Below are 72,089 nucleotides of genomic sequence, written 5' to 3'. Positions count from 1 at the left end.
CAAGACTTGGACGTCACCGTTTGAACACTCGGTGATCATCCATGTTTGTGTTCGTCTTGAGTTCCCGGAGGTCTCGGCTTGCGCGCCTTGCCTCAGGATCTCTCGACTCGACTGTTTGGTGTCTGGTTTTGCACCAAACACTTGTGTTTTGCCTTGGAGGGGCAAGGAATGCCTTGTGCGGCATCCCCACACATCGCCGGCAAGCCGAGAGGCCACCGACTGGTGTTTTGTTGCCATCGGCAATGTATATTACCGGTCGGCATTCTTTGTTGCCGGTCGGCAGCCCATTTTGTCAAGATGGCAATTTTGAGTAGCCGACTACTGTTCATCTGCTTTTGCAGATATTTTAATACAGCTGTGTGGCATTTTGTTCCCCTCCATACACGTGTATGGAGGGATGGCCTTCTTGTTAGCTTACCTTGTAAGCTTTACAAGATTGGCTTCTCTATAAGAGGAGCCCTCCCCTCTTGGCTATAGGGTTAGACAAAAAAGGGTTACACATTTTAGACAGCCATTTTAGGGTTTGAGTTCTAGGGTTAGGGTTTCATACATATCCTATCTCTATATCTCTCCTTTGTGTGTGTATAAGTGTGTTTGTGTCTTACTATTGCACACAAACACATAGTGTTACACCTTTGCTTGATTCTTGAAGGGCCAGAGGTTTGTTCTTGAAACTTGGGGGCTGTTTTGAGCTCAAAGAAGCTGCTGGAGCTTCATTTGTGAAGAAGGTCTTCAAGGGTAACAATCTTACTCTTTTATTCCCCATTTTTGCATACTATTTTTTCCTATCTTAGAACTGTTTTTGAGCTTAGTATATAGCATAAAAAAGTTCTATTTTTGGGCCCTCTAAATAGTTTGTTTAGAGTGTTTTGTGGTTTGGAGGTGTTTGACCCCTCTTAGGCCTTGAGAGGCCCCATTTTGTACTATTTTGAGTGAGCTCCGGGACCTTGGTGTTTGGGCCTCCTCACCACTGAAATCTTGAGGGATTTCAGAGGTGAGGATGGTGCCTTAAGGTCCCAAGAAGGAGAGGGTCACCCCCCTCTCCTTGTTGTCCTTGAAAAGGACCATTTTTGGCCTCTTGAGGGAGCACCTAGCTAAGCTTCATGTTGACCATGCCTTAGCTGATTTTTGTGCCTATTATGTCATAATATGCCTCTGTTTTTAGTTGGTTTTGGTACACCATGCTTGCTTAGCATACATGCCTTGTAATGCCATGTTTAGGCCTTAACATGCCTTAGGTTGTAAACCATTGTTCTAGCATGTTTTAGGCTTAGCCTTGTGAAGCTTTCATGCTTATTTTGCCATGTTTAAGGTCTGTCCATGGTTGTTTGGGTCGACTTTGGCATGCTTTGTATAGCCCCTTTGCATTTTTGGTTTGTTGGCCTTAAGTGTGTGAATGTATAGCATGCATCCTTGCCTTAATTTAGTGGGTTGGCATCATTTGCCATGTTATTTCAGTCCCTTTAACATGCTTGTATGCTTGCCTTGGATGCCTCTTTGAAGCTTTGAAAGCTTGTCTTGCATGCTCCATGTTTTGGTCATTGTGCATGCTTTTGAATTTGAGCCACTTAGATGCCATCTAGGTGTCCCTTGGGTGTTGTTTAGTTTCGCATTAGACCTATTTTAAGTCATCTTAGCCTTGTGAGGCTTGGTTGACTTAGTCTTGGTTTAAGCCTCTTGGCTTGTCTTGGGTTTTAGACCATTGTTGCATGCTATGTTTGTCTTGTTTAAGTTGGTTTGGCACCTCCTATAGCATGATTTTCAAGGCTTAATTTGCATGCTATATGTCCATGTTTGCATCCTCTTAAGTGTGCTTGAGAATTGCTCTTTAATGTTTGAAGTGTTGGAGATCATTCGCATGCATGTTTGCATGCCATTAGTCCTTCATTTTGGGCACTTTGGCCACTGTTTTTGGGCTTAGTGAGGGCTGCCTAAACCATGCTTAAGTCCACCCTTTGCTTGTTTGCATGTTTGCCTCACATATTTGCTTGCATAATTGCATGAATGCATTGCATTGCCATGTCGCATCCTTAGCTCACATGCCTAGGTTTGCATTTCATTTGCATGCATGCTTGGCCTCTTGAAATGCTTGTGATAGAGGTTGAGTCCCATTGGTTTGTTCATGTGCATTGCATTCCATATCAAAAATGCACGCTTGATTCTTTGGGCCATCACGCATTGAAGTGCGCGCTTGATGGTCCGAGAATCAAGGACCATGTCCCTTTGAGTCATACACATGAAAAGGGGTTTGGTAGGTGCATACATTACTTGAATTGCATTGCCATGCCATACCTTGCACTCTGCTGCTGTCAATTGCAGATTCTGCAGGAACTTTCTGCCGACCGGCATTGTTCAGTGCCGACCGGCAATCCTTTCTGGGCCGATAGCTTCACCAACAGTCGGTGATCACATACCACTGCTGGTGGCTATTCTACTTAGCCGGTAGTGTCTCCCAATGTCCATGGAAGCAATTCTGAGACTTTGGCAGTCTTCAAAGAGGCAGAGCAGGGAAAACAGAGGCAGCCTATGCATGGCAGTGCACTTCCGAGCAAGACCCGAGCATGCGCGCATCGAACCCTCTTCCCGAGGCCCCTTTTATTGCTTTTCTTATGCTTAGTTAATTTGTTAATTAATTAGGTGATTTGTAATAATTAATTAGCTTGCGAGTTAGTTAATTTGTATTATTCTTTCGGTCCTTCCGAGCGAGGTCGAATTTGTAATAAGTGTGGGTGAGTGTGTGCATGTCTTCCAACCCCCACTTCTTTCTCCCTTTTACTTACCTGCTTTGATGGTTAGTAATAGGTCATGTTTAAATTAGCATACCTTACGCTATGCATGCATGCATCCATACATTTGTCTTGCATGCACCAGGCTCGGTACATCATGCTAACTGCATTTGTACTTCAATTCCAAAATTGAATACGTGCATCAATTGATCGCATTTCACATGCCATGTTTAGGTTAGCCGAGCCAACCCTAATTGCATCCTGTATGTGTTGCATTAGTCAATTTGACACGAACTAAGACTATGCATGTTGGCTAACTAGTTTATTATTTTGGCACGGAGTACGATGTAAGTATTTATGCTTTAGCATCTCGCATGAGTGTGAATGTTAACATGACAGCATGCTTACCATGTGGCTAGATGCTTATGTGTTATAAATTGCCTGAATGCCTGTGGGTGAAGGTTGGATTGTCTGAGTTGGAAAAACTCGTTGAAATCCGTATTTTAGCCTACTTGCGAGTAGCAAATTCCAAAGTGTTTTTCAAGACAAACGGATATGCAATGCTTATTTCCAAATTAGGCAATCTAGTCTATACTTGTTTGCCGTGCGCATAACATAGTAATTCTAGGCTAATAAATGGAATAAGAACACATAACGTTTTCAAAAACGGATATCATGGTTAGTAGAGGCCGATCTTCGGATCGGGCGAGAGGGGGTGCTCATAGCTGACCTTCCCCAATCGTACCCAAGCTCTTGAGCCGAGGCAACTTTGGTGATGACGGACACGTGGCCTTTGGCACCGAGTCAGGGTTTCCTAAATTCCCCCATTTTAAAATATTTAGGTGGCCACTCTGTATCTGGCAAAGCAGTCCATGTTTGGCACTTCTTTTCACAAAATTTGTTTCTCAAAACGATTTGCCGGATTTGGACTCTTTGGTTCAGATTAAGAACCGTGAGACAAATCGAGTCCGCACTGTAGCGAGGGCCCCCCACGCGGGCGCGTCTACACTTACCATTCAGTTAACTTATGTAGACCTTATATTAATACCTAGTTAAGATCTATAGAAAAGGTAGCATTGCTATCAAAAGTGGTTAGACTTGGAAAGGAGGCCATATTGACCCCTACGACCTTCTTGAAATCTTACTTGGTTAATGACCAAAGGACTCATTAGTGAAATTTCCTAGAATTGTCACCTTAGGAAAATCCTGTAATTATTTGTTAATGTATTCCTTGATGTTCCTAATTTTTTGGGTGTCACAATATATGCAGAGGATCGAACTACTAAAGATTCCAGAAAACTGTCAACCTCTAAAGTTTCAACAATTTGACAGTAAAGACGACCCAAAGCAACATGTTGTGCACTTCGTGGAAACGTGTAGTGGCACTAGAATTGAAGGAGATTTGCTGATCAAGCAGTTCGTGCGTTCCTTGAATAGCTATGCTTTCGACTGGTACACAGAGCTTGAGCCAAATTCCATAGAGAACTGGGAGCAATTAGATTAAAGATAGAGTTCCTTAGTCGCTACTACAATACTCAATGTAGTGTCAGCATGATCAAGCTCAACAATACTCGCCAGCAACAAGAAGAATCGGTCATCAATTACATTAATTGATGGAGAAGCCTTAGCCTCAACTGCAGGGATCGTCTGTTTGAAACTTCTACTATTGAGATGTACATCCCAGGAATGAATTGAAGTCTTCGCCACATCTTACAAGGTATAAAACCAAAGATTTTGAAGAGTTGGCCACACGAGTTCATGATATAGAACTTAGCATCTCAATCTATGAAGAAGAAGAAATCCCAATTGAAGAACCGCAAAATGAAATTGAAGCAATGTCATATGTAGATACAATGAGCATTGCGCCTTTGGACTTCATAACTCCACCAAATCAACAAGTTGATCTTCAAAATGCATAACATTCAAAGCTCTTGGATACAAGCCTAAACTTTATGTCGTCTTCTAAAAATTGAAGCTTCCGCAAAAGCTCAATAATGCACGAGCCTAAATTGCATGTTACTCCTTGTCCACATAAGTTAAAACTGTGAATGACATAATATTGAACTACGTCTAACTTGATCCTTTTGGGGTACGTAGGCAACTTGGACTCATGTTCCAAGTTTAGTCAACCAAATAAAAATAAAAAATAAAAAATTCAATACATGGTGAGGTTCTAAAGTAGTGGTCTCAAATCAAGACCCAAAAAGTTATTGCTAAATCGTCTAGCAAATCCCAAGAAGTCAAGCTTCAAGACTGACTCACTTTTCACACTTCTGGAATGTGTATGCAAGCAAGTCTTGAGGGGACATTTGTAAGCATGAAAAATTTCAGCCAGTTACAAATTGCCACGTACTATAAACGCATACAAAATATGGCACAATTGTTGACAAATTAAATATCGCCACATGTCTAATTGGTCTCAAATCAAGATTGCATGGTGATCAAATTAAATATTGTCATGTGTTAAAATGATGCAGTACGTTTTTGACTAATCAAATTAAGTCATAGTCATGCATCAAATAACTTTTTGACTAACTAAATTAAGCCACTTGTCACATTGAGGTGGTCAACCCAGTAAAATTATGGCACACTATTAAAGTGATATTTTGGTATTTATCTCTAAATAAATCAGAGATAATTATCAAAAAAGTTGAAATCTATTAAGACGCTTATCCATCCATTCCTATAAATAAGGATGACATCCACCAGAATGTTACATAAAATTCTTCATACAAATTCTATATACATATATCAAGTTATAGAAATAAAAATTTACATCAAGTCAAAGAAGAAAGCTCCATCGGATTCAAGCCTAAAGCCCCAAAGGTCTTTTCACCAAAGTTTTATCAATCTCTATAAAGTATAAAGCTCGAAAATTCAAGTCAAAATTCGTCAAATTGATCTTCTTCTACTAAATTGGAGAGGATTCTACCATCTAATTTGGAAAAAAAAGCTCTAAAGCTCTCAAGCTCTCAAGTCAAAGTTCTACAAATCCGTTGTCTTCTTCGCGCTACTTGGAGGAGATTTCGCCGTTCAATTTGGAATAATATCCTATAGATTATAATCACCTATTTTAAATCAATAAATTTTTATTTTCTTACTCTATTTTTTTATCTTTATTTTGCAGACAAAAATTTGTATATATAGTGATGTGACCCAAATTATATATAGTGATGTGACCCAAATAAGTTAATTTTTCTGACACTTTCCAAAATTGTTGGCTTTGGATTGGGAAGGAAAGTCTTGATTATAGTAAAATTTGAAATGTTGATTTCTTAGTGAATAGAAATTCTGATCAAATAAACTAAAGTCAATAAAATACATTTTTATGATTTTTGAATTATAGCCAATCGTAATTATATAAATTAACAAATTTTACAATAATAATAATAAAAATTATTCACAAGAGTTGTTCCTATCATGTTAGTTTAGTGGGTTAGTTTCAATTACTAAAATTTCATTACATGTATATATGTAAGTTAAAAAAAAATTGAACTTTGCTTGTTTTGGCTTTTCAAAAACACTTTTCGTATTTTTTTTTTTTTGTTTTTAATGAATTTTTTTTAATATTTTAAGATTTTTTTTTTAATTTTTAGACACACCTAACATAAATACACATAAAAAATATAATTTTTGTGAAAAAAATCTTTTAAAAATTCACTAAATACCAAAAATATAAAAATATATATATGAGAATTCAATATTTTTTCCTATTTTTCTATATTTATTAATTTTTTTTCACAATTTTTTTTCTTTTTAAATACATCTAAGTAAGATACATCTAAAAAAGTAAAAAAAAATGCTTAAAATTTTAAAAATATTTACTTAAACAAAAAATATGAAAAATAAAAAAATTAATTTTTAAAAAAATTAATCCAAAAAACTCAAACCAAAGACACTTAATTTTTTTTTTTTTTTAATAACTGAATGTCGAGATAAGTTATGTCCACATCGACTAATTAATTTGTATAAATCTTGCTCAATAATGCTTGAGACCACTAAAAGTGGTGCTCTAAAAGCACCATTAGTGATGTGGCAATGAACCAGACCCACTGCTTGTGTCTTATGATTTATTTTTTTTTAGCTAAAGTACTTGCCAACTCATTAGTGGTACTTTAGAGCACCACTTTTAATGGGATGTATCATTATCCAAATCTTGCCCTATTTGACAAGTTTGGCCAATCATTATAAATCCACCATAATTTCACGATTAATAGTACAAGTAAATCATAATAGAATTGACAGTTGAGCAAAGTGGTTATGTTTTTTTCTTTCAAGAAATCAAGCAAAAGCAATGAAGTGGTCACCCAATAAACATCAAATCGTCCAAATGGTGTCAAAGTGCAGTGGACTTGACCAACCCCAAAGCTGGCTAGCATTCCCACCCACCAACCACCGGTATATTCAAAAAATTTTACTATATATCAAAAAAAAATATAAAAAATTAATATATTTCATTTTTTTATTTATTGAATTATTTTATAAATATTTTATTTTTTAGATATATTGAAGTTAAGTTCTTCTAATTTTAAAAATTTATTAATACTAAAATGTGAAAAAGAATTCACTAACAACAAAAAAACATGAAAAATTAAAATTAAAAAAAAAACTCAAAACTATATTTGAAAATTCAAAGTCAATAGAATGATTTTTATTTTAATCAAATTAATTCTAATTTTTCAAAGAAATTTAAAAAACAAGTTCTACAAACTCAAAACATATTTGTTTTTGTTTTCAGATTTTTATTTTAATTTTAATTTTCTAGAAAATATATAAAGTAAGTTCTTATTATTTTTGTTTCTAAAAGCACAAAAAAAAAATATGCAATATACAAAATGCAAAATGAAAAGAAAAGAACGGATCCGAATTTTCTAAATTTGAATTCTTTGTTTGAAGTTGTTGTATATTATGAATTGTGATTCAGTTTTTGCCACATAATGCATATGAGAAAATGACAATGTTGTTTTGTTTTGAACAGAAATATATAATCTCCTATATTTATACTATGTTAGAATTTACAATCACCTACCACACACTCACCTACTACACTCACCTACTCCTCACCTACCACCACCTAACCTATATCTATATAATCAATCAATTGTAACAGAATCAAGTATCAATAAATCAAGATCCATCAATTAATCAATAATACATACATAAATTACATAAATTCTTACATGGTATCAGAGCAAGGTTGAGAAGCTAGTAATTCTGCTTCACCGGCGGGCGGCAGCCTCGCCTTGGCCGCCCGCCGGACCTCTACCCATACCTACACTCCGCTGCTCTCTCTCAACATTTTCTCTCCCGTCTCCTCGTCTGTCGCCTCCTCCGGACCGATCGTCGGCGTCTCTCTCTGTCTCTCTGTCTCTCTGCTTTCCTCCTCTCTCTGCTCTCCATCGCACCAATTGTCGTCCGTCCACCCCCTACCGGTCTCTCTCACTCCCGGCATGGATCAGCGGCGGTTCCGGCGATGATCTCTCGCTCATACAGCGGTAACCCGTGCATCCAGATCTCGTAGCCCCTTACCTTACCACCAATCACTCTCTACATTTTCCTCGTGTGTGTGTGATGATGATTATACCCACCACCGGCTTGAGATCTCTGTTTACTCTGCCGTCTTCCTAACCTCCATCCAGATCTAGTATGATCGGATTATGTATGAGCGAGTTTGCTACCTCGACAGCCCTCTCGAGGTCTCCGTCTATCAGGCCACTGTGGCTCGATACTATTTCCAACAGGGAGTGGATGGCCTCCGCAGCTGCCGATGTCGTCGCCTCGCCGGAGATCATTGGCCTCGACCGCCTCTCTGCCGAGGCTGAGCCGCCCAGTCACGTCGTCACAGGACTCTCTGAAGCTGGCGCCGTCGAAGCTCACTTCCACCACCATCTCCTCCGCCTCCGGCGGCCGCTGGCGCCCTGCCAGATTCGCTGGAGCCCTCCTCTTCGGGGTCAACTCCGACCTGGATACCGGCTTGGCCGATGTGGATCGCAATGCCCTCCTCCTTTTCGATGGGTATGGTGGGTTGTTGAAACTCTTTACTGGTTGTAGAGCACGTGGTCCACACCAGAACCAAAGCACTGATGCTCTCTCTCTCTCTCATCTTTCCATTTTTTTTCTATCACCCCCACTCGGTTCCCCACTACCCCATACCCACCATATTTTTTTTTTTTTTTAATATTTCCAGCTTTTCCCTTTTTTGTTTTTATTTTTTTATTCATCACCCCACTTGGGCATGTCTCATTCGGGTGCTTCTTTTCCTTATCCCTATTTTTTTATTCCCTTTGTTCCCACCATTTCTCTTCAAACCCACTATTTTTTTTATATATTCTTATTATTCTTATTATTTCAACCATAAAAAAAAAAAAAAAAAAAAAACAAACAGAGGCAGAATTGCACACCAAACCTTCCCTTATTTTATTTGTCGGGACTCACCCCGATCACCATTTTACAAAAAAAAAAAAAAAAAAAAAAAAAAAAAAAAAAAAAACAGACACCAACAACACACCCACATCCCCAGTGGGATTTTTCTTCTCTACTCTGCTGCAGGTCTCTTCTTTTTGCCTCCGTCCTGGGCGGCCCTTGACGGTACTGCCTCCGTGCTTCCTCGACCACCAAGCCAGTTGCCTCCTCCCTGCTCCTCCACTCCCGCATCTGGTGGCCCTCCAAATCGGAACATCACGGTGGTCTTCCGCTTCAGCTCCTTGTTTTCTGCCCTTAGCACGCTTATCTCTGCTCGCGCATCCTTATACATGCGTTGGAGCAGAGCCAGCTGGGAGTTTACATGCTGCACCTCATTTGTTCTACTCTGCAGCCGGTTCGACAAATTTGTGACCGCCGTCATGCTTTCCACACATGCCTTCAGAGTATACTGATTGGCCTCCACATCCGACTGCACTGCCATTCTTTGCTCCACCGACCGCATCGGAAAGTTCAACGGAGCAAACTCCGGGGCGCTTGGTTGAGTTTCCAGTGCCACCGCACCAGTTCTCTCTCTCGTTGACTCGTTGAGGTCGGGAAAGAGGGTGAGCAGCCCGCGGGAAGACGATGAAGCCATTTTCTAGGCACCAGAGTGTTACACAGTATCTCTCTCAGAATTCTCTCTCAGAAAACAGAGTGTTACAGAATCTCTCTCAGAAATCTCTCTCAGAATATCTCTCGCAGGTTTTTTGCCTCAGCCTCAGCCTCTGTCTTATAGCCGAGGCAGCCACGCGCATCGCGCGCCTCTTACCACCAGCCGACAAACGGGCACGCAAGCCAAGGCGCCCACGTGCCTCGCCATCATGTCCGGCACACCTTTTGATGAATTGGGCACGCCTTTTGATGGCACGCCTTTTGACAAAATTGGCCACACCTTTTGAGGGTGCCACTTTTACAACGGTCCGACATGACCCTATAAACTGTCCCGACATTGATTCCGGTTAGCTCCTTTATGGGTCCGACAAGACTCTGTAAACTGTCCCGACATTGATTCCGGTTAGTTTCTACAAGGGTCCGACAAGACTCTATAAACTGTCCCGACATTGATTCCGGTTAGCTCCTTTATGGGTCCGACAAGACTCTGTAAACTGTCCCGACATTGATTCCGGTTAGTTTCTACAAGGGTCCAGCAAGACTCCGTAAACTGTCACAACAACTGTCACAGCATTGTCTGCTACAACGGTCCGACATGACCCCATAAACTGTCTTCTACAACGGTCCGCCATGACCCCATAAACTGTCTTCTACAACGGTCCGACATGTCCCCATAAACTGTCTTCTACATCGGTTTGACACCACCATACAGTGTCCTCTACAATGTTATGACACCACCATTCAGTGTCTTCACCAATGGTCTGACACGACCATACAGTGTCTCCTATCCTTTTTTATTTTTATGTATTTTCTTGTTTATTTTTATGTATTTTCTTGTTTTGTTCCTCTCTTCAAACTCAAGTTGGTTAGTTTCTATCCTCCTTGAGTTTGCGGGGGGCTGTTAGAATTTACCATCACCTACCACACACTTACCATCACCTACCACACACTCACCTACTACACTCACCTACTCCTCACCTACCACCACCTAACCTACATCTATATAATCAATCAATTGTAACAGAATCAAGTATCAATAAATCAAGATCCATCAATTAATCAATAATACATACATAAATTACATAAATTCTTACATACTATTATTGAAAGTGAATAATTTACTTGGTATTCATCAATTTTTTTTTTTCATATTGTCAAGTGACCTTCTCCCTTTGCGCAAAGTGACAACTTTTCCATCCAAAAGGAAAAAAATAATAATAATTACAAGAGGGACATAAGATTTAAACATGTGACCATTAATTAACTTAATAAAGAATACTTTCACCACTTAAGCAACATAAAAAATATGTTTTTAATTCAAAATTAAAATTTATATTTTAAGTACACTCATCAAGTGAACTCACATCCCTAATATATATATATATATATATGACAATGTTGTTGTGTTTTGGACTAGTTTTCCATGTTCCTCACTACCACCACTCGGATTTGGGAAGGCACAGCAGGTTGTTGTGAGTGTCCCTAGTGGTTTGTGCCAAATTTATTTATTTTGATAATTTAAATTATTCATATTATAAAATTCGTGAAGTAGATTATTCATATAACAAATTAGATTAATTGAACATTTGTAACTTTATAACAAGACTACATTTTCTTTATAAAAAATAAACGATTAAAATGATTTTCATTATTTTTTTAAAACCAATGAGGAGTTAATCATGGGACTATAAATTTTTTATTATTATGGTTCTGTTTATGGGAGATATGTTTGATAAACCTTACGATATAAACGTTTTGGATCATCAAAATATGCTTAAAAAGACTCGTAACGACCTTCACAACAAGGCTACTATACTTCATACCCCTGCTGCACCAGCACCATCACCATATGAGAAGGCTCCACACCACTCAAAAGTGATGAAATTCACTATTTTAACCAATCAAACTTTAATTTGGAGCTTCAAATGAAATATAATTTCTCCCAATCATATGGTTCATCCGTACTGCACCTTTGTTTAACGAAACATGTTTATTATCAAATTAGGAACAATTACTTATCAGTGAGTGTTAGAGAATTGTATTATAAATAGACAATCTTTATATAATTAGAAGACAAATAAATGAAAGAATTTTAATTACAAAGGTGGTTAAATTGACTGTAGCTCTCTCTCTCTCTCTCTCTCTCATCCTTTCTTCCGTCCTTTCTCACTTTCTCTCTCTTTCTTTCTTTTTTCTTTTTATTTTGTTTTCATCTATTTTTAAAAAAACATGTACTAATAACTTTTAATATATAAATTTAATTTTTATAAAATTAATCGCTAAAAAAGGTATTAATGATATCTTTAAAATGAGACTAATATTAAATATATAGTTTTAAATTTTAAAATAAATGAAAATACAATATTTTTAAAAATCATATAACTAAAATATAATTAAAGTTGATATGAAGACTATCTAAAATTACTTAAATAAAAAATATTACTTAAATCTCTAAGTAAAAATGTAAAAATTAAAACAACAAAGTTATGCTGAGGGAAAATGATAAAAAAAAATTTAAAAATAACACACTCTGTTTTGTTGTTTTGTTATGTTTTCAAAATATATATTTTAAAAATGTATGTAAATTAGTTCAACGAAAATAAAAAATAAAAAAAAACTCAAATTATACAATTAAAAATAAAAATAAAAATATTCAAACATACAAATATTTAAAAAAAATATATAGAATCGTATCAAAATGAAAATGATTTTTTTTTTAACCAAAATACTTTTAATTTTTTTAGAGCAAATAAAATACCAAGTTTAAAAATTCAACCAAATATTTTATATTTCAACTTTAAAAATAGGTAAAAAAATTATTTTACAAAATTAATTGCATAGTACATTTTGACTTTATAAATAGTTATAAAAATAGTAAAAATTAGTCACAAAAAAGAATAATTCACATAGTATATTTCAACTTTAAAAATATTTGTGCTAGGTGCAAGTCCAATTTGTGTCAAGTGCAAATTCAATCTGTATGGGATAGCTTGTGTGGGGTTGCAAGTTGAATTTATGTGTGATGCAAGTCGAGTTTGTATGAGGTGCAAGTCTATTCTGTGTTGGTGTAAGCCAAGTCTATGTAGGATGCTAGTCTATTGACATTTTTTAAATTTCTTACACATATTCGACTTGAACCCCCATATAGATTAAATTTGCACTTGGATGCAAATTGTTGTACTTCCACTCCGCACATATATTTTTTAAAGCTATACCATGTGAATTCTTTTCTTCTTTTTTTTTGTGACTAAGTTTTGCTATTTGTATTTTTATAACTATTTATAAAATTGAAATATACTGTGCGATTAATTTTTTAAAATTATTTTTTGTAACTATTTTTAAAGTTGAAAAATAAAATATTTGGTTGAATTTTTAAATTTTTTCTTCTATTTTTTTTTCTAAAAAATTAATATAATTTGGTAAAGCAAATCATTTTCATTTTCGTATGATTCTACTTTTTTGAATAAAAATATATTTTTTAATATTTGTATGTTTGTATATTTTTATTTTTATTTTTATTTTTATTTTTAATTGCATAATTTGACTTAATATTTTTATTTTTATTTTTATTTTCGTTGAACTAGTTTACATATATTTTGAAAACATAACATAACAAAGTGTGTCATTTTTGTTTGTTTTTTTTTTTTTTTTTATCATTTGCACTTACTGCAATGTGTTTTTTCAATTTTTATATTTTTACTTAGAGACTTAAATAATATTTTTATTTAAAAATTTAGATAGTCTTCATACCAACTTGAATTATATTTTAGTTATGTAATTTATAAAAATAGTATATTTTTATTTATTTTACAATTTGAAATTATATATATATATATATATATATAATAAAAGTTATACTCCTACACGTTTTTTAAAACATAAATGAAAACAAAATAAAAAGAAAAAAAGAGAGAGAAAGTGACATATCTGGCATAGGTTAATAGGTTAAAATAGTTATACAAAAATAAAATAGATTAAAATTTAATAAAATAAAATATTATATTCAAACTATAATAATTTTATTTTTTTTCTCATAAAAATTAAAAAAATCAAAAATTCAATCAAAACGAAAATTTTTAACCTCAAATTAAAATAATAATAAAAAAATCAAAAAAGACTTTTCAAACGAAGCCTAAGAAAGGACAGAACAAAGATGAGAGAGAGAGAGAGAAACAGAGAAAGAGAGAGAGAGAGGAGGTGGGAACTATCTTTATTTAAATTATATAATAAATATATTATTTATATATTAAATAATATAAATAATTGTATAAATACATTATTTATATATAAATAATGTAAATAAAATATTTTTATTTAAATAATATGAATAATATTAAAAAAAAATTATCGAGCCAAATCGAGCCGAGCTGAGCCAAGCTCAAACCCAATTTCTTATCAAGCCAAGTTTAAATTCAACAAACGAGTTCGATAGGTAAACGAGTAGTACTTGAATTCCGTAAAACCCCACCATTTGCACCCCTAACGGGAACGGGATGAAATGAAGAAAGAGGGTGATGAGTCGGCGCGTGGAATCAATTTCCCCACTTTGTAATTAAAATTCTACCATTCATTTATGTTGTAATTATAAAAAGATTACCACTGATTTATAGTATAATTCTTCAACCCCACTGACAAGTACTCGTCTCATAATTTTTATTTTTTATTTTTTTGATGAGAAGAGGCCAGTATTATTTATCGAGAGATTTATTAGAATTTTTTTTTTTAAATGTTTATATTTTAATTAGTTTGTAAGATATTCTTATATTTCAATAAGTTTTATTTTTTGAACACTTTAAATACCAAATCTTATTTATCATATTTAAAGTATTTTACGGATATTTTTACCCTTATAAATATTTTTTAAACGGTTAGTAATTTGGTGATATGAACATTCATATTTTACAATGTGAATATTCATATTGACATGTGAATGTTCACATTATTGACATGTGAATGTTCACATTAACAGTGTGAACATTTACATTAATGGTATGAGCATTCACATTGACGGTGTGAATATTCACATCATGCAACATTCACACTGTAAATGTGAATATTATTAAGAGTATTTTGGCGACTATGTCACTTATAAGACTTATTTGAATATAAGAAAATAATATGAATTAAATGGACCATAAGTAGGTGAAAAGAAATTTATAAAAAAGTGTCCCTTATTTATAATAGTAATGATAGAGACCCCTCACAAAACACAATCTCATAACTTCTAAAATGATCTGAATTATTCATGTCATTGTCACATAACTCTCAAACAAAATTCAAACACATTAATAATCAATACATCAGTGAGAGTCCCCTCTGTGAACTTCCAAACATTTTCCTATTTATAATATTAGTTGGGTACGCAACAAGTTTGGGCAGTCATCCCACTTATGTCGTTGACAAAACGTGTAACAACCTCAGGAGTTTGAGGATATAATACAAGGTCTCCTTGGTTATCAAAACAACAACTTTTGCAATTTGATCTGCGCGAATAGAGACGCTCCAATTATGTCTAGGAAGAGACCTGCAATCAGATATCAGAGGTTGAATCTATGGTGGAGTATATTTATTTGTCTCATAATATTATATGGACAGCGTTTGTTTCTCCCAAAGATGGGTCTCTGTCAACTCTCTCTCTCACGCAGGGAACAAAACCATTTGGATAAATTAGAAGCACACACCTCAGGTTCATTTAAAATATAAATTAATTTTTATAATTTAAAGATTATAAATAATTTTTTATTTAATAGAATAAATAAATGAAAAATTCTAATTATTCTACAATAATAAAGCTATTTGAATTGTTAACTGAAATATATTTTTAATATCATTAAAAATTATTAAATAACTTGATGATTTATTAATAAAAATGAATCATTTATTATATCACTAGAAACTTGAAGGGGGCGGGATGTATATTCTAAAATCATAGAAGACAATCCGTATTTTAGATAAATCTCAAAAGGTATGTATAATTTATGTAAAAAATTTAGATGCATAGCAAGAACGGGACATGATAAACAAAATTTATTTGGATTCGGCACAAATCTGACATCTGTTGATTTTATATCTTGTTCTCTCTCTCTCTATGCACATGCATACCTGCTACTGAAATCCACATGTAAATGTGTATGTATGGGTGACACATCTCTTGTTTAAAAGTTTGAAACAGCCGAGGAGACCTTGAAATTGTATTCCTTTAAATATTAGCATCAAATGAGGAAGATTTTGTTTTTTTTTTTTTAATTGGGATGAGAGAAACTATACTATAAGATTTTTATTAAATTAGACATTAAACAATGAAAAAAAAAATGCAATCACATGACCCAACAGCCAAGACTCAGTTATGTAGTTTATTATTTTTTTAATAAAAATAAAATAAAACGAAAGAGAAGAGAGGAGAAAAGCTTTCATTACTCGTGATAGTGAGATTTGAACATAAACAACATCAAATAGGAGAAGACCTTATTCATCACATCAATTTCTTAGCCTCCGTTTGCCAAGTGGGTTGGCTTTTTGATTTTTTGACTATTTTAATCTGGGACTAAAAAGTCTGATTTGGGAAGGATTTTTTGACTTTTTGACTTTTTTTGTGAGAGATGAGTGTAATGATTACGGGCTGAATTTGATGTTTTGTTTTTTATGAATAAAATAGTTTATTTTATTTTTTGTAACTATTTTAATTCTAAACCCACCAAAACTAACTTCCCAAACTATGCCTTAGTTAATTAAGTGAATTATATTAAAACGATAAAAAAATATGACAATGTAGAGTACAGAACTATATGTAGGGTAGCAGAAACTTTGACGATCATATTGACTGAGGAAAATTAAAAAATTAAAAAAGTAGGGAGAAAGAAAAGAAGAAAAAAAAAATTTAAAAAGGAGCAAAAAGGGAAGGTAAGAAAAAAAGAACACCTAGATTGCATCTCACGTCAATTGGAATTTCCCTACATGTAAGGCAATCTGTTTCCCGTTGGTCAATCCAAGGCATAATATATAATTTATTGTATAATGTTGTATATATTAATTATTGTACCAACTAATATACAAATTCATGATTTGATATAATTTAAGAAAGTTTTGGTATTTATAATTTATAGGGGTCAAAATAATGTCATACCGGGAGATTTTTTTTAAGGTTCCTAGTATTAAAATTTTACAGTATAAAGGATATTCAATATTTTCATAATGTCTAAGGTCCCTCAATATCGATTCAAAGAAAATTGCCCCATCCAGAGAAAATTCAAGAGTAATCCAGAGAAATTGCCAAATCCAGAGAAAATTCACAAGGCTTCATTATTATTCAAATCTCTTCACTATTTTCTCTAGTTTACAAATCTCTTCAAGCTTTTAGTACTCTTTTTCCACAATTCATCTTTGATATCTCTACCACTGCCTTTAATGAATGCAGTGGTGGTCTGAGCAGTGGTTTCAAACCAGAGAAAATTGAGAAATTCTAGACTTTCCAAACCCAGAGAAAATTGAAATTTCTCTGAGTTCAAATTTTTACAACCTACAACTCGAAAACTAGTATCAATTGTGGTGGTAAATACCAACATTATGACAATCTAATCCACAATCTTTTAAAAATAACTCACAACTAATACTAATCCTACTTCAATATCAAGATTCTAACTTCTAACACTCAACAAAATGCACTTGAGAATTTCTCTTTTGTCCCTTTTTGTCACAGGATTCTAACATCACAGAGAAAATTATTTAATGCGGAGAAAATTGTGTTTTGACTCAACCAAAGAAAATTGATCAAACCAGAGAAAATTGCAGTTCTCTCTTCTCTTCCAAAGAAATTCTAAACCAGAGAAATTTAGAGAAAATTGAACATCACAGAGAAAATTAAACATGTCAGAGAAAATTGTGTTTTGACTCAACTAGAGAAAATTGATGAAACCAAAGAAAATTGTTGTTCTCTCTTCTCTTCCAACTTCATTCTCCATCTTTCCCAAATTCTCTGGTTTGCTTATAATTATTGTTTCTCTTTTGCTTCTGAATAATAACGAAGCCTTGTGAATGCACCTTGCAATAAATTACAGATTTATGGTGATTTAGTAAACTAAGGTCACGTTTATGCAGATGTTTGTACAATTCACAGACAAGTCAAAAAATGTATGGTTGTATAATTCCAATTCCAATTCCAATTCCATAAACAACTGGACCATTTAGAGATTCTAATTAACAAAACTATAAACAAATCAGCAGCAAGTACATACAAATTTTAAGAGCGAATCCAGAGGAATTCACAGAGGCACAATTGCATCAAAATTTTTCTTGATTGAAATCCAAAATGAACTTCAAATTCATATACAAACTCTGTTTAATCACACTCTATAAGCATCAGATCATCAAAATACTTTTCAATTCATAAAACTACAAAATGAGAAAATCAAGTGCACACTGAAGTGTTCTTCGACTCATGTGGATTTTATCGTGGAAATTGACAGTGAGAATGAAATCGGAGTTGGAGTGATCGGCGGTGATGTTGAGAGAGGCGGTGGACGATGAAGAGATCCAAGTGCCTTTGAAGCGATCTCTTTGGACGTCGAGGAGAGGAGTGAGAGAGGGAAAAGTGGAGGAGAGACAATGAAACCTTGGCTATTTGATTTGAGGGATCAAATTTCCCTGTGATATATGGGTGTCGGGGGTTGAGGGACCTTAGACATCATAAAATAATATTGTGGATCTCTTCCATTACTAAAAATTGGAGAGAGATCTTAGACTATTTTTTTCTCAAAATAATGTCATAACTAGTATCGATACATTAGTAAGTACACTAATTGGTGCATGTAGTACCACCGTAATTTATTTTATTTGTAAGGCTAAATTACACTTACCTCCTCTTATTAATAACATAATTGTATGAACTTCTCTTATTGTGTCAATAATAACATTGATTTTCATTACTTTTGAAACTATTGCTATGATTCTCTTATTGTTAACTTTTCCTTAGGTTATTTAACAGAATTTGTTAATATTAATGGGGTCAAAAATGCCAAGAATGCTTCTTAATTACATTATCTATAAAAATTAACAAAGACCCATGCATATTTTAGCAATTTTGTACAAAATTTGTAAATTCCATACAATCTTAAACAAAAATCCTAAATTGTTAAAATATTATTAAAACATTTTTAAAAAAAAAACTAATTTTCATTGATACAACAATATCACTAAAAATAAATTTTCTTATAGAAAAACTCTATATCACATGAGATATATTTCACACTACATAAATAATAAAAAATTTATTATTTGAATTAATGCATTTATTGTTTGAATTTTTAAATTTTTTTTATTAAAAAAATTTAAAACAAATAAACTTCTTTATTTATTTATTTTTAAAACAAAAATGAACTCCTTGAAATCCATCAAACGATCCTTCAATGTTACATATTTCTTTAATTAGATCATCTTTTACTCTATAATTTAGACATGTTTTTATTCTATAACACAAAAGAACCTCAAGTCCTTCGTATTCAATTCATCAATATATATAAAATTCTAGAAGAAAAAAAACTTTACAGATTAACATATTATGTCTCACCGTTATTATTAAACCTTAATTTAAAAGAATATATGTAATCAATTAAAATGATTCGATCCAATGTTAGTTTTCTCAAATAATAAATAGAAATCCATTCTATTGTGAAATGGAATCGTTGCCCATTTTATTACATAGAACCAAGACACATATAATGACCAACATATATACACAAGAACAATTACATATTAAGAGCCAATGCATGACCATTAAACCTTATACTAAAATTAAATAAGCTCTTTATTAAAAAAAAATACAAAATATAAAAAAATTCAAATTCCAAAAGAAAATCACCAATTTATATTTGCGCATATAAATTATTAAAAATATATGACAGAAAATAGCTACTTTGAGACATTGGAGTTTGAATAAAATTTTCCAAAACATCTATTTTAATAAATATATCTATATATATATATATACACACTAAGTGCATATAGGCATTTTGAATTTTTTCTTATGAAAAGTTTTGAGAATTTAATAAAAATTTGAAAATAAATATTTTTAATAAAAAAATTTATCTTAAAAATACATATAGATATTTTGAATATAGTTATTTTGAATATTTTTATTAAAAATACTTATTTTGAGAAATAATTAGTGATAAAAAATGGAAAATTACATGTTAGTGATGTTTCAAAAAATAAATTACAAATTCATGAAAAAGTTTATAAGTTTACATTTTAATGTTTATAAAGTCTTCCATTAATTTGAAAATATATTTTTTTAAATATACACTGATGTGTAATTTTTCTTTAATAAAAAAAGATAAAAAAATAAAAAGAAGGTGAATTGGAGAGTTGGCAGTATTAGAACTGTGGGGATGTATTTTCTGAATACCAACACGTGGCATGGTGATGCCGACGTATCAGCCGAGGTGCCACGTGTCCTGGTAGTTATGCCAAGGTTACCTAGGCAAGGCCGAGGTGATCTCCGAAGATATCGGAATCCGAGATAAGCGGATAAGGGACAAGAGTCCTAGAGTAAAGAGAAGACTTAGCCAAGATAAGGATAAAACTCCCTAAGAGTTTTATCTTTATCTCTTGAAGAGTCCAAGTCAGTATTGAATTAGAGTCCATAGAAGTCAGACTTCTAGTGGGACTTGGATTTAGTAAACTATAAAAGAGAGGCACCCCCGTGGGTCTAAGGTAGGCAGTTTTATACTCAAGCTTGTGAGTTTAGCACTTGATTATCTTTAAGAGATATACTGACTTGATCGTCGGAGTGCCCCCGGGTGGAAGAGCCACCGCTGGAGCCTTTTCTTTTTGTTATAGGTCTGTTGAAGCCATCTATTCTGCCGGTGCTCTCCAGCTGATTACTAGGCGGGCAATGTGGTCAGAAATTACTCATACAATTTGGCGCCGTCTATGGGAATCTTAGAAGAATAGATGGCCAGTGATGGACAGAGGGAAAACATGGGGGCGACACTCCTTCTAGAAGTGGCAGACCAATTGATCTTGACGTTGAAGGAGACAACCACAGTACAGAAAATCATGACCAGGGCCACGGAGAGAAAGACGTCGGCCAGGAGGGCGGTACTTCGAAGCGAACAGACCAAAGCAAGTATTATAACGAAGATAACCTTCAGGTATGGAGGGATAGGTGCTTACGGAGAGATGAGGAAGTAAAAGACTTGGCAAACAAGCTGGCAGACCTTCAGTCGGTCGTCAACTTCATGATGCAAAATAATGTCATGCAGCCACCATACCCGCTGCAGGACACGCCGATACCAGCAACCAATGCCCAGAAGGGAGGAAGAACAACAACCCCCGAAGTCCCTCAGCACACCAGGAGTGGAAGGCACTCTCACCGACCTTCTAGGGAAGTCGGACGAGAGGAGCCAAGACAAGAAGAGTCCCGAAGGACATATCACGTGAAGGATCCAAGGCCAAAAGAACATCGGCATGTTCAATGGCAAGCACTCTGCTTTGACACAACCCATGAAGAAAGATCGAAATGGGCCCACCACGAGGCCAAAAGTAGTGTGCCAAAAAGATTGAAGTCCAGAGATAGCCGAGCTCCAGGTAGGAGTAAAGAAGACTTGAGGAATTACCTCACAAGGAGGTAGCAGAATGTTGAAGCCGAGGTGACTTCCGCAGTTAATCCAAGAACACCATTCTCGGTGGAATTGGACAAATTTAAAGCACCAAAGAGATTCAGTATGCCGAGGTTCCAAATTTATGATGGTAAGTCAAACCCCAACTTTCATGTTGGACTATACCTGAACTCAATGGCATTATACAGTGGGAACGAGCCGTTGCTCTGCAAAGTATTTCCCTCATCCTTTGGGGAAATTGCGTCCGATTGGTTCCATAAACTACCGAAGGGAAGCGTAAAGACATGGGAAGGCCTGGCCGAGATGTTTGTAGCCAGGTTTGTAACAAACAAACTACAGCCCTTAAGGGTCGACGCCCTAATGGCTTTAAGAATCACCAAGGAAGAAGGCCTTAGGGCCTACGCGAAGAGATACTACGAGGTGTTCAATCGAATACCCGAATGCAACCAAGAAGTGGCGGTCGGGTCTTTCAAGAACGGCCTGAAAGATGACTGCCCACTGCGGAAGTCTTTGGCAAAAACACTGCCAAAAAGCATGGAAGAACTCATGGCAAGAATCAAGAAGCACGCCAGAGCCGAGGAAGATACATCAGGAAACAAAGAGATAAAACAGGAGAAGGGAAACGGCTCGCCGAAGCAAGGCCGAGGTACCAATGGGCCGACCAAACAAGAAACAGAATTGAAGGGTAAACAGGCAGTGACGACGGTGTTCCGAATCCCTATCCATAAAGTCCTGGACCAAATATGAAATCAACCCTGTTTCAGGGCACCGGCAAGAGCACCAGGGGAATTTATAGAAAGAAACGTTGGTAGGCGCTGTGCTTACCATAATGAAGAAGGACACCCAACTCAGGGTTGCAGAGCCTTAAAAGCACACTTAGAAGACCTAGTAAGGCAAGGCCATCTGAGGGACCTTGTTGATGAGGCCAGGACAAGAGAAGAACAGGCAAGATTGCCTCAAGCACCAGCAGCACCACCTCCCCCAGCACAACAACCACAGGCAGGAGGACCAAGGGTGGTTAACGTAATCCACTCAAAGGTAAACGAAAGCGACATTTGGGGAGAAACCCAAAGAGTAAAACACCTGCAGCACGTGAACCAGGTTGGATACAAAAGACCTCGGCCTGAAGAATGCCAAGGACCGATGATAACTTTCACTGAAGCCGACCTTGAGTTGGTCCAACATCCGCATAATGATGCCTTGGTAGTATCCCTCCAAGTTGGGAAATGCCAAGTGAAACGCATCCTGATAGATCAAGGCAGCTCTTGTGACATCATGTATGTTAAATGTTACAAGGAACTAGGCCTTCACCCAGACGACATGGAGCAATCGAATGGCCCGATGGTCGGCTTCAACGGATCGCCGACATGGCCACTTGGCGCAACAAGCTTGGAAGTTCAAGCCCGCACAAAGAAAATTAAGACGGAATTCATTGTGATTGATACGCCCTCGCCGTATAACATCATCTTGGGAAGGCCTTGGTTGCATGCAATGGGGGTAGTTCCCTCAACGCTGCATCAACTATTGCGGTTCCCAACAGAACATGGGATTAAAGGAGTCAGAGGAGATCAACTACAGGCAAAAAGTTGCTCCATGGCAGCAATGAAGTCTACTTGCAGCATTCAAGAGCTAAAAGAAGCAGAGATTGAACACGAGGACATAGAGGTCCTAGAAGATGTCAGCAAGGAGCCAACCGAAAAGAGTGAAGAGACACTAAAGAAAATCCTTGTCCAGGAGGGCGAAGAAGAACGCTTCTTTCTTCTCGGCTCAAGCTTAGCCGAAGAAGAGGAAAGAGAATTAGAAGATTTTTTAAGAGCCAACATTGAGGTGTTCGCCTAGACACCTTATGAAATGTCTGGCATTGACCCCGAAGTCACTTGCCACAGACTGAATGTCGACAGGTCGGCAAAACCTGCGATTCAACGAGCTAGAAGACCGACGTTGATGCACGTCGAAGCAGTAGAAGAAGAAGTAAACAAACTTCTGGAGGCCAGTGCCATCCGAGAAGTTCACTACCCGACATGGCTGTCCAACACAGTAGTAGTGAAAAAGAAGAACGGCAAATGGAGGGTCTGTGTAGACTTTACCAGCCTTAACAAAGCCTGCCCCAAAGACAGCTTTCCTCTGCCCAAGATTGACCAACTAGTAGACGCAACTTCAGGGCACGAAAGGATGAGTTTTTTGGACGCATACAGAGGGTACCACCAGATTACCATGTACCCTCCAGACGAGGAGAAGACCGTATTCATCACCCCTAAAGGCTTGTATTGTTACAAGGTAATGCCTTTTGGGTTGAAAAACGCAGGAGCAACTTACCAAAGGTTAGTAACAAAGATGTTCAAGCACCTGATTGGCAAAACGTTAGAAGTCTACATCGATGACATGGTCGTGAAGACCAAGGAATCTAAGGGTCATCTTGCCGACCTAAAAGAAGTCTTTGATATACTCAAAACATACCAGCTCCGACTCAACGCATCAAAATGCGCGTTTGGCGTTGGATCAGGTAAGTTTTTAGTGTATCTGGTAATAAGAAAGGGCATTGAAGCCAGCCCAGACCAAATCAAGGCCATCCTAGAGCTGCAGAGCCCGACGTCGGCAAAACAGGTTCAAATGCTTACTGGAAGGGCCGCAGCCCTAAACAGATTCATCAGCAGAAGCTCAGACAAATGCAGACCCTTCTTCCACCTAGTGAAAAAAGCCACAGACTTTCTGTGGACAGAAGAATGCGAAGCCGCTTTAGCCAACCTAAAGAAGTACTTGACCACAACCCCGGTTCTTTCCAACCCAGAACCAAGGGAAAAACTGTTTTTGTACTTGGCAATTTCAGAACACGCAGTAAGTGCAGTACTAATCCGAGAAGAAAAAGGGGAGCAAAAGGCTGTTTATTATGTTAGTAAAACCTTGGTCGATGCAGAAACAAGGTATCTACCACTGGAGAAATTAATGCTAGCCTTAGTAATGGCTTCAAAGAAGTTGAACCATTACTTTCAGGCGCACAAGATTGTGGTCCTAACAGAGCACCCACTGAAGTCCTTGTTGCAACAAGGAGACTTAACAGGAAGGATAGCAAGATGGGCAGTAGCCCTAGGCCAGTATGACCTGGTGTTCAGGTCAAGAACAACAATTAAAGGCCAAGTTTTGGCCGACTTCGTGGCAGAATTCACACCCGAAACCATCGAACATCGGGCTCCGTTGAGCCAAGATGAGCATTGTCCCAGCAAGCAAAAAGAATCCCAGCCTAGGGCAAAAGAACAAAGAAAGGAAAAACTCAGACCCTGCAGCATCTACATCGGCGATTCATTCAGACTGTTCATCGATGGAAGTTCGAACCGACAAGAAGCGGGGGCAGGAGTGCTGCTGATATCTCCAGATGGAGAAATAATAGAACAGTCCATCCGTTTGGGGTTCAAGGCCTCAAACAATGATGCGGAATACGAAGCATTAATTGCAGGGCTAAAACTGGCAGCAGCATCAGAAGCAGATGAGGTAATAGTTTTTTGTGATTCACAACTTATTATTAACCAGTCCACAGGTGAATTTGCAGCCAGGGACGAAAGGATGTCGGAATATGCAAAAGAGGTCATCAGATTGGCAGCCCTATTTCAAAAATGCCGACTACTCCAAGTTAGCCGAGATGACAACACCCACGCCGACGCGTTGGCGTACCTGGCAAGTTCAATGCACACTGGAAAAACAAGGACAATTATAATCGACTATATGTCGGGCCCGAGCATAGAACTAAAGAGCACAAAATAGGAAGCAATGTGTGTGGACATGGGGCCAAGCTGAATGGATGCAATTGTTGCATTCTTGAAAGAAGGAAAGCTGCCAAAAGATCGTAAAGAAGCACACAAAGTCAGACTGAAGTCAGCAAGATTCTGTCTGACAGAAGATGGACACCTCTACAGAAGGTCCTTCACTGGACCACTTTTAAGGTGCGTACACCCTTTGCAGGTTGAAGATTTCCTGTATGAAATTCATGAAGGAATTTGTGGAAGCCATGCTAGGGGCAGATCATTAGCCTACAGGGCCATTACCCAGGGGTATTGGTGGCCTTACATGCAGAAGGATGCTGAAGCCTACGTAAAGAAGTGTGAACAATGCCAAAAATTTGCACCCTTAATACATCAGCCAGCTGCTGACCTAAACCCAGTATCCAACCCTTGGCCGTTTGCCCAATGGGGCATAGATCTGGTTGGGAAACTTCCCCAGGCAACTGGGCAGAGAAAATACTTGCTGGTGGCAACAGATTACTTTACAAAGTGGATAGAGGCAGAACCTCTTGCCAAAATCCGAGATGTGGACGTCAAGAACTTTATATAGAGAAACATTATCACCAGATTTGGGATTCCAAGAGCAATAGTTGCCGACAACGGAACACAGTTTGACAGCAAACTCATCAAGAGCTTTTGTACGAAATTCAAGATCAAGAATTACTTTTCAACACCAAGTTTTCCCCAAAGTAACGGTCAAGTAGAAGCATCCAACAAAGTAATTTTGGATGGAATAAAGAAGAGGCTGCAGGCAGCAAAAGGAAAGTGGGTAGACGAATTGCCTAACGTGCTTTGGACATATCGGACTATGCCGAGAAGATCAACAGGGGAATCCCCCTTTGCCATGGCTTATGGCACAGAAGCTGTCATCCCATTAGAGATCGGCATCCCAGGGATCAGGACCCAGGGAGTAGAGAATGGTACCAACGACATACTCTTAGCCCGAGATCTGGATCTTTTAGAAGAACGAAGAGAGAAAGTTACAATTCAGCTCGCAATATACCAGCAACAGCTTGCTAGAGCTTACAACAAGAAGGTCAATCCAAGAGATTTTCAAGTCGACAACCTAGTCTTGAGAAAAGTCGTCGGCAACAAGAAAGATCCCAGAGAGGGCAAGCTTGGCCCAAACTGGGAAGGACCCTACAGAATTTCTTCGGTATTAGGCAATGGAGCTTATCGGCTAGAAGATAACGAGGGCAAAGCACTGCCAAGACCTTGGAACACTTGTAATTTGAAATTCTTTTGTCATTAGATGTGCAGAATTTTTGGCCGATGTCATCAATAAAATCTTTTTCCTTTTTCTTTAAAACACATACGAGTGATAAAGTTACATATTGGTGTTTTTTTAAGACATGAATAATGAGAACCCAAGTAGAACTCAGGTTCACATTGGGGGCAGAGAGAAGACAGAGACACTTAGTTCACTTGTTGAAATTTGTAGCAATTTACAAGTCAGAATTAAGCTGATTCCTTATCTTCACTTGTTGAAATTTGTAGCAATTTACAAGTTGAAGTTAAGCCGAGATTATTCCTTAATTCACTTGTTGAAATTGTAGCAATTTACAAGTCGGAATTAAGCTGATTTCTTATCTTCACTTGTTGAAATTTGTAGCAATTTACAAGTTGAAGTTAAGCCGAGATTATTCCTTAATTCACTTGTTGAAATTTGTAGCAATTTACAAGTTGGAATTAAGCTGATTCCTTAATTCACTTGTTGAAATTTGTAGCAATTTACAAGTTGGAATTAAGTTAATTCCTTAATTCACTTGTTGAAATTTGTAGCAATTTACAAGTTGGAGTTAAGCTGATTCCTTATCTTCACTTGTTGAAATTTGTAGCAATTTACAAGTTGAAGTTAAGCCGAGATTACTATTTCTCTTCACTTGTTGAAATTTGTAACAATTTACAAGTCGAAGTGAAACCGAGGTTATAGTTTGCACACTTATAGCAATCTACAGGTTGATCCAACCAAAGAAGATGCTTAACACTTGTTGAAATTTGTAGCAATTTACAAGATAATGTTAAGCCGACATGTGATCATCTGTTGAAATTGGCAACAATTTACAGGTTGAGGTAAAAGCTAAGTATATTGTTCAAACACTTGTTGAAATTTATAGCAATTTACAAGTTGATCATTGTTATTACTTGAGAAAAAAATTTACAGTGTATGGTAACACTTGTTGAAATTTGTAGCAATTTACAAGTAGGTTAGACCGAGATCACTGTTTAAATACTTGTTGAAACTTGAGAAGAAGCTTGCAAAGTTAACATTGAATAGTATATGTTAAACACTTGTTGGAATTTATGAAGAGTTTGCAGGTCTGTATCTTGCCGAAGTAAAACGTTATTGTACCCGAGGTATGTAACCCCGAGAATATTGCACAAAGGAGGCAAAATGGAAAGGCATGCAAAATATTCCAACTATAGAATCAGACAGACGCAATTAAGAGAAATTAAAGATTAAAGCATTCAGACGAAAACAGTTGCAATTGTATACAAAGAAGGCACTACGGCCAACCAGAAATAAAGTTGTATTCAACAGAAGCAGAAGATACATCAGCTAACTAGAAGAGCTTACATTGTTTTAAAACCAGAAGTACAGAAAATCTTATATTATCCAAAGAAACAAAAAGAGTACGGAAGACATCCAAAGTTATGATTCCTCAGTTTCAGGAGTGATTTGGGTCTGGACCTCGGCCAATTCCTGGGGAACTACTTCAGCAGCCTTCTCTGCAGCCAGCTCGGCATCAATCTCTACAAGCGTTTTGTCAAGACTTCTTTCAACTAAGAGAAGGTCGGATGATAATTGCCCTGTAACAGCTTCCTTGGGCGCCTTCCCAACCTCATCACCCTCTTCATCCAAGGTTAAGTCCATGACTTGCTCAGTTGGAGGAGGGGACTTGGCCTCAGTAGCATCCTTGGATTTTCTCACCAAGGCCTTATCATCATTGTTATCCTCATTCTCGGCTTTAGACTCAGACTCAGATTCTTCTTCGGCCTGACTTGGATGTGGAAGAGGAGGAAATGTGAGAGGAATAGCATCGGCATTGCGGAAAGGCGAGTCAACAGGGAGATCAAGTTTTTTTATCAGGGACATCCAACCAAGGGAATATCCCCTGTTGCATGCCTGCCTGACTTGAAGCTTGTAATCCTCAGTGACATCGGCCACGCCCTGAGCATATGCCTTCTCATCAGCCTCTTTGATTTCGGCTTTCTTTGTGGCCAAGGCTTCCTGAAGTTCCTTCTCGGCCTGGGCCGTTCTCGCCTCGGCCTCTTTCTTTTGGGATTCAGCAATTGTCTTGATGGCCTCAGCAGATTCGGCCTTTTCCTCGGCTAAGGTTTGGGCTTTGGTGGCAGCCTCAGCCTGGTCTTCCAGCTTTTTCACTTACTTGAACAGAGTGCTGGAGCATTAGGGCATAGTTCTCATATTCACTATACCCGGCATTCCGCTCCAAATCACCAGGAAGGAGTAGTGCCGTAGTAAGGGCAACGCCGACATTTATGTCATCGGCGCTTTCATTGGTCATTATGGGCCTATCTTCCAGAGTAATCTGGGGAGCCCAAGGAACATCAGATTTTTTGGACCCCAAGGTCGTCGCAGACGAGGACCTCGGCTTCTTGAGTTGGGTGGATTCTGATGGCTGGGCCTTCGCAGACCTCTTGGCAGAAATAGAAGCAGTTTTTTTACTCTCAGCCAATTGAGAGATGGACAGAGCATCCTCAGCCTCAACCTCAGTAGCTTTGGCCTTAGGCTGAGCCTTTTTTATTCTCTTCGGCTTTGGTGGGGACATGGTTTGCGTCGGTTGAGCGTCAACATCCGTGGGAAGATCGGCCAGGAGATCTTGGGCAACAGGCTTCGGGCGACCCATCTCAGCAGTTTTGACGAGTCGTCGCCGACGTTTTCTTTTTGGTATTGGGATTAAGTATGGGGCTGAAGTTGATGGTTGGTCGGCTGGATCAGAGGTTGATCCTTGGTCAGCCCGAGATGTTGATGTTGTTTGCAGAGTGGTAGCAGAGGGAGGAGATAGGCTCTTCTTCTTTCTTTTTGGGACGTCGGGCAATATGGATTTGTATGTCAGAATAAAATTCAGTAACAGGAGAGCCTTGCGCTTGTGGATTGGAAGATCTAGGAGCTTCTTTAAATCTTTTCCTGGGAAGAAGGATTGGCGGAAGTTTTTTGGCGGCTGATGAAGATCTGCAGGACAAACAAACAGACATTAGAAACAGACAAAGTTTTGAAGAGTTGGAAAAGAAATAACTAAGTATTAACGCTTTGCCCTCTTTAACTGTTCGAGAAAGAGGGTAGAGGTAAACATCTTCGTCTGGACCAAATTCCCAATTTCTCGAAGCAATGACAAAGTCATCCCCGGCTCCCTTGTTGGAGTCCGGGAGGTCGGCTACAATTTTGAATTCAGTAGACCTCGGCTTGAGGTAGTAGACGTAACCTTTTTCCTTCAGGTTAAGGGGGCACATGGTATAACAATATTGTACATCGGCAAGGGTAATCCTAACATTCTCCAGCCTAGCTAGGGCTATGATACCAAAAATCACTCGATAAGAGTTTATGGCAAGTTGCATAGGGTTCAACTTGTAAAAGTGAAGAATTTCGCGAAAAAGAATGTTAAGTGGGAGCCGGAGTCCGCACTCAGTAAAAGGTACTATGGGGAAGGGCATTGAATCATCTGTGGGCATGATAGTGTCATTATCTTCAGCTAGCCTCAGATGGACATCGGCAGGAATAGAGAACTCCCGCCTAAAGTACTCAAGTTTGGTCGGGGTATCTACCCTATGTCTCTACATACCCATAACGTCGACCTAAAGACAGAGGGCTAGGTTTCAAAAAGAAAGGTATTCTTAAGGGGTTGTCCGGACCACGGCGAAACCCTAGGTATATGCTGGTAAGGATTGTTTCAGTTTTCCTTAAATTAAAGGTTCTACAAACAAATCCCAAGCCTAAGAACTATGAAGATGAAGATCAAAGGCACAGATCTGGAAAGGAAAAAAACAGAAAACAAGAAACAAAGAATGACGTTTCAGAAACGAAGAACAGAGGTATGGTTCTCAAAAGCGAAAGAAATACAGAAATAAAAGGGTCAAGAACAGTGGCAAGAAAAGTATTAAAACAGTGCAAGTGTTCAAGATATGAGTAAAATCATGGAAAAGAGGCATCCGGATGAATAGTTCAGCAAATCAAAGGTTTGAATAGCGTAATAATGGCAGTAAGTAAATGAAAGCACATAAAAGAAATCGGGAATAAGAGAAACAGAGGCTTACCAGAACAAATGAAGCCGGAATAAAAGGTCACCGAGGTAAGGCAGCGGTTGCAGACACGACGGAACGGCGAAAACTTCAAAGGGAGAATGAAGACGGTTGCAGAGCTTGGAGCTAGAGCAATGGCGGATTTGAGAGAGTTTAAGAGAGAGAAAGCCAGAAAATCGAAAACAAAAGTAAAGAGACGAAAAGAAAGGGGGAAAAGTTTTGTAAACAAACTTGAAACGGCGACAAAAGCAGGGCATTTATTACGCCTGGAGCAACGCACACGTCAGACGGCGTAGATGGGTGAAATACAGTTTTCAGGCGCGTCACAGACACGGGCCAATAAGGATAAAGCACGTGAGGGGAACGGTTGAGAAAAGGTGCATGACAGCTCATGCGCGTGGAGGAGTTTGTTTGAGTTCTTGTTCTTTGATGAAAGCATGTCGGCCTAAAATGAATGATCTCGGCCGAAGAGTTCTCACGCCAAGGTACTGGAAGAAAATACAGATATAGGTTCCATCACCTCAGAATGCCGAGGTAATAGAACCTAGGGGGCAGTTGTGGGGATGTATTTTCTGAATACCAACACGTGGCATGGTGATGCCGACGTATCAGCCGAGGTGCCACGTGTCCTGGTAGTTATGCCGAGGTTACCTAGGCAAGGCCGAGGTGATCTCCGAAGATATCGAAATCTGACATAAGCGGATAAGGGACAAGTATCCTAGAGTAAAGAGAAGACTTAGCCAAGATAAGGATAAAACTCTTAGGGAGTTTTATCTTTATCTCTTGAAGAGCCCAAGTCAGTATTGAATTGGAGTCCATAGAAGTCAGACTTCTAGTGAGACTTGGATTTAGTAAACTATAAAAGAGAGGCACCCCCGTGGGTCTAAAGTAGGCAGTTTTATACTCAAGCTTGTGAGTTTAGCACTTGATTATCTTTGAGAGATATACTGACTTGATCGTCGGAGTGCCCTCGGGTGGAAGAGCCACCGCCGGAGCCTTTTCTTTTTGTTACAGGTTTGTTGAAGCCATCTATTGTACCGGTGCTCTCCAGCTGATTACTAGGCGGGCAGTGTGGTCAGAAAATTACCCATACAAGAACTATGGAGAAGATGAGAGACGCATTTTCATCATTTCATTCTAAAACTTAACGGCATCTACGGACTAAATGACATAAGAAATTTTTTTTGAAAATGTCGAAAAAAATAGGGGGAAATTATTTATAAGTCCTATTTGCAAGACTTATTTAATGTGAAGTTTTATGAATCTTCTTTTAGAGTTTTAAGTCGTATTTAAATAGGAATGTGTTCCATAAGATCCTATGAATTGTAAATGAATGATATTTGTGTACTATTATATCCCTAATTTGTTTCTAATGTCACGTTAGATTTTGAAATGTCACATTGAGTTTGGAATGTTACATATTATATTTACGTATTGAATTTCAAATTTCTAACCATATAAATATGATCACAATTTATGGCAATATTGAATTTTTCATATATGATATTTTCATTAATTAAGTTATTTTGAATTTCAGAATCATATGGCAATGCTATGTTGATTTGGAAATGTCACATTGAGTTTGATATGTTACATGTTACATTTAGGTTTTGAATTTTAAATTTTCAACTATATAGATATGATCACAATCTATAATAATATTGGATTTCCCATATATAGTATTGCCATTAAGTAGTCCATGTATAGTATTACCATTAATTAGGTTGTTTTGAATTTCAAATTTATGACCATATAGATTTGATTACAATCTATGGTAATAGTGGATTTATCATATATTCAACTATATAGATATGATCACAATCTATGATAACATTGAATTTCCTATATATAATATTGCCATTAATTAGTCCACATATAGTATTGCCATTAATTAGATTATTTTGAATTTCAAATTTCTAACCATATAGATATTATTACAATCTATGGTAATATTGGATTTCCCATATATGGCACTGCCATTAATTAGGTTGTTTTGAATTTCAAATTTTTAACAATGTAGATATGATCACAATATATCGTAACATTGAATTTTCCATATATGGTATTATCATTAATCAAGTTATTAATTAATTAAGATTGTGGGTAGATGTGTCCATAAGAAAATCACAGGATCTATTGGCTTATAAGTTTTTTCATAGGACCATATTTTGTATAAGTCTTTCAAATAGGATTCATAAATAATTTATCCATGAATCTAAAAAAAATAAATAATTTATCCAAAAAGTAAAGGGGGTCGGTGTAAATTTAGAAACTATAGGGATGTCATTGCAATTATGCAAAATCTCAAGAGAGTTAAAGTGTAACTTTTGACCCAAAAAAGGTGTAATTTATTCCATTTATAATATATATACATAGAGAGAGAGAGAGAGAGAGAGAGAGAGAGAGAGAGAGAGGGAGGGGGGGAAGGCTGGTTTCCTGAATTCAGCAGTTGAAAGTGTTGAATGGCTAAACAAGCTAATTACCCAATTCAACCTTGGCACCAGGCGGGTTATGAGATTTAGGGGGCAAAGCGGATTTTGGAAATGTGACCTCCTCTTATATTGGAGAAAAAATAATTACAAATAAAACGATAAGTTATAAGAACTTTGGGTATGGCTTCTACCTAGTATGGGATCGGATTAGATCGTACTGTTGGGTCCGTGGGAGCCCATCACGGATCCCGTTTTGATAATCTGGACCGTTCAATGTGTAGAAATCGTCGAGTACTATATGCCTGTAAAAAATCACGTTGATCGGATATCAATAGCTATATGATCAAATCAGTTCCATATTAAAAAAATTGGACGGTGAACAAATTAACGGTTGTCAAAAAACTGTTTTGATCACATAACTATTGATATCCGATCAACGTGATTTTTTACAAACATATAATACTCGACAATTTCTACACATTCAACGGTTCAGATTATCAAAACGGGACCCGTGGTGGGCCTCCACGGGCCCAACAGCACGGTCCGGACTGGACAGAAGCCATACCAATAACTTTTTTATTTGTTTGTAGTTTGTATATATAGTTATTAAAATTATAAATAAAAATTTACTTTCATATATTAAGATAAGAAGTAATTATTACAAATAGTCAAAAAATAAAATAAAAATCTAATCTTGTTGCTTTATAGTTTAGTAATATCGAGTTTATAATTGAATCAACTGTCACATAAATATTACTCTTCTCGCATTTTTAGCTACAAAATTACTAATGAAACTTGCATAATCGAATTTATCTACCATATCTTTTTCAATGGCTAACAAAACTAACCCATTCAAACTAGTATTTGGACCTTTATATATATATATATACATATATATATATATATATATATCTAAAATACAAAATTATATTTGGAGCTCCTATTTTCAACCCAAATTTAGAGCTCAAGGCGCAAGCGTTTCTTGCCTGCCCTCAGTGTTGGGCCTGCTTGGCACATAACTTTAAATACAAGCTTTGGGGCGCAAAATATTTTCAGTGGTTTGAGCTAGGTTAATTTGGAAAGATGGTTAAAAACTAAATTTTAACTTTTAATTTATTTTGGGTTATATTGTCTCTCTACTTTTTTACAAGTTTTTTCAAAAAAAATCAAAAAAATCAAAAAATCAAAAAAAATCAACTTTTAACTAACTTCTTAAATACAAATAGGGCTGAGCAAGAAATCCGTGAAATCTGTAATCTGATCTAGTCCAATCCAATCTGATAGGTTTGGATTGATTTTTTGAATCCGAGGTTCGGTTCTGGATTGAAGAATTAAAAATCCGTAATCCACGGATTGGTTCCAGATTGAACCCCACAGTTCCGGATTTGAACCGATCCGGACCGTATACAAATAGTCTATATTTTTATTATATATCCTCCCTTATAGGATCTTCTTTTATTCTATATAAAATCTAAACTCAAACCTAAAACCCTATAATATCTTCTTTTATTACTTTTGTTTGTTAGTTTTTAGTTTTAATTCATAATGATCTAAATACTTATGGTGAAACCAGTTTTCTTATGGTTGTTTAAATTCTAGAACAGTATGTCGCTATTATAAAAAAACATGTTGTTATTGTGAAACTAATATAGCGCTATATTTATATTTTTATAAAATTAAAGTGTTATATATATATTTTTTTGTTATTTAATTATGTGAATCCGTGGTTCTAAACCGATCCAATCCATATTTAAATAGATTGATTCGGATTGGTTCCATGATTTAAACGGATTAAATTGGTTCTAATTTTTTAGGAACCGTAGATAACGGATTGGTCCTAGTTTTATCCCAATCTGATCCAATCCGGACTATGCTCACCCCTAAATACAAATGTGAAAGAGAAAGCACAACCTCCCACACAAGCATACTAGAGTTTTGGTTTCTCTGCTAAGATCAAATATTAACACTACACGTTTAGATTTAAAATTTATGAAGGTAAAAAGAAAGAAAAAGAGAAAAAAATAATAAAGAGAACTCTGCCTAAATCCTTCTGTTATTATTAATTTACCCTTATTATTAAATTGAGCTGAAATTGTTGGTTTATTTGCTGAAATTGAGTATAAATTTAGCTGAAATTGTTTCATTATTTGATAAAATTGAGTTGATATTAACCCATAATGAAGTAATTACTTAGATGAGATTGAACTGAAATTAAAAATTTTGTGGGTTTTATTTAGGATAAAAATAATGTCTTACCTGTCTTTTGTCCAGAAGGTTTTATTTCACAAACTATTTGGCACAATGAAGTTTAATTTCAAATGTAGTTGACAGAAACAAAAATGTAGTAAGAAAATTAATTTCAATAATCCAAAAAATAGGAATGTATATCAAACACCATTTACTGTATAAGAATAATTACATGATCAGATTATAGCTAACTTGATGACTTCAATTTTCTTGCCTAAAATTGAGCCGCGATCTGCAAACCGAGAGAGAGAGAGAGAGAGAGAGAGAGGGGTGGAAAAAGAAAAAATCAAATATCCAAAATGAAAATGGAAAAACTGAGGTAGGTACTTCTAAGTTTAGCTTTGTTGAACGGAGGTAAACACCATTTAACAGGCTTGATGTGAACATTTGAACAAGGTATAAAGCTTCTTCAGAGAACTATAACTAGGAATTCTATCTCAAATCTCATTGAAGCAAAAAAACATCTTCTAGTCATGTTGGAAGTTACAAATTGATAGACTAAAAAATGTGAACATGTCGTCATATCTTCCTATTGTGTTTAATGAATTGACGAACATCAAACAAAGTTACAAGAATTATTCCAAATTTCCACAGCCAATCCTTTCCTTTTAACAAAAATATTCACTTCAAAAAGTTCTTATGAACCCTTCTGCATAAGGTGGATCAAACCAGCCTTGAACGTCTGTGTTGTTCGTATGTTAAAACCCTGATACATGACAAGGGTCCTTCATTAATTGGTGTGTGGGGATTGTTCAAGAACTGGAAATGAAGCATTGGTTTTACCACAACCAAGTGATTCTATATCAACCGAATTAATTATCTGAAGATGCATCAATTGTAGGAGAATTGCACCAAAATTCTCCAACGGTATCAGCTTCCAACTACGTTGTCCCGTTGAAAATGCTGTAAATATCACTGGAGATTGCCACAGTGCTCGAAGACACAGCAGTAAAAATCATCACCCACGATACCAGTCTATCTTTCTTTGTTGATATTGCATGAGTATCCCTGTATGAGGAAGTAAAAAATATATATATATCATCATGATGCATTAGAGAAAAGGTAATGTCATGTTCTGTAAATCTGAGATGGAAGGTTCTAAAATCAACATGCAGATACAACAATTCAATCTGCAGATTCTCCCTTTTTTAAGAAGTGATGCTATTTGATTGAGTTTTTTAGTATAAGAAAACAAATTATGATCCTGGTACTTTACATGGCCCAAAAAACTTCAACAACAGGAAATTCTTGCCAGTAAAAAAAATAAGGGTCAAGTATGGCTGTGAATCTAAATTAAGAGGCTTTTAAAACCAAAATGTCCTTTTTATTTCCAGAATAGATGGAAATCCTTTAGAAAATAGTTTGAATCTGTTAAAATCCACCTACTCTCCACCTACTTCACCCACTTAAACCTACTCCACTAAACCTAACCCACTACACCACTATCACCTCACCTACTCCACTAAACCTAACCCACTACACCACTACCACCTCCACTTCACCTACTCCTTACCTACTACACACTCACCCTCTTCTATATATAGGAATCATGAATCATTGTAATAGATATGAATATATATCAATCAATAATACATACAATTTATTCTCTCTCTATTTCTCTTTATACATTAAATTTTACATGGTATCAGAGCAAGGTTAACAACCTAGTCATTCTGCTTCACCGGCGGGCGGCAGTCTCGCCTTGGCCGCCCGCCGGACCTCAACACATACCTCCTCTCCTTTCACCTTGGTCTCACCTTTCCGATGCTCTAGTCTATACCATTGAGGTGCCAAAGGGCTATCTGGTGGAACCCTTGTAGGCACTTCATTCATGTCGAAAGTCACTTTCGCTATAATATCATCACCACCTTCATCGGCGTCATCCAAGTCGGCAACGGCAGCTTCGAAAGCGTCCTCTTCACAATCATCCCTCTCTACAACCCTTTACTGGATACACTCTGGGCACAGTACCATGCCTGACCAGTTCAGGCCCTTGACCAAGGAAGCCCCAAGCCCACTTGTTAGGTGGCCTTGGTTCATAGCTCTTGCTTTCCTTTTGTATGCCTGGAGAACAGTCTTGTGGGAGTTGTCCAACTGGAAAAAGGTTTTATCAAGTATTACCCAGTTCGTGGGATACCTCTTAAAACTTGCACTGGCCCTTATTTTCCATTTCATTGGTGATCCAGTAACTTCTCTGATCAGAGGAATAGAAACTACACTTTACACCATTCGAGCTTTCTACTCAGCAGTGATAGCATATACTCCTATTCCAGAGCTGACTCTGATCATCGTGCTGGTGTCTTCCGTAATTGCCATTGCTGAAGCTTCTGTTCCAGACTCTGTAGACAGCCAACCATACCTTCTTACAGTAGCTGGCTTAATCGGTTTTGCAGCCGTGAGAGACTTCATCTCCGAGCTGTCCTTCTGGACGCTCCTATTGGGATTGTTTGGTTTTGCTCGGTTTGTTAAGAAGAGGGATTATGTTTCTCCTGTGACAGCTACTCCGAATCCAGATGTTCTCATCTGTACACTGATGTTTTCCATCACTGAAACAAAGTTTGGGACGTAGATTTTGCTGTACCACTTGGCATATACCACTCCACTTCCTTTTCCTCTCATCTTCTCCGATGCTCAGATTCTCCAACCCATATTTTTTTCTTTTTTCTTTCCACACACTCCTGTTCCCCACTCAACTTTCTTTTTCTTTTTTTTTTAATTATTTTACTCCATCTTTTGAAAAGAAAACGAAACACAAATTGATTCTTTTTCTTATATATATATATATATATATATATTTCTTTTTCTTCTTTCCACCGCCCAACTTTTCTTTGAACCTCAACTTTTTATCTTTTCTTTTAAAAAATATATATATATATATATTCATTCCCTCTCATTTTTTCTGCTGAGTCTTGTAGCTTCCAGCCATTCGGATTTGCACAATACACCCATATTTTATTCATCTCAGGGATCAACCCCGATCACAATTTTACACACACACAAAAAAAAAAAAAAACAAAACAAAACAAAACAAAACAAAACAAAAAACAAACAAACAAACACCCACCCACAGTGGAATTTTTCTTCTCTACTCTGCCGCCGGTCTTTTCTTCTTGCTTCCGTCCTGGGCGGCCCTTGCCGGTGTTGCCTCCGTATTTCCCACTCCACTGGGCATGATCACTACTCCCTGCTCCTCCACTGCAGCATATGGCGGACCTCCAAAACGGAACATCACGGTGGCCTTCCGCTTCAGCTCCTTATTTTCCGCCTTTAGCACACTTATCTCTGCTCGCGCATCCTTATACATGCGTTGGAGCAGAGCCAGCTGGGAGTTTAACTGCTGCACCTCATTTGCCCTACTCTGCAGCCGGTTCGACAAGTTTGTAACCGCAGTCATGGTTTCCACACATGACTTCAATGTATACTGATTGGCTTCCACATCCGACTGCACTGCCATTCTTTGCTCCACCGACCGCATCGGAAAGTTCAACGGAGCAAACTCCGGGGCGCTTGGTTGAGGTTCCAGTGCCACCGCACCAGTTATCTCTCTTGTTGACTCGTTGAGGTCGGGAAAGAGGGTGAGCAGACCGCTGGAAGACGAAACCATTTTCTGGGTTACAAAGTGTTCCAAAGTTTCTCTCTCCGAAGAGGCAGAGTTTTTCAGAGACGGGTTGGTTTCAGCGGTTTCAGACTGGTATGCACAGCCTCTGCCTCACCCTTGGTTTAAATAGCCAGGGCCGATCCGCGCATCGCGCGCCACTTGCCGCCAGACGACAAACGGGCGCGCCAGCCAAGGCACTCACGTGCCTCGCCATCATATCTGGCACGCCTTTTTATGGCTTGGGCACGCCTTTTGATGGCACGCCTTTTTTGACAGATTGGGCACACCTTTTGAGGGTACGACTTTTTTAGGGGTCCGACAAGACTCTGTAAACTGTCCCGACATTGATTCCGGTTAGCTCCTTTATGGGTCCGACAAGACTCTGTAAACTGTCCCGACATTAATTCCGGTTAGCTCCTTCATGGGTCCGACAAGACTCTGTAAACTGTCCCGACATTGATTCCGGTTAGCTCCTTCATGGGTCCGACAAGACTCTGTAAACTGTCCCGACATTGATTCCGGTTAGCTCCTTCATGGGTCCGACAAGACTCTGTAAACTGTCCCGACATTGATTCCGGTTAGTTTCTACAAGGGTCCGACAAGACTCTGTAAACTGTCCCGACTTTGATTCCGGTTAGTTTCTACAAGGGTCCAGCAAGACTCCGTAAACTGTCACCACAACTGTCACAACATTGTCTGCTACAACGGTCCGACATGACCCCATAAACTGTCTTCTACATCGGTCTGACACCGCTATCTAGTGTCCTCTACACCGTTATGACAACACCATACAGTGTCCTCTACATGGTTATGACACCCCCATACAGTGTCCTCTACAACGTTATGACACCACCATCCAGTGTCTTCACCAATGGTCTGACACGACCATACAGTGTCTCTTATCCTCTTTTATTTTTATGTATTTTCTTGTTTTGTTACTCTCTCCAAACTCAAGTTGGTTAGTTCCTATCCCCCTTGAGTTTGCGGGGTGCTGTTAAAATCCACCTACTCTCCACCTACTTCACCCACTTAAACCTACTCCACTAAACCTAACCCACTACACCACTATCACCTCACCTACTCCACTAAACCTAACCCACTACACCACTACCACCTCCACTTCACCTACTCCTTACCTACTACACACTCACCCTCTTCTATATATAGGAATCATGAATCATTGTAATAGATATGAATATATATCAATCAATAATACATACAATTTATTCTCTCTCTATTTCTCTTTATACATTAAATTTTACAGAATCTTTTCTACAACATTCTAAATCAAAATGAAAGTTAAGTTTTAACAATGGAAAATAATAAATATATTTGAGGATTTTTTTTTTTTAATAGAAAGGTACAAAATCATCCAACAATGTGCCTTTTGTATACTATCTCAGGATCCAAATTGAACTAATCTTATTGTGCTAGCTACAAAATAAGGCCAGTAAGAAAGGAATTGTCGAAATACTGTTAGTCTGAACCTTAAACCAGCAAATTTTATTTTTTTGGACCATTATGGATCTGAAATACAACGAAGCATGTTCACATTTCTTGGAATGGACTATTGCTAAATGTGGCAACTTGCAAGTAAAGTAACTATAATCATTGTGACTCACCTAAGAGCAACAGCAGCTGGAAAAATGAATCCAACGGAGACAGTAGCTGTGGCACCAGTGAACTGGAAGGCATCCCATATGCTAGGCACAAAATTGGCTCCCAGAAAAATGAAACCCATGAGAGCCGCTGTTACTGAGAAGAATCTCCTGTTGTCAAAGGCAATCGGAATGGCATATGGAAAAAGTAGACCATCTAGGTTGAGGCGAAGGGAAAAGAATATGATTGGGAAAACAAGCATTAGGTGGATGCAATAACTCACTCTCACCACATCATTAAGCAAGGAACTATAAGGGATTCCAAGATCAGCGTCAAAATTGGCAAGTACATCATCCAGTGTGTGATTCCCAAAGAGGAGAAATCCAAAAAAGCTGGTAGCAAGATAGACAGATAAGCATAATGTGATTGATGTCCGGACAATTGACTTCATCTGGCTGGGGTCTTGTAGTTCATTGTCTATTGGGTGAACTGTAAAATCCATTAGAACAAGAAAGAATAGTAAATTATGTGGAACTGAGCAATTAAATATATCTAAATTATTTGAAGTCTTGCACAGAGATAACTATGGTATATTGTAAGCATTACATTTCATGCAATGCTATAAGTAGGTGCCATCTTTGCAACAAATAAGAGCAATGACCATCTATGAAGACCTCAATCAGCTAAATTAAGTATTTAAGTTGCAGTTAGCAGATGGCCATTTTATTATAGTGGGCTTCAATCAAATGCCACAATGAATAAAAAGTAGCCACATATATTATTACTCTTCAACAACAAATACCTGTGGAAAAGGTTTTTCTTCAGACTAATTGCAAAACTTGAATTTCATCATAAAGAACAGGCATACCAATCATGAGCATGTCTCTACTTCAACCTTTGTTCACATTCATATTGTCAAACAAATGAGACTAGATAGGGGAAAAGAACATTTTAATGCATATAACAGGAATATTTGTTTAACAATAGCATCATCTAAAATATAAATCAATAGCACCTCCTTGGTGATTGGGTATTTTTAACCTTTTGTCTTCAAACTATAAAAGTAAACTTAAGAAATCCACTGCATGACCCCATGACCCCTATAACAGAAACTTTTCTTAAACTAGGCTTAAAGAATAAAGTTGGGACTTTCTGGTGAAGTTAACAGTCAACTTGTTCAGAACTTGATAAGTTGGCAAATCCTATTAAATAAAAATATCACTTTCCTGTTGCATTCTTTATTTTTAAGCTTACCAATAGCTTCATTTCGGACTTACAAACAAAGCATCACAAAACCAGGTAGCCTGGAAGTCAAGTCAAGAAACATATATAACCATTTTGGGACAAAATTGAGTATTTGGTTTATGAGGTCAAAAGAATACCAAACTTTGAAGGTTATAGAAGTTTTTGTGCTTTTCGGAACTAAAACATAACAGAGAGGATGAAGAGATTAGAACTCACTATTATGGTGGCAGATATAGGCAGTGACTAGTATAGGTACAGTTGTGAAAAGCTTCCAGAAAGATGCCTGATCAACAAGTTCAGGCAGCAAGCGTGGCATTTCAATGCTTCCATTTCTCAATTTAACAATAGCTACTCCTGCTGTGATCACTACAAATACGACAGCCAAACCAACAGACAAGGCTGATGTGTACCTCAATGAATCTGAAATAATAAAAACAAAAAGAATCAGTGAAATTGTCATTTATTGCAACAAATGATATAATAACTGCAAATAAGTGACAAGATGTAACAATATATATCAAAACACTAAGAAGCACGGACACGGATACAAATGCGGATACGGGACACAACGATTTTAAAAAAATGGGGACATGGACACGGCTGGGACACGGCAATAAAATATTTTTTCATATATTTTTATTTGCATTCTAGATTAATATTACATTCACAAACAATCAGTATTAATAAAAATAACTAATTCTACATTTAAAAAAAAAAAATTTAAATTAATACTTATAGTTTATATCTTTTTTTTATAGATGATCTATTAAGTATTTAAATCTATAAAAAAAAAATAGTAAACATTCACCATTCAATATTCCTTAAAAGTACTAAAGAAAATGGGGGAAAAAGACAACTTGGCATATCCCTAGTCTATCCCTAAAGTATCCTGGCGTGAGCCCTAAAAATAAATTAATTAAATAAGGTGCCACGCCATGTGGCGTGTCCCATACGTGTCCCCAAAGTAGCCGCATGTCCCCGAAGTGTCCATGTGTCTGACATGGATACGCCATTTGTTTTGAAGTGTCGGTGCTTCATAGTCAACCCATAATTATATAAGAGAAATTGTCATTTATTGCAACGAATGATATAATAGCTACAAATAAGTGACAAGATGTGACAATATATAATAACTCTTGTAGTTGATTTGTATTTATTGTCTTATGAAGTAAAAATTGATTACATATATATCAATACATTCGTCAAGACGTGACAAATGATGTTTATCACTAAAAGAAAAATTTATCATTGAATTTTAGGAGAGTAGTGAATGATTTTCAAAATTTCAGGATCATATTTTCTGATTCCCGATACGTGATGCTTGATACTTTGGATGCCATTACACTGCGACCGATACTAATACGTATCCCAATACTGCTATTTAGAACCCACCGACAAAAAAAAAATCTAAACTAAAACTGGTGCCTACTGAAAGCATTGATGTCAAGAGCAATAAAAATAGCCTCTGAGGTTTTTTTCTCCAACATTCCAACTGTGCAAGCTTGTCCAGCAAACCAAAGGGCTTTCCATTAATGAAGTTTGGAAAGTGTTCACCAGTACCATGTTCATTGGTTCCACAGCAATCTAAAATATCCAATTGGATACTTTCACCATAAATACAACCAATAGCTTTGCAATAATGCTTCCAAATTTCCTTTTACTGATCTTCATTATTTTCATTCTAGTAAATTGATTGGAATAGTTGTCCTCTCCCCAACGCAACACTAAAAGCCATTGCATTGTGTTGTTAGGCCTGGTAGGGCTCTTAAGTCTTAATACTGATGATAACAATAAGATGCAAATAAAGAGATTTCTCGAATCTTCAAATATAAAATAGGAATTCACTTTGTTGGTTAAGTGTAACCAGTCTCATGATGCTCATTGCACCTAATGACTTGGTGTACCAACTAAAGGTAATCAATAACCCCATCAGTGGATTGGCAGGTTCTTAGAGGAGGGCTGTATTGAGCTTAAGTAGGCACCCATTGACTTTGAAAGCAACGTCAACGCCAAATGTCAATTTGTTTAATCACACATGCTATGCTGAATGTGAAGATAAACAAACTGAGCTTACTACAATGTTTACTTTCTGAATCATCACTTATTCAAGCCGGTTTAGTTCTTTTACTTGCACATAAACTAATCACAGAATTGGACACAACCCTCTCACATGGGTGTGGGCCAGACACAACCTTTTCACATGGGTGGTTCTGTGATCAGTTTGTGTCCTAGACTTTTTCAAGGTGGTTTTCTAGTAGAAAAACAATCTCACCTCTTCTCAACCCCACCTAAACTACCTAAGCCATGCTTACTAGAGACACAGATAACTGAATTTTGCGTTTTATCTTCACATTAAGTAAAATTAAAAAAGGTTATACATATATATAAACGGAGACACTATTCAAAGACTCACCAAGGCGTTTGAATGAAATAAGAGGAGCAAAAACAAGGATGGTTGTGAGAAGCAGTAGGACGGAACGTTTGTCCCACCATTGTTGCCCAAACCATTCCTCCATCACACCTGAATAGTGGATCCCATCTGACCATGTCCCTGACAGCACGTCACCTGTTCACAAACTCACATTGCTTGATCAGTATCAAACAGTCAAAAATGAGCAACAAATTAACCAACAAAACAGTGTCAAACAAAACGTAAACAAAGAAGAGCACTAGCATCCTTAACATGTAGGCGAAGGAACCTAGTTACCCAATTGAAGGGTGAACCGTGACCCAATTAAGAGCAACTATGGCTGCGTCCAGAGCAAGGTACAACATATTACTCACAAGGGTGAATTACAGTTTTGATCTTCAGTATGACATTTGTGTCATTTTGGTTCCCCAATGTTTAATTGTGTCAATTTAGTCCCAAAGCTATAGAAAGTGTTTCAATTTGATCCACAATGTATAGAAAGTTATCCCCAAACCTCTTTTCGTCATCGACGGCATTAAAGTCAAGGGTAAATGTATAACTTTGGTGATCAAGATAAAACCGATCACATATTTTAGGGACAGGATAATTTTTTACATTAACGACACCACATATTTTTGGGACTAAAAATGTAATATTTTAAGTGAATTCCACTCTTAATCCTGACTTTAATGCCTATTGATAGAATTTGTTCGGAGATAAAACTGAAACACTTTTATATATCAGGGACAAAATTGACATAATTTCAATATTAACGACTACAATGACACAAACTTCATACTTTGAGAACCAAAAAAAAAAAAAGTAATTGAACTAGTATTTTATCTTAACCAAGCCAAAATTACTCTGGCACTAGTGTCTGCTCAATTCAAAACATATAAAACCTAAATGTATGATCAACAAAATAAACAAAAATTTCAAAAAACTGATTTCGTAAATTGGAAGTATGATCAACAATAGAAAGAGAGGTCAATGGATTGTACCAATGATGATCATGTAGACAACGAGCGTGCCGAGATTGTTGATGACGATACAGGCCTGCAAGAGGTTTCGTCCTGCACCACCGAACGCATCGCCGACGAGTCCCGAGTAAGAGAACGCCTTGGAAGCTCTGCTGAACCTCAATATCATATCGATCGAAGCCTCCGTCAGCATCGCGCCGAGAACGATAACGATGAGTCCCGGGACCATCCCTAACTGCTTCAGAGTGGCCGGAAGGGCCATGATTCCGGCACCGACGATGGTGGTCGAGAGGTTAAAAACTGCGCCGGAGAACGACGCGCCGCCGAAGCCGCCTTCGGAGTCGCCGTGATTCTGAGGGAGGAAGGGAGTCCTAGGGCTTCGACGGTGCTTCCGGTCGGCGAAGGTCATTTTCTTAATTTGCGATTGCGAATTTTGGGGCTTCCGATTTTTGGGATGGACGATTTTGGATTCGGAAGAGTGGACAAAAGCAAAAGCGAGCTACCAATTTTTATTAACGGTTTTTTAATGCGGGGAATTTTACGCGGGAACCAACTTGGACAACCATTTTCTTCCTGATACGACGAATGAGTTGATGACACGTGTAAATGGTCCCACTAAATAGCGTGGAGCTTCGTAGACTCCGATCGTTGAAAAGTAAATGAGGCAAGTGGTCACTTGCCATACCAAACCTACTCAACAATTAACAAATGAAGAAAAAAAGTTAATATAATGTTGTTCGTGGTCACCATCAACATACTGGTTTACTCTCCGATGTACCCGAAAAAAAAAAAAAAAAAAAAAAACATACTAGTTATTATTGAAAATTACAAACATATAGATCAGATAATACCGATATAGATAAATAATCATAAATTAATTTTTAAAATTAAATAACAATGTAAAATTTATTTAGAATATGTAGTAAAAATAATTTAAAAATAATTAAATTGTATTCATTTTTATTAGAGTTACATATAAGGAAAAAAAAATTCTTCTGTCGTTAATTGTGTACTCTAAGTTCTTAATATTAGGAGTGAGCATGGTTCGAATTGGACCGAATTGGGATAAGATCAGGACTAATCCGTTACCTACAGTTCCTAAAAAATTGAAACCAATCCAATCCGTTTAAATTATAGAACCAAAGTGAACCAATCCATTTAAACACTAATTGGATCGGTTTAGGACTACAGATTCACATAATTAAATAATAATAATAAAATATGTATAGCACTTTAATTTCATAAAAACATAAACATAGCGCTATATTAGTTCTACAATAGCAACATGTCTTTCTATAATAGCGACATACTGTTATAGTATTTAAACAACCATAAGAAAACTAGTTTCACTATAAGTATTTAGACCATTACAAATTAAAACTAAAAACTAACAAACAAAAATAATAAAAGAAGATATTATGCGGGTTTAGATTTGAGTTTAGGTTTTATACGGAATAAGAGAAGATACTATGGAAGAGGATGTATAATAAAAATATAGACTATTTGTATACGGTCCGGATCAGTTCCAATCTAGAACCATGGGGTTCAATCTGGAACCAATTCGTGGACTATGGATTTTTAATTCTTCAATCCAAAACCGAACCACGAATTCAAAAAATCAATACAAACCTACTGGATTGGACTGGACTGATTCGGATTACGCATTTCACGGATTCCTTGTTCAGCCCTACTTAATATAAAATATATGTCATAATTTAAAAAATTTAAAAATTATATTTATGATAAAACGTAGGGCAAACTTCACTTTATCCCCTGTGGTTTGGGCCGGGTACGGTTTTCCCCTTGATATTCAGAAATCATCACATAACCCCACGTGGTTTGTGGATTGAAATGCACACTAACTTATGTTAACAGAAGTTGTAAATTGACAATTATATCCTCCTTCTTCTTCTCTCTCTCTCTTCTTTCTCTTCTTCTTCCTCCATACCCATATTTTATACATATATATATATATATATATATATACATATCAAACCCATATTTTACTGTCCAAACTTTTTCTTCATCATACCCAGAAGTTGAACCACACACCATGTATCACACCTCGACATAAAGCTACCATCTCCCATATCCTGGTGACAATGCTAGCTAACTCGAAAACATGGATCCGCTGGCGATGCTCAACGCTTTTGCAACACTTTGATACAAAAGTTGCACACAGAAGTACACAGCCCAAACAACAGCGATAGCAAGTAAAAACCACTGCCGATTCCACACCCAAACACATAAACCAAAAATCGACGTTGGACCTGAACCAGCAAAGACTGAGGCTGGTGCCAGAGTAGCTAACAAACTCAAAATCTAAATTATGGTGTGATAAACATCATCAGACCTCTGCAACAACAATAAGGATAGTTGTGAAACCTTTCTTGTTTGAATTCATCTTGTTCCTTCGAAACTAAAAAGCATACACAATACAAGGACTCCAAGAGGGATGGAGCTTATGGCAGCAAATAAACCACCCCATTATTTCATTAAATTACTTATGTCTTTTTTTTTCTCTTCCCATTCTTTCTTTTTCAAAATTATATTCACACTTCTTGTTATGAGCTTGGTCTTTCATATAAAAACGAAAAAAAACCAAGCCATCTAAACTTCTCACAAAAGAGAAACAAAAAAAACGTAAAAGGAAAAGAAAAAGGAAAAGAAGATGAGCAGCAGGGTGGGGAATGTGTACCCCACCCATGAATGCAAGAATAGTTGTAACAAAATATGGTATGATGGTGATGGTGATGGTGATGGTGATGGTGTGGTGGTGGCCAATGTGAAGGTACTGATTTGGATGGAATGAAGGGTTATTCTTCCCAGACAAAACAATCACAGTTCGCTAGAATACTTGAATACTTGGAAGATCTATATAAAAAAAAAAATAGAAAGAAAGAACAGAAAGAGAAAGATTTATGTTAAAAAAAAAATTAGAGAAAGAACAATGGTATAGCGATTCCAGTTTTGACCCAACCTTTATTGTATTCTGGACTCAGGTTTTGTGGTTTAGTGTTGTTGTTCATCTCTTTTCCCCTTGTTTTCCTTTAAGTTTGTCTTTTGGATTGTTGTGGTTGTGCTTGGAACAGGTTGGTTGCTTGATTTCCAAACTCTTGTTGCCCAAATTTTTGCTCCTTCGCTCGAGCGGCACTTCTTGCACTCGAGCAGACTTTACAAACTCTCAATACTTTTGCAGGTCTGTAAAACTACTTGGAGAGTGTATTCTACGCTTGAGAGGTTCTTTCTACGCTTGAGCGGCCATTTCTTTCGCTTGAGCGGTTAGTCTGTTTCCTGTAAAACTACTAGATGTGTGTTTTCTACGCTCGAGCGTCACTTCTTGTGCTCGAGCGGTGAGGGTCTTTTTTCATTGTGTCTTGGCGCTCGAGCGGTACTTCTTGCGCTCGAGCAGAACAACTCATTGTGTCTAGTACTCGAGCGTCTGTGCATATATCAGTTAGCAGTAGCATCTTTTTACATCTTTTCCCATCAAAACCCTAGATCGAGAACCCCTTTCTCTAAAACACTCTCTCTCTTTCTCTACATTTTCACCTGGTTCTAGTGATATCTCTATCCACTTGCCTTTGTTAACAAGTTAGAGCATCCCAAGGTCTACATTTTGATCCGATTAAAGCTTGGTTTTGGCGTTCTTGAAGTTTCTCCATATCTCCCTTTGGTCTTCTAAGCTTGAAGTAGTGATTTTCTACACCTTCTTATGATTTTTAACTTAGTCATTGGTTGTTTTGTAACAATAGTGGATTTTGGGAGTATTTTGGACAAACCTAGGGTTTGGGATGTAAAATCAGAATAGGGGTTTCTAGTGAATGTGACATAAATGGTCATGGGATTTGAAAATGAGGTTATATTGTGTCACAATTGTTGATTTGACATTTGAGAAAGAGGAAAATTAACCTAAAATGGTTCAAATATCTATTTTGTATATAAATAAATGAAATTGGTTTTTATAAATATGAAATTGGATGAATGTTGATGTAAATTGTGGAGTTGGATATGCATTACCTCACACTTTTGGAAAATTTGAATAAATTATCGGTCTTGAGATTGAATATCTGTTTAGAAATATCTGTAATTGGGCTATCGGTGGAGGATAGCTATGATTGTTGTACAAATTGCATGAGGATTTGGTGAATTAAAACTAATCTTTTGTGGGTTGTCATTGAATATGACTATGTTTTAAATACATTGTATATATATGATTGGTTGAGAGGAGAAAGGAGATGTACTCCATGTTTAAGAGGAGATAGGGGATGGACTCTATTGAATTAAGTTGGCCTATGTGTCCTGGATGAAAGTCTTGAAACTGCGCGTATACATGGGTGTCGATCCTGCGGATGAAATTTTCGTAAAATAGCAAATTGAAGTGTTTGTGTGATAATTGTGATAATTTGGGAACCACTGAGTTGTTTTCTCAGATAGGTTGCTTGAAAGATAATGAAATTGGCTCATGAAGTGAGATGAAATGAATTAATTTGAATTGACGCGAAGAAAAAAGGATTGAGATGTGGATTTTGGTACTTTATGATTATATAGAATATGGATTTATATTAGATGTGATAGGGGTGGTGAATATGATGCACCTTTTAATGAATTTTGTGCACAACATGACATTATTCACCAAACTACAGCACCCTATTCTCCGCAGCAAAATGAAATTACTGAAAGGAAGAATAGAACCCTAAAAGAAATGATAAATGCCATGTTACTAAGTTCAGGCTTACCACAGAACTTGTGGGGGAAGCAATATTGTCTGCTAATTATGTTCTTAACAGAATACCCCACAAGAAAACCAACAGTACTCCTTGGGCGTGTTTGATTGGGGGGATTAGAGGGGGGACTATCCACTATTTGGATTACAATCCAAATAGTGTTCCTTATCCGCCGTTTGATTTTTTTTTAGTCCGCCGGACATGGAGTCCGGCCGGACTCCATGTCCCCCATATGGGGGACTATTATGTCCTAGGGGGGGTGGGATAGAATGTGGGGGATTATTCACTGTTGGGCTTAGATGCGAAAATGACCATTTTGACCCTATACTATTTAATTATGTATTATATTTAATAAAATTCAATAAAATTTAAATGTCTCAATTTAAAAATTAAATAATTTTATTTAACTTTTTATTGATGTTTTATTTATTTAAATTTTTAAAATAATTTTTTATAGATATTTTATTGATGTTTTATTTTAAAATTTTGTTTATAATTTATTTAATTTCATTATTTAAATTTTAATATGTGTTTTATTTAAAATTTATTTAAAATTTTAATTAAAAAAATAATATAAATTTTTTATACAGGTTATACAGTATTTTATTAAATCAAATTTAGTGGTTATTTATTTATTTAATTGTGTAAAAAAATAAATTTATTTAATTGTGTAAATAAACAAACACAGTAAAGTTTTGCATGTAAAAAAAATAATGATTTGTTATACAGTAATGATTTAAAACAAATTTTATTGATATTTTATTTATTTATTTATTTATTTAAAAAAAATGAATTTATTTAATTAAAAATAATTAAAATATTAAAGATATGTTTAATATTGCTATTACCTAGTAAATAATTGAAAAAGGGTAAAATAGTCTTTTGTTCATTTATCCTATCCAGTCCGTCCAACCAAACGTTGGATTCACTGAAAATAGTCCTATCTAGACATCTAATCCCATGAAAAAACAAACACAGGATACATATCCAATCCGACCAAATAGTCCGGGGGATTCACAGTCCCAGGACTCAAGTCCGATGGATTCTAATCCCCTCTTTTCCAGTCCGTCCAATCAAACACACCCCTTATGAATTGTGGAAAGGTCGACCGCCTTTCTACAAATACTTAAAAGTGTGGGAGTGTTTGGCAAAAGTTGAAGTTCCTATTCCTAAAAAGACTAAGATTTGACCAAAAACAGTAGATTGTGTGTTTATTGGTTAAGCTCAGAACAGTAGTGCATATCGGTTTCTGACTTATAAATCAGAAATACATGATATAAATGTGAACACTATTATAGAGTTTAGGAATGCTGTGTTTTTTGAACATGTCTTTCCTTACAAGAAAGGACAGGAATTAAGTTCACAGGAAAGAACTTATGATTGTACACAAAGTCAAGAGACTAATGACAATCAAACACAAGAGGCTAGTAATGGTCTCGACCAATAGGATTTAACTGATGATGAACCAAGAAGAAGTAAGAGAGTGAGAACATCAAAATCCTTTGGTCCAGATTTTCTAGCATACCTGCTAGAAAATGAACCTCAAAGCTTTAAGGCAGCAATGACAGGTCCTGAAACACCTTTGTGGAAAGAGACTATTAATAATGAATTGAATTCATTATACAAAATCATACTTGGGAATTGGTGGATCTTCCGCCAGGTTCTAAACCTCTTGGATATAAATGGATATTCAAGAGAAAAATGAAAGCAGATGGTTCAATTGACAAGTATAAAGCAAGACTTGTAGTAAAAGGTTACAGACAAAATAAAGATCTGGACTATTTTCGCACATATTCCCCGGTAACAAAAATAACATCCATTCGCATGCTTATTTCTATAGCAGCGTTGTTTAATTTAGAAATACATCAAATGGATGTTAAGACAGACAAAATAAATGGTTACAAGAGAAAAATGGATATTTAAGAGAAAAATGAAAGCAGATGGTTCAATTGACAAGTATAAAGCAAGACTTGTAGTAAAAGGTTACAGACAAAATGAAGATCTGGACTATTTTGGCACATATTCCCCTGTGACAAGAATAACATCCATTCGCATGCTTATTTCTATAGTGTAGACACCCCATTTTTGACCGACCTCGAGACTCAGACGTCACCGATTGAGCGCTTGGTGATGTTGCATAATGTGCTCGTTCAGAAGTTTCAGAGTCGCGGCCGTGAGCCCTGCCTCCGGACTTCCGAACCCTCTTCTGTGCCTTGCCTCGGTTTGCGAACCAGACTCGGTTTTCTCTGTTTCTTTTCCCGAGGGGAGGGAGAGGTCCCGTAGACCATCTCTCAGTGGCCGTGGGCCACATTTTGTGATCATAGGCCATTTTGCCCATTTCGGAGTCCGATTTCCGATTTTTCGGAATCGTTGGCCGTGTGCCTCGATTCGGGACCGCCTAACCATCTCCGTTTGTTCTAAATTTTGGCATACATCTTATTTTCTCCCTTTCAAGGGACACTGGGGTCTGAGAAACCCACTTCGTGGCCGAACGCCACTTTCGGTGCTTGGCAGCCCTTTTTCGGGACCCCGAACTGCGTGTTTTGGCCCTCGAGCATTCGTTTTGCATCGGTTTTCGTTCATTTTTGGCAGGTGCCTCTGTTTCATCACCAGGAAGGTCACTGGAGGGTGGGAGGCCAGCAATTATCTTGGCAACCAGTTATATTCCATTTTCGCCCTCCGACACCCGTTTTTTCTCACTTCCGAGCCAATGTTGAACACCTTGGGGTCACTTTCTTCAACCCCAAACTACATATTTGTGTTGTACACACATGGGAGGACCCTAAAAGTTTATGGCCGGCCAGAAATTCCATTTGAACTTTTTGAACCCCTCCTCAAAATGGCTTGTTCTCTCTCCTGTTTTAGAGTTCCCAAATTCGAACCACAGGGTTGTGAAGAGGAGACCTGGGAGGCCACCTTTTTGTGGTGGTCGGCCACTATTCCAACTTGGCCTTTTTGACCCCTAGCCAGCCGGCTAGGGTAGGTGGCCGGCCGGCCACCTGCAGTCCCAAAACTTGGCCGGTCATGTTCCTCACACAGCACACTTTACAGCTATATAGCTGTTTCCCCCAGAAAATATCCCAATCCGGGGGATATTTTGTGGGGGAAAACTTGCCTACTTTTCCTTCACCTTTTGCCTCCCTTTGCTCCCTCTTTTTTGTCCATATAACCAACAGGTGGCATTGGTGATAGAGGTTGGAAAAATTGGTCTTCAAGCTTGCATACAAAAATCCCTCTCAATCTCTCTCATTTCCTTGGAAAACCTCCAAGTCCAACACCACCATTTCTTCTACACCACCAACCTCCACCCTTCCATCCTCCATTCCAGAAGTTTGAAGGTGTTCTCCAAGGCCTAAGGAGCCACAAACTCAAGCCAAGAGGCAACCAAAGTCAAGCCTTCAAGGGTAAGTAATATTTTTTACTTTTTAAGCTTATTTTGGTATCTTTTCTTAGCCATACATGCTTATTGTTTTGAGCTCCGGCCCTAACTGAAAGTGGCCTTCTTTTGATCTCATTTTCTTGTTTCATTAAGGGCTCAACCCTGTTTGAGCCCCCCATCTTGCACTTGCTTCAATATCTCCCTTGAATGCCATTTTCTTGCATGCTTCGGCAGCCCATTACGCTTCCATTTTTGGGTGTTTTACAGAACTAAAAATAGGCTTATTTTGAGCCTCTCTTCAACATTTAAGAAGGGCTCAACACTGTTTGGGACCTTCATGCTATACTTGCCTTTATATCCCTCTTTGGTCCCCATTTCTTGCATGTTTTGGTAGCCTATTATGCTTCGGTTTTTGGCCGTTTTACAGTACTAGAAAAAGTCTTATTTTGACCTTCTTAACATGTTTTATTAATGGTCTTTGCTTGTTTGGTGAATGTTTTATATACCTCATGTTATAGCCTCTTTTGAGCCTCATTTTGCATTGCATTTCTAGCATGTTTGTATACTGTTTTGGGTTTTTTACAGTTCTGTAAATATGCATATTTTTGGTCCCTCTTCAATGTTGTAGAATGGAATTTTTCAGTTTGGGCTTTGCATATATCACTTGCCTCTTTGGCCACATTTTGGCCCTTTTTCTTGCATAAGAGCTTAGCCATATCTATGTTTGTTTTTGGGGTTTTTACAGTTCTGAAAAAGATCATGTTTTGGGCCCCTCTTCAACTTTGTTGAAGGGCCCTAACCTGTTTGGGATCAGCAACTGTGGGTTGCTTCTTTACCTCATGTTTAGGGCCATTTTTGCATGCCATTGTCGCCCTATCTTTGCTTGCTGTTTGGCCATGATTTGTACTGTAAAAATGCTTATTTTGAGGCTGCCTTGCTTCTATATTTTCATTCCATGTACCAATTATGCATGCTTTGTATAGCTGTAGTTCATTCTATGCGACTAATTTGCATTTCGGGAGAGATTCCATGCATCGGGTGTGTTTTCGCCTCATTTCGGGGCTGTTTTCCCCCACTTTTCATTGCTGAAAATCCATGAGCATGTTTTCATGCCATTTCTATGCCATTGCATTGCATATACCATTGTCTCGGTTTGCGTGCCCGTGTGCACGCATTTTGAGGCACTTCATTTTCATCTACCGGCATCCTATGTGAGTGTGGCTGAGGCTCTCTCATGTTGGTATAAGCCCATATCATATTTTCATGTCATTTACATTGCGTATGTCATTGCCTCGGTTTGCGTGCCCGCGTGCACGCATTTCGAGGCACTTCATTTTCATTCACCGGCATCCTATGTGAGTGTGGCTGAGACTCTCTCATGTTGGTATAAGCCCATATCATATTTTCATGTCATTTGCATTGCGTATGCCATTGCCTCGGTTTGCGTGCCCATGTGCACGCATTTCGAGGCACTTCATTTTCATCTACTGGCATCCTATGTGAGTGTGGCTGAGGCTCTCTCATGTTAGTAGAAGTCCATGTTGCATTTTTCATGCTATTGCATTGCGTGTGCCATTGCCTCGGTTTGCGTGCCCGTGTGCACGCATTTCGAGGCACTTCATTTTCATTCACCGGCCTCTTATGTGAGTGTGGCTGAGGCTCTCTCATGTTAGTATAAGTCCATGTTGCATTCTATATGCCATTTTAGCCCTATTGCATTGCGTATGCCATTGCCTCGATTTGCGTGCCCGTGTGCACGCATCTCGAGGCATCTCATTTTCACAGCATAGTGCATACTATGTTGTATCTTAGATCGCATTCATGCATTTCCTCGGTTTGCATACCCGTGTGCACGCATTTCGAGGCATGTCATTTCATAGCATTGTGCATGCTAGGCTGTATCTTAGTTGCATTCATGCATATCATGCATATTGCATCGTGTCCGGGATAGGAGTTAGCCCGGGCACGGGAAATGAGGTGCATTTCGTACTCCGAGTGACAGAATGTGTCTCAATTCTCCAGTTACCGACACTCCGGATCATCCATGATGGAGTTAGGTCTTGTTGTGTTTATACGTGCATTCATTCTATATTGAGTTGCACATTTCGACTCCTCTGCCATCATGCATCGATATGCGTGATTGGTGGCACAAGGATCGAGGCATGCATATATCTGTGAAAATACATTGTTATGCCCCTTTCCTGCTCTCTGTTGCGGCAAAATGAAGAATCAGTAACTTTTCGGAGCTTGGCACGCTTTCCAAGAATAACTGCTAAACAGAGGCTAATTGGGGCATCCCAGTGGATTTCCGCGCAAGGCAGCCCGGACATGCATCATCCATCAGAAGCAAGGCAGTCCCTGGCTTGCACGCCAGTTTTACAGCTTTCTTAGTTAATTTGATTAATTAATTAGGAATTTGTACATTATTCGGACTGTAATATTTGGACTGTACTATTCTTTTATTCGGGACTGTATATTTATTCGGACCCTCTGCGTGAGGGCATAACTGTAATAAGTGTGCGTGTGTGTGTTGTATGTCTTCCAACCCCACGTCTTTCTCCCTTCTATTTATCCGCTTATGATGGTTAGATTAGGGCATATTTCAATTAGCATACAGTATGACAGCATGTTTGCATCATTCATCTGTATTGCATGCACCGGGCTCGGTGCATCATACTAACTGCATTGTACTTTCAATTCCAAATTGAATACATGATAGCTGTAGCATTTCATATGCCATGTTTAGAATAGCCGAGCTTGCTATAGTTGTATTTTGCATGTGTTGCATTAGGCATTTTTGTATACTTAGGATCATGCATGATTTCTAATGTAGTTTCTATTTTGGCTTGGAGTACTCGGTAAGTTCTATGCTTTAGCATCCTTGCATGCGTGTGAGTGACTGCCATGAATAGCATGCTTACCATGAGGCTATATGCTTATGTGATATAACTGCCTGAGTGCCTGTGGGTGAAGGTTGGGTTATTTGAATTGGAATAATTCATCAAATGTTTGTTTTAAGCCCACTAGATAGTGGCAAAACCATCTTTTCTAAGCCCACCCGAGGGTGGCAAAATCTGCATTTTAAGCCAACTTGCGAGTAGCAAACCATCTTTCAAAAAAACAAACATGAAATGTTTTGTTCCAATTCAGGCAATCCAGTCTATACTTGTATGTTGTGCGCATCACATAGTAACCTAGGCTAATAACCGGAATAAGAACGCACAATGTTTTCAAAAATAGATATCATGGTTAGTAGAGGCCGATCTTTGATCGGGCGAGCGGGGGTGCTCACGAAGTGACCTTCCCCAATCGTACCCAAGTTCCCGAGCCGAGGCAACTTTGGTGATGACGGACACGTGGCCTTTGGCACCGAGTCAGGGTTTCCTAAATTTCCCATTAAAAAACATTTAGGTGGCGACTCTGTATCTGGCAAAGCAGTCCATGTTTGGCACTTCTTTCAAAAATCAGTTTTCTCAAAACGATTTGCCGGATTTGGACTCTTTGGTTCAGACCTAGAACCGTGACAAATTTGAGAGTCCTGAGCTGTAGTGACCCCAAAATGAACGGAACGGGAGCTCGTTCCTCCCGGGGCGTTCGGGGACGTCTACATATAGCAGCGTTGTTTAATTTAGAAATACATCAAATGGATGTTAAGACAGCTTTCTTAAACGGTGATCTAAATGAAGAGATCTATATGGAGCAACCCGAAGGGTTTGTAGTGTCGGGGCAAGAAAAGAAAGTTTGTCGGCTTGTAAAATCTCTTTATGGATTAAAACAAGCACCTAAGCAATGGCATGAAAAATTTGATCATGCAATGCTTACTAATGGGTTTAAGATAAACGAATGTGACAAATGCGTCTATGTTAAAAACACTGACCTAGGATATGTCATAGTTTATCTTTATGTAGATGACATGTTTATCATTGGAAGCAGTGAAAACATGGTCAAATCAACTAAGCAAATGCTTAACAAAAGATTTGATATGAAAGATATGGGGGTCGTAGATGTTATATTAGGAATGAAAATTACTAAAACATCTGACGGATATGCATTATCTCAATCACATTATATTGAGAAAAATTTTGGTAAATTTATCAAGGATGATATGAATTTAGCTAGAACGCCTGTAGACGTCAATCTTTATTTATCAAAAAAATAAAGGTGATGCAGTGTCTCAGTTAAAATACTCCCAAATCATTGGAAGCCTAATGTACCTGATGAATTATACTTGTCCTGGTATAGCTTATGCTATCAGTAAATTGAGTAGGTACACTAGCAATTCCGGATAAGACCATTGGAAAGTGATCATTCGGGTTCTTAGATATCTAAGATTTACTCGTGATCATGGTTTGAACTTTACTCGATATCCAGCAGTACTCGAAGGTTATTGTGATGCCAATTGGATATCGGATACTAAAGATTCAAAATCCACTAGTGGATATGTCTTTACTCTATGAGGCACTGTTATTTCTTGGAAGTCCATGAAACAAACTTGCATCGCACGATCCACAATAGAATCCGAGTTTTTTGCTTTAGACAAAGTAGGAGAAGAAGTAAAATGACTTCGTCACTTCTTAGAAGACATTCTAATGTGGCCAAAACCCGTGCTAGCTATTTGCATTCATTGTGATAGTCAATCTGCAATAGGCAGGGCACAAAATCATATGTACAACGGTAAGTCACGACATATTCGTCGTCGACATAATACCGTAAGGCAATTGTTGTCAAACGGAATAATCTCAATAGATTATATAAAATCTAAAGAGAATATTGTGGATCCGTTAACAAAAGGTTTGACAAAAGAGCTAGTGTATAGTTCATCAAAGGGGGTGGGATTAAAGCGTATTACATAAGAGTCGTCATAATGGTAACCCTACTTATATGACTGGAGATCCCAAGAACTAAGTTCAAAGGGACAACTAAGTTATGTATGGCTTGCCGAAAATCACTAAGGGATTAAAATTTCTACCCATTTCTATGGTGAGAGTGATATCTGCAACATATGTTGTTTGCAGGGGGCATAAAGATAAGCTTTGTTTTTAACGATTACTTATATCTTGCGTAAGGCATAAAATCAAGACGAATATAAGGAGATACTCACAATAAGAATCACCTATATGAGTGTTGAACTGGGGCCGGTTCTATGAGAATGAAGAGGCTAAATTCTCTAGAAATACTCATGAAAACTAGGAGCGTTCAAGGCCAAAATGAACACAACAGTGAGAACCACGATGTGTTAGAAGATATTTTGTGTGAAATCTATTATCTTGGCTTACACAAACGGCTGAACAATTCAAGGCATCGCGTCCATTGGTTAGCCAGTAAGTCCGATAGGTTATCATTAGGGAAGGTTCAAGGCCGAAAGCTACCTATCCTGATGCAAGATATTTTCGACTTATACTCTTTCGATAAAGTCTGCATATTGTTGCATGTCCGTTGTCATCAAATTCCATTCATGTGGGGGATTGTTGGAAATGGTTATAAAATTCTGGATAAAATCAGAATTTTTTCCTAAGTTTGGTCTATATTTTAGGTGGGCCCCGAGCGTCGATTATCGCGGATCAAAGTGGTAACGCATTCTATGTCGCGTTGTGATTCACGTGGTATACTTGGTTGCTCAAAACCATTACCAAGTGAATGGGAAATTGAAGCCAAAGTATGCTCCATGAAAATAGAGTTTTGGTGGAAAATCCTTAAAGGTTTGAATAAGGCTTGTCCCACATTGATTTGGTGGAAAGTTTTGAATGGGTTTATAAGGCATGGGATTGGAACTTGGGGTGTGCCCCAAGGGGTACCCAAGTGTTTTAGAGAGGGAGGTTATGAGCAAAATGGGCTAGACTCATTGGACCCAAAAATCACCACACACAAGCGTGCCGCCGTTCGTCTGGTCGGTCAGGCGGGCTGGGCTGGGCCTGGGCTTGGGCGCGGGTGCGTGGTGTGAGGTTGGGCTTGTCCGGCCCAATACCTATCTTTTTGGGTCAAAAATATTTGAATTTAATTTTATTTTTGGTAAAATAAGATCCAAAATTCAAATTAAACCGGAAATAATCTGGTCCGATTTTACTGTACACCCAAACAGGGCCCTTCTTGTTTTTATCTGTTTGAATTGTGAACCCAACATATTCAAATCTGTTTAAATTAAAAACCAACAGGTTTCATACCTGTTCAAACAGGTTTGCACCTGTTTAATTCAAAACCTGCAGCCACCAATCCATCTATAAATATGACAGCCTTCATTTGGATTTTGTAACTCTAATTTTCGTCCTTTATAATTCTGTAAACATTCTCTTCATATTGCTGCATTATTTTCTTCTGTGAGAGAGTATAAACACTTAGTATGTTCGTTAGGCAAACAATTTGTAGTGCTGTTATTGTTTGTAGTTGATCATTTCATCCTGGGAGATAGACGTCCATATTCTGAAAGCACCGTGAAGAGGACGAATCTGTCTTAAGGACACAGTGTCAAACACTAGACTTGATCAGAATTATTATTCGAATAATTAATAAATACACAACAGAATTTAATATATTTAAATACAGTAAAGATTGTCTAACAAATATTTCTACTGAAACCAGTAACCAAGCGACCCAATTGGTCTCATAGATCTAAACATCGGCCGGTACATACCGTGCTGGCCGATTTGTACCGTATTGGCCGATTTGTACCGAAAAATCAGAGCACCAATTCGAATATGGACCGGTATAGTGGTGAGAATGAAATTCGCAGTCGTAGCGTCCGAGTCTTGGTATGTAGCGGCCTGAATCTGATGCAGAGGGCGATACAATCCAATACAGTTTCATAGTCATCGGTACGGATGAATTAGCGTAGAGAACTTGCAAAAGCAAAAGTAATTGCAGAAAAGAAAAGAAAAACCCATCACATACATCACTTAGACCTTTCACTTCAAGTGCTTTGTCTTCTTCAAGCAATTTCACACTTTCACAGACCATAAATTTCCTTTGGTTTACAGATTTGCAATTTACAATCAAACTTCTTTGTGGCTTGGCTCCATAAATCTAAGCTTCTTTGGGTTATGGAGTTCACTTCGACCTTCAACCTTCTTCAAAGAAGATTTGTCCCTGAGTTGCAAGTTGTAATTTGTGTTGTGTTGTTGTGCTCTGTTTTTGATAAGTTGTGGGTTTTGCTATACTTTGTTTTTTGTTTTATATTTCATCACTTTTTTTTTTTTTGGGGGGGGACTTGTTTTAGTGTAAATGTTTAGGGTTTTTTTTTTTTCTATTTATTTGAAAATGAGTTAAAAGTGCTTCTACATATCAAAATTTTGATTAAAATTTGACAAATTAAGACTAAAAGAGTGCAAAAAATGTATAAAATTGAGTTTTGGAGAGATTGCTAATGATTTTTAAAATTTCACAGCCGCGATACCTGATTCCCGATATGTACTGGCCGATACTATCGATATCAATATTCCGCGATCGATACCGTTACGTTATTCCGATACTGTGATTTAGAACTATGATTGGCCTATGACAGCACTTTTAAGAGACTCGTGACCGAAAAGGAGGTATTCAGCCCACTTCTAGTGTCTCCCGAATATTTTACCTATAATCACTTTAGCCCAAAGCTTAGTTCTTATCAGTAGCCAAGCACCAATTGAGTTTAGCCTTCGCAACTTCATTCACCAGATCAGTTTGACGGCTTCCCAATTTTATTAGTTGTAAAAGAAACAACTTAGAAATGTCAACTGTTACTATAGAGAAAATATGATATGCAAATAAAGTTAGGGGGTAATGGAAATTTGAAAAAAAAAGGTTATATATTAATGAAATTTTTTATAATTTTAATTATTATTATTTATAAAATTTATCATTAATTTGTAATTACTTTTTGACAATACCACTGATGTGATATTTTTCAATAAAATTATACATGTAATTATTTACCTAATAATGGGACAAATTTAAGTCTTATTATTTTAAATTAAGATAAATTATAAATACACTCTCTGAGATTTATTTAAAATATAAATTATTTAATGTGATTTGAAAAATTACAAATATCCCCTTGTTAGAATTTTTATTTAACAAAATTAACTAAAAAAATAAAATTCTTAATTACTCTCATACAATAATAAAATTACATGAATTATTGATTGAAAATTTGTTATGAAATTAGAAATTTTAAAAAGCGGGATGTAATTTTTAAAATTACAGAGGGCAATTTGTATTTAAACAAACCATAGGGGATGTATTTATAATTTATCCTTTAAACTAAAAGAACTATTGTCATAGTTAATTATTTTAAAAATCCACTACTATATTAGAATATTTTTTAGGATTAAATTCATTTTACCTCTTGTGATTTGATACTGGAGTCCTTTTATTATTCAAATATAATTAGAAAGTCATAATATAGTTTTGGACTAAAGTGTCATCGTCAATTTTTTCATCCAAACTAACGGAATGTGTATTACATACCATTTTTCAAAATAGGTTTGGTTTTCTACAAAAATAAACCATTTTCTCAAAATTTAAAATTAGATTAATATGTTAATTAAAATATAATTAAGGATTGATCTAAAATATAAAATATAATTAAATATAAATATAAATAAATAATAATCAAGAATTAATCTAAAATATAATTAAATTAAAATTAAATTAGCATGTTAAGAATCACAATAAATAATTAAAAATTTAGGATTAAGTGTGTTCTCAAATATAATTAAATTAAAATTAAAATAAAATGTTAAAAATTTTAATAAATAATTAAACATTTAGGATTACCGGAGATGGGAAGAAGAAGGGGATGGGGAGTATGGTCATGAGTAGTAGGGAAGGAGGTTGTCAGTGGCTATTAAGAGGAGGCGAGAGATGACGTGTGATGTGATTATGAAAAAATTAGGTAAATGACACTTTTCAATAATGATTCATCCCATTAAAAATATCACCACTAATAACACTAATGCATTAAAAAAGTAAAAAAAAAAAAATACAACTCCAAGATCAAAACATTACATCATTAATGGCGGGATCCACTGCCACCTAATAATTAGTGCTCCCAAGCATTTTTTTGACACCTTTTGAGGGTGGCAAGAGAATACAGTGATACTAGTGACCTCTAAATTAGAAGTTCTAAACACATTTTTAATGAAGTAAAAAAAAAAAATATTTGGGAGCACTATAAAAAGAGCATTAGGAGGAGTATTAATGATGTGGTAGTGGGTCTCGCTCACTTTCTATGCCTTATTTTTTTTTATTTATTTATTGTTATTTGTAATGCATTAGTACTATTAACAATGTATTTTTTAATAGTCTAAATTATTATTATAATAAAAAAAATAAAAAAATTTGACAATAATAATGATAGTGAATGAGATCCACTACCACGCTGCTACTAGTGGCATCTCTAGTTAAGCATTTTTGCGGGAGAATATTTCATATTGCGAATATACATTATGAATCAATCATATCATAGCATTCTACTTGACCGAGAACCAGGGGTCATCTGACTATGTTTGGGAAGTGGTTTTTTTTTTTTTTTTTTTTTTTTTTGACTAAAGTAATCGTAAAAATTAAAATAATTTTTTTAGCTCAATAAGTAAAAATATCACATCATATTAAATTTATAATTATTATGTTTTTTTTCTCACAAAAAAGTTAAAAAAATCAAAAGTCTTTCCCAAACTAAACTTTTTAACTCTAGGCTAAAATAATTAAAAAAATTAAAAAGCCAACTCACTTTCCAAACGAAGCATTAGGAAGTAGACAAAAAAGTTAATTTATTAATTTATTGATTTATTTGAGTCATATTTATCATATTTGTTTTTAATTTTTTAAAAATACTTTTTAAAAAATTCTACTTTCTTATTTTTCGTATTTTTTAATATTTTAAACAATCTTTTTTTTTTTAATTTTTAGACACATCTAATATAAATACACTTAAAAAGTATAATTTTCGTGAAAAAAATCTTTAAAAAATCCACTAAATACCAAAATACAAAAAAAAAAAATACAAAAAATTAGTATATTTTTTGTATTTATTAATTTTTAAAAATATTTTTTCTTAAATATTTTACTTTTAGATACATCTATATAAATTGCATCTAAAAAAATAAAAAAAAAATACTTACAATTTTGAAAATATTTATTAAAAACAAAAAAACAAGAAAAATAAAAAACTTAATTTTCAAAAAATTGAAACCAAACATACTGATTATTTTATTATTTTTTTAATATTTTTTAAAATAATAAAAAAAAGCAAATAATTTTTTTATTTATTTTTGGCTTCCACTTTCCAAAATAAGCCGATGTTGAAGCAACAGTGAGTGTGGGTGCTCTTAGCAATAGTGGAAACACACGTGTTTGGAATGATTTTCAAAATATAATTCTATTCCTACATTCTAACTTTATGTTTGGATACGGTTTTTAAATTGTATTTCCACAGCAAAGAGAAAACTCAGCAGAAAACTCTGTTTGAGTCGTAATTTTCAATTTTTTTTTTTTTAAATTTGGCCTAATCGGTTATCCCACCAGACGTCCCACCGAATGTCCCACCGAACGTCTAATCAGTTGATCAGAACAGTGCAAATTTTTAATTTTAATTTTATTTTTATTTTTTTATTTTTTGCAATTGACATATGTTAATTTTTATATATTTGGAATAAATATTTTCCTAATTTTTAAATTTTTTTATGTGTTTTAATAGAATTTTGAGTTATATATTTAGTTATGAATTATAACTTTTTGTATCGAATATCATATGTCACATCAAATTTTTTTCACTTAATTCAAAATTCTTTTCAAAACTTTTTTCAAAACTCTTTTACCAAACAAATTTTTCACATTCAAATCATAATTCTAAAACTCACAAACTCAAAATAGAACCCCTACTTTAAAATCATAGTTAAAAAATTCTACCAAACGTAACAATAGATGATACAAACATGATTGAAGTTTTTTGGGCATTATCATTCAAGGATCTTCTCCAAATTTTTGAAACAAGTACCAATCTACCATATCAATTTATTGATGACAATGATGTTATGGTGGGAGCTTTTGAATCTTGTACATGCTTTTATTTTTCCGTTATCATATCACTTCGTCCACGGAATGATTTCATTTCAACAAAGAATATTATTGATGAATTCAACCTCTCTTCTTCTCCCAGTTCAATTATATTCATCCTAAAATGCACCCGTTTAGGGGCTTTATGCACCCTCTCATAAAAACTATATAATTTTATTATAAAATTTTATAATATTAATTACAAATGTGTAATTTCATCACAAATTTACATAATAAAATATTTAAAATTGTGTGGTTGATATTGCAAAAATGATATTTTTTGTTATATTCATTTGTGAAAATGTTATGGATTTTGTGGTTGATATTCATATACTTTCTTTTTGTTTAAATTATATGTTATGAACTGTAATATTTTACATGGTACTTTAATAACCAAGGTATGATGTCAAAATTCTAAATAAGAACCACTTTCATTAGTTTTATTTTTTGAATTTGAACAGTTCAAATTATCAATGTAAGTTTTATGGTTGGCCCACAGAGCCCAACAACACGCTCCAGTCCGATCGGATTGGAGAGAAGTTATTCCCTGTTTCATACTATTTTGGTGCACCAGTTATAAATTGATTTTATTGATTTTTTTTAAGTAATTTAAAAGGTTGTGTCAACAAATTTACAAAAATAAAACACATAAAAGTATTAGATGAAATTTATTTTAAGTCTAACTCACATCACACTCAAAATAAATTTTAACTATCCAAGACATTTTCTTTATGGTCTGGCTTTGGTCTAGTCCGCCATCGGACTGGACCTTGCTGTTGGGCCTGTGGGGGCCTACCATGGGCCCCGTTTTGAAAATCTGAACCGTTTAATATGTAGAACTCGTCGAGTACTATATGCTTGTAAAAAATCACGTTGATCGGATATCGATAGCTATGTGATCAAATAAGTTTTGTATAAAAAAATGGACGGTGAATAAATTAACGGTTGATAAAAAATTATTTTGATCACATAGCTATCGATATCCGATCAACGTGATTTTTCACAAACATATAGTACTCAACGAGTTCTACATATTGAACGGTTCAGATTTTTAAAACGGGACCCGTGGTGGGCCCCCACGGCCCCAACAACAAAGTCCAGTCCGATGGTGGACTGGACCAAAGCCATACCCTTGGTAAATATCACCACTAATAACACTAATGCATTAAAAAAGTAAAAAAAAAAAAATACAACTCCAAGATCAAAACATTACATCATTAATGGCGGGATCCACTGCCACCTAATAATTAGTGCTCCCAAGCATTTTTTTGACACCTTTTGAGGGTGGCAAGAGAATACAGTGATACTAGTGACCTCTAAATTAGAAGTTCTAAACACATTTTTAATGAAGTAAAAAAAAAAAATATTTGGGAGCACTATAAAAAGAGCATTAGGAGGAGTATTAATGATGTGGTAGTGGGTCTCGCTCACTTTCTATGCCTTATTTTTTTTTATTTATTTATTGTTATTTGTAATGCATTAGTACTATTAACAATGTATTTTTTAATAGTCTAAATTATTATTAAAATAAAAAAAATAAAAAAATTTGACAATAATAATGATAGTGAATGAGATCCACTACCACGCTGCTACTAGTGGCATCTCTAGTTAAGCATTTTTGCGGGAGAATATTTCATATTGCGAATATACATTATGAATCAATCATATCATAGCATTCTACTTGACCGAGAACCAGGGGTCATCTGACTATGTTTGGGAAGTGGTTTTTTTTTTTTTTTTTTTTTTTTTTGACTAAAGTAATCGTAAAAATTAAAATAATTTTTTTAGCTCAATAAGTAAAAATATCACATCATATTAAATTTATAATTATTATGTTTTTTTTCTCACAAAAAAGTTAAAAAAATCAAAAGTCTTTCCCAAACTAAACTTTTTAACTCTAGGCTAAAATAATTAAAAAAATTAAAAAGCCAACTCACTTTCCAAACGAAGCATTAGGAAGTAGACAAAAAAGTTAATTTATTAATTTATTGATTTATTTGAGTCATATTTATCATATTTGTTTTTAATTTTTTAAAAATACTTTTTAAAAAATTCTACTTTCTTATTTTTCATATTTTTTAATATTTTAAACAATCTTTTTTTTTTTAATTTTTAGACACATCTAATATAAATACACTTAAAAAGTATAATTTTCGTGAAAAAAATCTTTAAAAAATTCACTAAATACCAAAATACAAAAAAAAAAATACAAAAAATTAGTATATTTTTTGTATTTATTAATTTTTAAAAATATTTTTTCTTAAATATTTTACTTTTAGATACATCTATATAAATTGCATCTAAAAAAATAAAAAAAAAATACTTACAATTTTGAAAATATTCATTAAAAACAAAAAAACAAGAAAAATAAAAAACTTAATTTTCAAAAAATTGAAACCAAACATACTGATTATTTTATTATTTTTTTAATATTTTTTAAAATAATAAAAAAAAGCAAATAATTTTTTTATTTATTTTTGGCTTCCACTTTCCAAAATAAGCCGATGTTGAAGCAACAGTGAGTGTGGGTGCTCTTAGCAATAGTGGAAACACACGTGTTTGGAATGATTTTCAAAATATAATTCTATTCCTACATTCTAACTTTATGTTTGGATACGGTTTTTAAATTGTATTTCCACAGCAAAGAGAAAACTCAGCAGAAAACTCTGTTTGAGTCGTAATTTTCAATTTTTTTTTTTTTAAATTTGGCCTAATCGGTTATCCCACCAGACGTCCCACCGAATGTCCCACCGAACGTCTAATCAGTTGATCAGAACAGTGCAAATTTTTAATTTTAATTTTATTTTTATTTTTTTATTTTTTGCAATTGACATATGTTAATTTTTATATATTTGGAATAAATATTTTCCTAATTTTTAAATTTTTTTATGTGTTTTAATAGAATTTTGAGTTATATATTTAGTTATGAATTATAACTTTTTGTATCGAATATCATATGTCACATCAAATTTTTTTCACTTAATTCAAAATTCTTTTCAAAATTTTTTTCAAAACTCTTTTACCAAACAAATTTTTCACATTCAAATCATAATTCTAAAACTCACAAACTCAAAATAGAACCCCTACTTTAAAATCATAGTTAAAAAATTCTACCAAACGTAACAATAGATGATACAAACATGATTGAAGTTTTTTGGGCATTATCATTCAAGGATCTTCTCCAAATTTTTGAAACAAGTACCAATCTACCATATCAATTTATTGATGACAATGATGTTATGGTGGGAGCTTTTGAATCTTGTACATGCTTTTATTTTTCCGTTATCATATCACTTCGTCCACGGAATGATTTCATTTCAACAAAGAATATTATTGATGAATTCAACCTCTCTTCTTCTCCCAGTTCAATTATATTCATCCTAAAATGCACCCGTTTAGGGGCTTTATGCACCCTCTCATAAAAACTATATAATTTTATTATAAAATTTTATAATATTAATTACAAATGTGTAATTTCATCACAAATTTACATAATAAAATATTTAAAATTGTGTGGTTGATATTGCAAAAATGATATTTTTTGTTATATTCATTTGTGAAAATGTTATGGATTTTGTGGTTGATATTCATATACTTTCTTTTTGTTTAAATTATATGTTATGAACTGTAATATTTTACATGGTACTTTAATAACCAAGGTATGATGTCAAAATTCTAAATAAGAACCACTTTCATTAGTTTTATTTTTTGAATTTGAACAGTTCAAATTATCAATGTAAGTTTTATGGTTGGCCCACAGAGCCCAACAACACGCTCCAGTCCGATCGGATTGGAGAGAAGTTATTCCCTGTTTCATACTATTTTGGTGCACCAGTTATAAATTGATTTTATTGATTTTTTTTAAGTAATTTAAAAGGTTGTGTCAACAAATTTACAAAAATAAAACACATAAAAGTATTAGATGAAATTTATTTTAAGTCTAACTCACATCACACTCAAAATAAATTTTAACTATCCAAGACATTTTCTTTATGGTCTGGCTTTGGTCTAGTCCGCCATCGGACTGGACCTTGCTGTTGGGCCTGTGGGGGCCTACCATGGGCCCCGTTTTGAAAATCTGAACCGTTTAATATGTAGAACTCGTCGAGTACTATATGCTTGTAAAAAATCACGTTGATCGGATATCGATAGCTATGTGATCAAATAAGTTTTGTATAAAAAAATGGACGGTGAATAAATTAACGGTTGATAAAAAATTATTTTGATCACATAGCTATCGATATCCGATCAACGTGATTTTTCACAAACATATAGTACTCAACGAGTTCTACATATTGATCGGTTCAGATTTTTAAAACGGGACCCGTGGTGGGCCCCCACGGCCCCAACAACAAAGTCCAGTCCGATGGTGGACTGGACCAAAGCCATACCCTTTTCTTTATATGTTTTATATTCTATTTTTTTTGCACTTAATATTATCACCAAAAAAAAAAAAAATTGTAAATTTACCAAGGGTGTGTTTGGTAACGTTTACGTTTTCAGTTTATATTTACAAAAATTTTATAAACTGATTTTTGTTTATTTTTAAAAAAACATAAACTACAAACGCGTTTGGTAATTGACAAAATATTTTTAAAAAATTCAAAATATAAAAAAGAGAGAGAAATGGCAAGTGGTGGCAAGTGGCGGCGGAAGACGGTGGTGGAAAGTGGTGTCGATGGGTGGTAGGTAGCTGGTGGTGGTGGGTAGTGGCGGGTGGGTGGTGGTGGTGGTGGTTGGGTGGGTGATGGTGGTGGGTAGTGGGTGGTTGGTGGTGGTGGCGGGTGGTTGGTGTTGGTGGCGGGTGGGTGGCGGATGGCGAGTGGTGGGGGGTGGTAGCGAGTGGGTGGTGGTGGTGGCGGGTGTTGCTGGTGGGTGGGTGACGGTGACGGTGACGGTGACGGTGACGGTGGCGGGTGGTGGGTGGTAGCGAGTGGGTGGTGGTGGTGGTGGTGACGGGTGGTTGGTGGTGGTGGCAAGTGAGTGGCGAATAGCGGGTGAGTGGTGGTGGCGGGTAAGTGGCGGGTAGTGGTGGTGGGTGACGGTGGCGGGTACTGGGCGGTAGCGAGTGGGTGATAATGGTGGTAGTGGCGGGTGGTAGTGGCAGGTAGGTGGCGGATGGCGGGTGGGTGGTGGTGGGTGGGTGGGTGACGGTGGCAAGTGGGTGGTGGTGGTGGGTGGCGGGTGGTGACGGGTGGGTGACGGTGGCAGGTGGTAGGTGGTAGCGAGTGGGTGGTTGTGGCGATGGTAATGGCAGGTGGTGGGTAGTGGTGGCAAGTGGGTGGCGGATGGCAGGTGGTGGTGGTGGTGGTGGTGGTGGTGGTGGTGGTTGGGTGGGTGACGGTGGCGGGTGGGTGGTGGGTGATGGTGGTGGTAACGGCGGCGGCGGGTGGTGGCTGGTGGTGGCGAGTGGTGGCAAGTGGGTGGTGAGTGGTGGTGGCAGGTGGTGGTGGGGATGGGTGGTGGTGCCGGAAGACGGTAGTGGAAAATGGTGGCGGGTAGTGGCTAGTGTTGGGTGATAAAAAAAAAAAAAAACTCAAAACTTAAAATGGAAACACATTTTTTGTGTTTTCATTTTTTGGCCAAATTTATAAACTGAGACCACTGATTTATAAATAAAAATTTTACCAAACAAGTTTTTATTTGAGTTTTTTAAATTTTTGTAAATATAAACAGAAAACTGAAAACGTAAGTGTTACCAAACGGCACCCAAGTGTTTGGAAAATTAAAAAAGAAAAACTAAAGATTAACTTCACTTCTAAGGAATTAGAGATCCATAAATGATCATCCTGTTCGGAAATAAACTATTTTAGTTGACTATTTGGTTTTTTACAAAAAAATGTGTAAAAAAAGTAGAGAAAGTGATGTGATAGAGTGTTTTATTTTATTGATTATTTTAGCCTGGAATGGGACAACCCATCCTAGAGAAACTTGTATTTCAACTTATTTCTCCCTTAGAGTGACTGTGCTAGCAAAATTAACTACATTTGCAACATTGTAAGCTACCCACAAAATCACTATATAAACAGAAACCCATATTAATATATTAATATGAAATTATCTGAGAAAATAATCTAAATAATGACCTATGCTTTGTTTATAAATTAATTCATACGCCATGTGCATCACAAACTAGTAATATAAAACATCTGAAAATGACATGTGCAAAGAATTGAAGAAAACTAGAGCTGTAATTCTCAATCAAGCATAAATTTCTATTAGAAAACCCAATTGGTATTGTTATATGCTTCTACATCTTATGCTTTACTATGGTTTTTTTGTTTTTATTTTTTGGAGAATGGCTAGATGCCTCTAATTCCACCGTTTGTCATAAATGAGGAATCTTCTCACTCCATACACTTTACATTGTCAAATTCCCAGCAAGACGACAATGAGTCACTGAGTTTCCTTGTCAAACCATATGCGAAACACTAACACTAGTGGCCTATTGTTTTTCTTCATCGTTAAGTTTGAATGTTGTGTGAATTTGTAAAAATATTTATAAATTAAAAAGAAAAAAAATTATGTGAAAAATATTTAATTTAATTTTTTCTTTTATATTTTTTCAGGAACATGAATGGCATTAAATGTTATTATTTGCAATTCTTTTGGAACATGAAAGACAAATGTTGGGTAATGCTAGAAATCCCAAAAGTTCTACTAGAGTTTCTACCAAATATCTCACATGTCCCACATTCATGTGAGACATTTAGTAGAAATTTTGGTAAAATTTTTGGAATGTCTAACTTTTTTTTTTTTGAATGTTATTATTTGCAAATGTTATGCGATGGCAAAGTAAGGACGAAAATATAGGGGTAGAATTTGCGACACTGCTGCGAGTCAGGGGTCACTGTTGTGCGGCTTGCACAGCAGTGACTCCATCTCCCACTGCTACAACCTTGCTTGTTTTTCTTTTGCAACGGTTGACAACTTTCTTTCTTTTTGGTTTGAATTTAATACAAAATTTTCTTTTATGTTTGGAAAATTACACTAATGCTCCTGAACCTTTATATGTAGAAACTAATAAAAAAATGTAGGTATTTTGTTCATATTACTTCAGAGAAAATGATAATCACCTTGTTTGGCTTTGAGTTTTCAAAAACAGTTTATGAGTTTTCAGTTCGTATTTTTATATTTTTAACAATTTTTCAAAATATTTTAATCATTTTTTTTTAAATTTTTTTTAGATCACTTGATCTTAATATACTTGAAAAGTAAAAAAATTCTACAAGAAACTTTAAAAACTTCATTAATTATAACAAAATACGAAAATGTATTGAATTTTTGTACTTTCGTATTTGCTAAATTAATTTTTTTTTCTCACAAGTCTTATACTTTTTAAGCGTATTTACATTAGATGTATTTAAAAAAAAAATACATAAAATATTTACAAAATTCATTAAAAATAAAAATAAAAATAAAAATAAAAATAAAAATAAAAATAAACTCAATTTTTTAGAACCAAATATAGTTAATAACACCCTTTTGGCAAATGAATTGTGAACACAAGTGAAATGGTGTACTGTCTGTTATGATTGGACCTTTGTTTCTTGTATGCTGATAATTTTAAATAGGGTATAAGGGTACAATAGACTTTTTAAGGCCCCAAAGGGCAAATCAGTCACTTACACTTTCTTTTTACTTATGTCATCAAGATTCTTCTAACAAGTCTAACGTCCATTTCACAGTAAGGAGAGTTTGCGAAATAAGACTATTAACTACAAGGGCGAAAATATAATTTCCAGAACGTCAGAGGTCGGAATGTAATTGGACCAAATGTCAGGGGTGTCAATGTAATTTACCATTTTTTTTTTGGCCATAGTATTGTTAGCATCGCAAAAGATGCACAATTTGCAAGGAAATTAGACGTAGCATATAAATAGGTTGCCACAAAGATACTCAAAAATGTTTCGTCTATATAGCACTATGTAGTGTTGTTTATTCAAATTAGGGGTGCTCGTGGATTGGATTGAGTTAGGTGACCTCCGATCCATCAT

The 72,089-nt window shown here is 36.1% G+C and overlaps 2 protein-coding genes across 2 annotated transcripts; one reads left to right on the top strand and one right to left on the bottom strand.

The window, feature by feature from the left end:
- Window positions 1-35,452: 35,452 nt before the first annotated feature.
- On the bottom strand, window positions 35,453-45,458 carry LOC114265469 (amino acid transporter AVT6A-like). Its single transcript, XM_082912266.1, has 5 exons — window positions 44,980-45,458; window positions 43,982-44,134; window positions 41,785-41,988; window positions 40,347-40,812; window positions 35,453-36,134 (listed from the first exon to the last, which is right to left on the bottom strand). Exons 1-5 carry the CDS (start codon window positions 45,365-45,367, stop codon window positions 36,008-36,010), a joined length of 1,338 nt encoding a protein of 445 aa, XP_082768392.1. The 5' UTR covers window positions 45,368-45,458; the 3' UTR covers window positions 35,453-36,007.
- LOC114303849 (uncharacterized) lies at window positions 36,958-37,695 on the top strand. Its single transcript, XM_028249003.2, has one exon. The coding sequence runs from the start codon at window positions 36,958-36,960 to the stop codon at window positions 37,693-37,695; it is 738 nt and encodes a 245-aa protein (XP_028104804.2).
- Window positions 45,459-72,089: the final 26,631 nt, after the last annotated feature.

This window comes from Camellia sinensis, unplaced genomic scaffold (genome assembly GCF_055761805.1).
Source record: "Camellia sinensis isolate YWXY unplaced genomic scaffold, ASM5576180v1 Unanchor3, whole genome shotgun sequence".
Lineage (NCBI taxonomy): Eukaryota > Viridiplantae > Streptophyta > Magnoliopsida > Ericales > Theaceae > Camellia > Camellia sinensis.
The sequence above is the reverse complement of the archived record's forward strand: the minus strand, read 5'-3'. Positions and strand labels throughout refer to the sequence as shown.

Coding starts and splice junctions, on each gene's coding strand:
- LOC114303849 (XM_028249003.2), top strand. CDS start 36,958: ATGTCGAAAGTCACTTTCGCTATAATATCATCACCACCTTCATCGGCG.
- LOC114265469 (XM_082912266.1), bottom strand. CDS start 45,367: ATGACCTTCGCCGACCGGAAGCACCGTCGAAGCCCTAGGACTCCCTTC. Junction 41,989..43,981: donor TATTTCATTCAAACGCCTTG/GTGAGTCTTTGA, acceptor TTATTATTTCAG/ATTCATTGAGGTACACATCA. Junction 40,813..41,784: donor CTATATCTGCCACCATAATA/GTGAGTTCTAAT, acceptor TGGATTTTACAG/TTCACCCAATAGACAATGAA.